Below are 72,089 nucleotides of genomic sequence, written 5' to 3'. Positions count from 1 at the left end.
GTTGTAGGCTCAGGGGTAATCAGTCTTTTAGTCGTGGACACATTGCATGTTGTTATTGTATATGGTATTTGTTTGTGTGTTTGTACTTTAGGGGAACTCACTAAGCATTGGATTATAGTTTTAGGTTCTGTTTCAGATACTTTGGATGACCGCGGGATGGCGAATGCATGACCGTACATATCCTCTTGTTATGCTTTATGATTTTGAAAAACTCTAATGTCGGAAATGTTTTGAAAACTATTTTGTAAACACTTTATGGATTTGGGTTGTATTTAAAAAGTTTAAAATTTTCATGATTATTATGGATGTTACAAGTGATGGGTTTTAGCCATAAGAACTTTCCTATGTGCGCATGCAAAACCCTAATGCTTGGATCTAGGCTTTCTAATTAAACATGCTTTGAATCCAAGACTTCTAATGGCTAATTAGGTTAAATAACAACATTGAAACAGATCTAGAATCATACCTTTGAGTTCCTTGTTGATCTTGTTATCTTGGAGCTTCTAAAGTCACAAATGTCACTCCTCTAATGGCTTACAAACACCAATAGCAAGCAAGATGATTTAGGAGAGAGGAGAGGGGAGGAATTCGGCCAGAGTATCTCTACTTTAGATGGTGTGTCGAATTCCCTCACCCCTAGGGTCTATTTATACTTGTAGACTCCTTAAGGGTTACAACCTAAACCCTAATTGGATAACTTAGACTTTAAGTTGATCCATATCCTTTCCTTGATAACCCTATGGACGATTTTTGGCTTATCCAAGCCCTAGAAATCGTCCATCCTATCTAGGATAAGGATTTATAGTCTAAAGTATAACTATCAAACAATTGACAGTTTATACCCTCTTATTTAATTAATCTCTTTAAGTCACCAAATTAATTCCAATTAATCTATGACTTATATTAATCAAATAACAATATATTATTCCTTATAATATTTACTCTCTCTTAACAAATCATCCATCAAGTTGCTATGGTGAAGGCAACCCAAAAGGACCATGCACAACCGGATCAAATACTTGCCTAATATAGTTGCAGCCTTAGACACTATTCCAACAGTCTACCACTTGGATAAGTCTAGTAACTATACAAGTACAATTCGGTTTGCAATCGTAGCTCTCAAAGACGCTGTCAACTCTGATCTAATCAATCTTGTCCTTTAGATAAGGGATCGTACAGTCCTCTGTTAGATATCATGCCGACAATCCTATGAAATGGTTAGTCAAGCACTTAATTTCCCGATCTCCGATTTATTTGACATAGAACTTAATCAAACACATCAATTCAGTTCTGACCGGGCCCGGCACATAAGTCAAATCAAATCATCGAGTGGCCAAGATATCTCTTCTACCCTCTTAGGATAAAATTTACAGATAAACTTCGACTTATATGCATTTACTTATTCATTAACCAACTATACACAACAATGCGTTTTATAACACCAAGTTACTGATGCGTTTTCGCATTATCAATGTACAATCAATTAACAAATAATAAACCATATATCTAGGTTTTAAGACTATATGATATTATCGTCTTGCGATCATCTTTTATATCGTATTCCATAAAGTGATTCCAGCAAGCGCGGGTTTATTCCAATGCTCAAAACCAGTTCATAAGCACTCATGAACGTCGCAGCAACCCTTGCTATGTCTAACACCATTTAGACATTCTACACACCAATTCATGACAATCTTCATTCATATCTACTCCCAACATATGAACGATTGTGGACCATTTGAATAATTTGATTATTCCTAATAAACTCAATTATTCTGGAAGTCAAAACATGCAAAGTGAAACAATAGTTAAACAATTAACATGTGACAGTAACTTTACTCATAAATAAAACTCATTTATTTAATCATCAAATGTTAATTACATTTATCTATTATACGTTTCTAACACTATCTAATCTATACTAATATCATCCTTCAGCCCAATACTCCTAGCATGCTGCAAGTGCTTAACCCTACTCAGTCCCTTCGTAAGCAGATCTGCTGGGTTATCTTCTGATGATATCCTCTTCACTATGAGTTGTCCTTCTTCTACACGATGTCTAATGAAGTGATATTTTCTGTTGATATGTCGAGATCTACCATGATCCCTCGGTTCCTTGGTCAAGGCAACCGCACCTTCGTTATCACAGAAAATCTCCATGGGCTCCTTTATGGCCGGCACAACTCCAAGATCACCAATGAAGTTCTTTAGCCATATTGCCTCCTTCGACGCTTCGCTCGCTGCAATGTACTCTGATTCGCACGTTGAATCAGCTACAGTTTCCTGCTTGGAACTTTTCCATGTCACTGCTCCTCCATTTAGGGTAAAGACCCAGCCCGACTGCGAACGATAGTTGTCCCTGTCGGTCTGAAAGCTGGCGTCACTATACCCTCGCACCTTCAAGTCATCACTCCCTCCAAGGACTAAGAACCATTCTTTCGTCCTCCGAAGGTACTTAAGGATGTTCTTCACCGCAATCCAATGTGCTTTGCCAGGGTTCCCTTGATATCTGCTAACCATGCTCAAAGCGAAGGCTACATCAAGGCGAGTACAAGTCATAGCGTACATGATTGAGCCAACTGCGGAAGCGTATGGTACTCGGCTCATTTATGCTATCTCAGCTTCGGTACTCGGACTTTGAGTCTTACTCAACTTGGCATTTCCTTGTATCGGTAATTCTCCCTTCTTTGAGTTTTCCATACTAAAACGTTTTAGTACCTTCTCTAAGTAAGTATTCTGACTAAGTCCAATTAGTCTCTTACTTCTTTCTCTTACTATCCTTATTCCCAAAATGTAAGAAGCCTCTCCGAGGTCCTTCATAGCGAAGCACTTCCCGAGCCAGGACTTAACCTCCTGCAGAGTCGGGACGTCGTTCCCTATGAGTAATATGTCATCGACATATAGAACGAGAAAGCTTACTATACTCCCACTGGCTTTGACATATACACAAGATTCGTCTTCGCTTCGTACAAATCCAAACTCTTTGACTTTCTCATCGAAGCAAAGATTCCATCTGCGAGACGCTTGCTTAAGTCCATAAATGGACTTCTCAAGCTTACACACTCTATTCGGATGCTTCGGATCCACAAACCCCGCTGGCTGAGCCATGTAAACATCCTCAGCCAACTTTCCGTTAAGGAAAGCAGTCTTGACATCCATTTTCCAAATCTCATAATCATGAAATGCGGCAATTGCTAGCATCACTCTAATAGATTTAATCTTCGCAACTGGTGAGAAGGTCTCATCATAGTCAACTCCGGGAGTTTGAGTAAAGCCCTTCGCGACCAATCGCGCTTGATATGTGTGTACGTTCCCATCCACGTCGGTCTTCTTCTTGAAGATCCATTTGCACCCAACGGTCTTACGTTCGGGCACATAATCAACCAAATTCCAAACTTGGTTATCATACATGGATTGGATCTCGCTATCCATTGCCTCTTTCCATTTCGCAAACTCCGGGCCTGCCATGGCTTCCTTATAGCTATTAGGTTCATCAAGATTTACTAGTGTACCATCACTAATATACGTGTCCCCTTCGGTAGTAATATGAAAACCATAAAACTGGGGTTGAACTCTAACTCTATCGGAACGTCTAAGAGGTAAGGATTCGTCAATCGGTTCAACCGGAGTTTCCTCCTCGGGTTGAACGCCAGCGGTAGAGGTTCCTTCATCTATCGATTCTTGAATCTCTTCAAGTTCGATTTGCCTCCCACTGTCTCCGTGGCTTATGAGTTCTCGCTCTCGGAAAACTCCTCTCCTCGCAACAAAGACAACATTGTCTTTCGGTCTATAGAAGAGATATCCAAAGGATGTTTGCGGGTAGCCGATGAAAATACATCGCTCACTTCGAGGTTCAAGCTTGTCGTGAGTATCTCGTCTTACGAAAGCCTCGCAACCCCAAACCTTGATATGTGCCACCGAGGGAGCTTTCCCCGTCCACATCTCGTGAGGTGTTTTGGCAACCTTCTTAGTAGGGACTCAGTTAAGGATATGGGCGGCAGTCTCTAAGGCATACCCCCAAAAGAAGATAGGTAGTGAAGCACGACTCATCATAGAGCGAACCATATCCAATAAGGTTCGATTACGCCTTTCTGCCACACCATTTAACTGCGGTGTCCTAGGAGGCGTCAATTGCGAAACTATTCCACACTCCTTGAGATAATCGTGGAATTCAAGACTTAGGTACTCTCCTCCTCGATCGGATCGAAGCATCTTGATTTTCCTGCCCAATTGACTCTCCACTTCATTCTTGAACTCTTTGAACTTTTCAAAGGTTTCTGACTTTTGCTTGATTAAATAGATATACCCATATCTACTATAATCATCGGTAAAGGTCACATAGAAGCGGTTCCCATCCTTCGTGGTTGATCTAAAAGGTCCACATACATCGGTATGTATTAGGTCTAATAGTCCCTCACCCCTTTCACAAGTGCTCGTGAAGGGTGACTTAGTCATCTTTCCAAGCAAACAAGACTCGCATGTGTCATCTTCCCTAAGGTCGAATGACTCCAACACTCCATCCTTTTGGAGTTGGGCTATGCGTTTCTTGTTGACATGTCCAAGACAACAATGCCACAAGGATGCTTTATCCATACTAGTGGAAGAATCAATATTCAAAACATCATTTCCTAAGTTATCAACAATCATAACAGTTTCATATATTCCATTACATGGTATAGCTTCAAAGTAAAAGACACCATTTAGATAAGTCAAAATAGAACCATTCTCATTATTAAAAGAAAATCTAAATCCTTGTCTATATAAACCATGAAATGAAATGATGTTTCTAGCCATTTCTGGCGAATAGCAACAATTGTTCAAATCTAAAACCAAACTATTCCTAAGCACTAAAGAATACACTCCAATCTTGGTCACAGGCGACGATCTTCTATTCCCCATGATTAGATTGATCCTTGCTTGCTCTACATCCCTACTTCTTCTTAGTCGCTGCACATTAGAACAAATGTGATAACCACAACCGGTATCAAGAACACAAGAAATAGCATGATTAGAATCGTTAGATTTGATTGTGTATATACCTGCGAAAGATGGCTTGATCTTTCCTTCCTTGATCACTTGCAGGTAATCCGGGCAGCTTCTCTTCCAATGTCCTATCTTGTGGCAGTGGTGGCACTCTGCCTCCTTTGGGTTGGAGCAGGGCTTAGCGGGATCAACTTTGGTCCCACTAGAAGAGGCACCATCTCGGGCTTTCACCTTGCGATAGTTATTCGATGAAGGTTTCCTCTTCTTTCCCTTCCCTCGACCAATAGCCAAGACAGGAGCAGCGGACGAATTGGGAGTTGGTGCAACAGACTTGTCCTTGAAGTTGCTCTCAGCGACCCTCAAGAGACCTTGGAGTTTGCTTATGGTGACCTCTTCTTTGTTCATGTGGTAGGTCATCCTAAATTGGTTGTACATTGGAGGCAAAGAGTGAAGCACCATGTCGATCACCAAGTCTTCACCGAAGTCAACATTTAACTTGCGAAGGCGGTCGACATACCTTTGCATCTTTTGCAGGTGCACGGTAAGAGATTCTCCATGACCCATCTTAGCGGAGATCATGTTAGTGAAAATCTCATAACGCTCTTGTCTCGCGTTTTGGTGGTATCTCTCCAACAAGTCTTGATGCATCTCGTATGGATACATGTCCTCGTAGGACTTTTGGAATTCGGAGTTCATGGTGGCGATCATGATGCAATGTACCTTCGTTGCATCTCGCTCATGAGTTTCAAAGGCGGTGATTTCTTCGGGAGTAGCAACTTCGGGGTTGATTTTCTCGAGCTTTTCATTGAGGACATACTCTTTATCCTCATAGCGAGCAATGGTGCGAATGTATCTTATCCATTCGCTAAAGTTCGTTCCATCGAAGGTGACCTTTTGGCAAAGGCTCATCAACGTGAAAGAACTAGCAGCAGCGTTGTTTGCGTTCGACATCTTCAATTAGAAAAGGACAAAGATAGATTAGAATAAGAATCCCTAATTATCACCCAATAAGAAAAATTAGGGCTAGGATCCAACAATAACATTTACATACTAGAAAAGGGATGCCGTAATCTAACATGCAAATAAATTGAAGGTAAGTGAATGACGATTCACTAATTCTCCATTACAAAACTTAAACTATTAGTCCTAAGTGTTTTTGAGAATTCCTAGGTTCGGATGAGATTCATTGAACTATTCAATGGCATGTTTAAATCTCGATATACCCCTCTCGTTTGTGACTGGGATGCCGAGGATCACAAAGCGGGTGTGAATTACCATGCAAATTCACATGGTGCCTTCATTGTAACGATCACCTATTCGATGTGCCGGTAAACCACACACGCTCCATCGAACTATGATAAACAATGAATCACCCGTTGCCACCTTCGCTTAGAACCAATGAGTGTGCCGGTAAACCACACACGCTCCACTAACTTCTTAGCAAGGTGCAAAGTGTAATTTCATGGGATTGCATCAATTCACTTTTCCTAAAGTAACTAAGATTGGGAAATTTTTAAAAAACGTGTAGTTACTTTGTATTTCTTATTATACTTTTAATGAGAAGATGAGGTTGCCCTATCGTACCCGTTCGGCTAACGACCCTCCACCAATCAAGCAAGCGGTGGGTGTGAGTGTACACCCATTAAGCGCCATTTTATAGGCCGCAACCTTATACCCACCTTATAGATCGGTTTCGTGAATGAGGCCTACTAACGGTAAGACTAGCATTTAGTTATACATATATATATTATTCTAGTAATATCATATTAGTATACGGTTGTATTTTAAAACCTTTTAAAATCTAGGGTTTGAAATTTAAGTTGTCTAAATTAAAACTTTTAATCACAAATATAAATTTCAAAACTTTAAGGTAGGTTTTAAACATTTAAAACATGAAGGATCAAATAACAAATAATTCCAATTAACAATTAATATTCTAATTATCTTTATTTGATTTATCCAAGATTTCTTTTAAGATAATTATCAAAATAATTGATCATTTATCACATAAGAAAATTAAATATTTTATTAGATGATAAATATCTTTAATTAGATCAAGATAATAGTCATATATATATCAAAAAATCGAATTAGGTTTGATCTAATATGATTAAGGTAAGTTTCCATAAGATAAACATGGAAAAATCCCAGTTTTGCCTAATCCAGACGCTCGGACTCGCCGAGTACAGGTCTACTCGCCGAGTCCACTTTGGAACTCGCCGAGTACATGACTCATAAACCCAAAATCGAATTTTGCAGGTTTGTTTCAGTTAATCAAGCAACAATTTAAAGAAAACCAAGCTAGGCTCTGATACCACTGATGGGCTTTAGCCATAAGAACTTTCCTATGTGCGCATGCAAAACCCTAATGCTTGGATCTAGGCTTTCTAATTAAACATGATTTGAATCCAAGACTTCTAATGGCTAATTAGGTTAAATAACAACATTGAAACAGATCTAGAATCATACCTTTGAGTTCCTTGTTGATCTTGTTATCTTGGAGCTTCTAGAGTCACAAATGTCACTCCTCTAATGGCTTACAAACACCAATAGCAAGCAAGATGATTTAGGAGAGAGGAGAGGGGAGGAATTCGGCCAGAGTATCTCTACTTTAGATGGTGTGTCGAATTCCCTCACCCCTAGGGTCTATTTATACTTGTAGACTCCTTAAGGGTTACAACCTAAACCCTAATTGGATAACTTAGACTTTAAGTTGATCCATATCCTTTCCTTGATAACCCTATGGACGATTTTTGGCTTATCCAAGCCCTAGAAATCGTCCATCCTATCTAGGATAAGGATTTATAGTCTAAAGTATAACTATCAAACAATTGACAGTTTATACCCTCTTATTTAATTAATCTCTTTAAGTCACCAAATTAATTCCAATTAATCTATGACTTATATTAATCAAATAACCATATATTATTCCTTATAATATTTACTCTCTCTTAACAAATCATCCATCAAGTTGCTATGGTGAAGGCAACCCAAAAGGACCATGCACAACCGGATCAAATACTTGCCTAATATAGTTGCAGCCTTAGACACTATTCCAACAACAAGTTGGTATCAGAGCCTTGGTTTGAGTGAACTGGAGGGACACTCATGTAAATCCAGTCTTAAGCTAAGGAAAAATATTTTTTTTAAAAGAAAATAAAAATTTTCAAATTGTTTTCAAAATAATCAAAGAGGATGCAATGTGTACGATCAGTCGGAGCCAGTAAGTAGACCCCAAATTACCATACTGTTATTTGATCGTGTGATATGTTATAACAACATGTTAATGATAGGCTAGGGATCTTCAGGAATTACATGATAGAATTGTCTGATTTTATGATGCCTGATAGCCTAGGATTCTTCTTTATATGGAATTGATCATTATTGTAGTTGCTTTGTGTATGCATTATAGTTGTACATACTAAGATTCTATAGCCTGAGAATGTTTAATGTGAACTTATTTCATGTTCTTGTTTGATGAAGGGCTTAGGGTAGGATCAAATATTTTACACGGGTGCTGCAGGGTTGATGGAAGTTTAATGGACGAGTTATGTGGGGTCAGCCAGCCAGTTTCATGATGTTTAGCATTCCTCTAGGGAGTGAGGATTGGGTGTATGCATATTCTAGTGTGTATTTTGGGGTTGTTGTGATGATCCTTGAGACAAATACATGGAGGTATGGAAGGTAGTATGGTCCCGTACTACTGAAAGCATAGGACCCGTACGTGTAGCAGTGAAATCATGACACCTAGGGCTTGTTGGGAGTTGGTACCCTAGTATGATATGTGTTTTATCTGATATATCCCTAGTTTATTTTTAGTATGGTAATGACGAGACAATTTTAGGCAGGATCTAGATTGGAACTGGAGCTAGTAGCTAGGATGGGCCAGAAGTGTCCCAGGATAGGATTAAGGAGATCCTTTAGGAGGAGGTTGTTGCTCACTTTCGAGCACAATTGATAGAGATGTTGATGGGTTTTAAGCATAAGAACAATCCTATGTGCTCATACAAACCCTAATGCTTGGATCTAGGTTTCTCTATTGTACATGCTTTGAATCCAAGACTAATAAACTTAGATCTAACATATTATGAACTGAATTAGGGTTTATAGAATTACCTTTAATTGTTATATAGTAATAACAATCAATCCCTTGCTTGAATTGGCTTCAAAAGCTTAGTGCCTCAAATGCTGCACCTCTAATGGAGCACAAACACCACTAAGCAACTTGGATGAAGAGGGAAGAGAGGGGAGGCACCAAAAACGGCTGGAAACCCTAGAGAATTAGTTGTTCACGTTTTTGGGGCCTAAGGGGTCCTTTATATACTTGTGTGGGCTGCTAGGGTTTCAGTCAAAACCCTAATGGACAACTTAAACTCTAAGCAGCCCATGGAACCTTCCGGATAAGGCCATGGACGAAAATATGATGGGCTTCCATCATAATTTCGTTCACCCCTTGTTCCTTTAGCATTCCTTAGCCCAATAACTCAATTATCCAATAATTGCAGTCCAGTCCCCTAAGTTTAATTAATCTCTTTTAGCCGCAAAATTAATTAACAATTAATTCTTGACTAATATTAATTAAACAATATGATTTCTCCTTTAATATATTATTCTCATAATATATTAATAAATCATATTTAAACCTTTCTCTCCTTAAATCATCCTACATATTGCTATGGTGAAGGCAACCCAAAAGGACCATGCTCATAATCGGGTCAAGTACATACCAAAATAGTTATGGACTTAGACACTAATCCAACAGTCTCCCACTTGGATAAGTCTAATAACTATTGTCCGTATAACTTCAGAACCTGATCAGCAATCATAGCTTTCAAAAGCCGTTGTCAACTCTGATCTTATCAAATAGCGTGTCCTCTAGATAAGGGATTATATATTCCTCCATTCTCAAGATATCGTATAGTCATAAGACATGAATTTCAATCATTCTCTCCATACTATTTCCCGACTTCCGATTTATGACGACTGACAACAGACTACGATTGAACACATCAACTTAGTCCCGGCTTGGCCAAGCGCTTAGGTGTCATCATTAAATCATCGAGAGGCCCACATATATCGCTTTTATCCTACTTTGGGTAAAAGGAATGGATAAACTTCGACTCATATGCTCGCTTGCATTTACTGATCGAATCACACACAACAATAAGTTTTATAACACCAAGTTACTGGTGCGTTTACTTATTATCAATGTGCAACCGACCAAAAAATAACAACTGACATGTCTCGGTTTCAAGAATATACAATATTATCGTCTCACTAATCACTCATGATAAAACCATGAAGTGATCCAAGTGAGCGTGGGTTTAATCCAATACTCTAATCTTATCAAAGCATTCATGAACTTTGCAACAAACTTGTGCCATGTCTAAACACTTCAAACAATCTACAGACAGATTCATGATAGTCTTTATTCATACCTACTCCCAACGTATGACCGACTGTGGATGTTTGAATAACCTAGTTATTCTGGAAGTCAAAACATGCAAACTGAAACATAACAATAATACTTAATCCTATATGGCCCCAAACTTGTGAGAGTAAATAAAACACTTCTATTGATCCACCATATTGATTACTTATTATTTATCATTTAATGTTTCAGATAATTAACTCATTACTTGAATTACAACGACAACTGTCTCATGCTCTAAGCATGCACACTTTGTTTCCTATGGTCCATGCTTTGTGAAATAGAACAACTGAAAACTTTTCCAATGATTCTCATTTCACAATTCCTCAATCCCCATTATTAGTGTAAGAACACAAGGTTCTTCCACTACTAGAATATGCTAGATTCTAACATTTTACGCAACGATCCTTTCGTAAAGTCATAGCACAAAAGTAACCAAGACTTGGCTAATGAAATTACAAAGTACTTTCTTAGAAATTGTTACAAGACAATTCTATAGACGTGAAGTCTCACATTCAAAGTACATTCCTTTGAACATCCTTCTTGCATAAAAGTTTCTAATCTAGACATAGATTCTTAATATCCAACTCCCAATATGGAAAAATTTCCACATTTGCCATATGACAACTCATTCTTAATAGAATCTTATCTATTCATAATAATGTCGATATGGTCAATCCAATACCATACTTCCAACTACTCACAAGCGACCAATCCTCAGCGAACTTTGGATCGTCCTTTGATAGTTGTTTAATAATTTTAGTCAAAACCAATTCTAGTCCTTTTTCCCTCTTAATGCGCTAGACATTTAGAAAATTTTAGAATGGTCAAATATTATAACATTTGCAATTGATCCTATACCCGAAGCGTATGGGACACGGTGCATAATGTCTTACATAAAGATATGATACTTTACCAATCTTTTGCCATAATATTTTATGTGTCATGTTCTCACAATTCGAACTATGAAGAGGGATGCCGTAATCATAATCGAATTTTAAGAACACACAATGTATCCTTTGACTGAAAAATATTAAAATTTCTCAATCTAAGCTTTAGATTTTGAAACGAAGTATAATATTCTCTCCCTTAATTATATTAAAACAACTTTTCAACGCATGCAACTCTGCAAATGGAACCTTTGTTTTTTTTTCTATAATTAATATTGCTAACTTGCAATACTCGCCATAATAATCATACAAGCATAACATTTATGCTCCCACTATCATGATGATTATTATCATATAAGCATAACACTTATGCTCCCACTAGCTTTGACATGTATTTAGAAAACAAATGAACTTCCAGAAAACAAAGCATATTGAATTTCTGAAATTCATATTTCTAATACCAGATGCTTCGATAAGCCTTTATCTAAGCTTCTTAAACTTATACACCTTCACCTTAGATAGCTCATATGTGTGCTTAAACAATTTAGAACTTATGTTACTAAGTTCCAAATGTTCAAACTAATTGCCAAATCTCATAATTCGAACTATGGAAAGGGATGCCGTAACCATAATCGAATTTGAGAATACAATTTTCACAATTGCTATCTTCTTAAAATCTCTCTTAGTGAAAGCATTTTCTCACAGTCATTTTCATGAAGGAGGGAATCTTATGACACTTAGATTTTATGGTGTATGAGTTCCTATCCATGTGAATTTGCCAAAACCAAGGTCTGTGACAAATCCAAAATCATATGGACTGAACTTTCTTAATCTTGATTTCTTGCCCTATGGTAACACGAGTGCCCACCATGTCTTCCAAGTAGTTTAGTAACTTGTCCTTACATATCAATGTACTTTCCATCGACTAAGGCTCTAGTATGCATTCAAATGAGAACTCATAGAACTCACATACACAATTAACTTAATTGGAACGGCACAGAAAACAAAATAAAGTCAGCACGATAGGTTGTAAACCTCAAGTCGTGTGCTAGTGATGATCGATAAGGTTTATTCTTGATTTGTTCTTGAAACCTTTCAAGACCATTAAGACTCCCACTGACTTTTTGACATATAAGATTCACTTGTCAAGAAACATTTCTTGACAAAGCAAATATTCAAGAGTTAGTGTAGTTCTTATCAAGACAAAACACTTCACATAATTGGTCCTAGTTGGTCTTTGTCTTATCCAAGACAGCACAACTTACCAATTTCAAATGTGAAAGAATAAGAATTTTTTTTCAAGTTCCACATTTGATGAGTGTTATAAACCTACTTTTGTCACAATCTTGACTCTAAGACTTGATATTGGAACGAAGTATGATCGACTTATTGATTTAACCATTTCTACAATACTTGATTCCTCTTCTTAGACATGCAATTGCACTAAGACTCACTTAGAGGATCTATTGAGACATGGTTCTCAATCATAAAGACTTATCATAAAACACAATAAAAGGTACTCTCCCTTCTTCTTAGAATAGAGAAACTTTTATCTTTCTGCCTACTTGATTCTGCTTTATTCGTTCTACTATTCATTGAAACTTTTTCAATCAACTCAGAATTACACTTAACCTTATAAGTATAACCATATTTACTAAACCTTAGTAAATCATGACGAATGTGTTTGTCACTCTTGTGGTGGACTTGATCAACCTTGTGTACTTGATCTCCTTGTCCTTCAATAGACACTTTGCCAAAGAATTAGTCTAAGTTCCCCAAATGTGAAAGTTTTTCATTCATCATACAATACACATTGCGTGATTCCAAGTTTCTGTCCAATTGAAACTTGGGCGATGAGAAACTCTCCCTATTTGGTAAATTTTTGACATTTCCACAAATAACATAATTAAGAATCAAATCCATTTTGCTAATAATAGAAGCACACAAGCATCAATTTTTCATATATTTCATTGCAAGGATAAACAAATAAGATAAAAACCAAAATTTATTTTATTCATAAAAACAGCGGAAAACATGTCCTTACAATGCAAATTAAAATGAAAAACTATGTAATCATATACTCCTAACAAATCTATCATAACTTCCTAAGCTCAAAATCTGATCTTCGAATTCATGCGATCGAATTCCATTTCTTCGTGATCAGACTCATCTTGCTCTTCCATCAAACTTCCTCTCTTTTCTCTAAACCTACAAAACATGAAAATGTAATCTTATCACATTATGAATAAAGAATAGGAATTTAAATGGAGTTAGATAGTGGATTTTATACCTGAAGTAGAGCCATACTTATTGACTCTCCTATCTCTTAGATTCTTCAGGTCCTTTGGGTAGCTTCGTATCCATTTTCCCTTTCCTTGGCAGCAGGAATAGGTGGTGTCCATGGAAGCATGGTTGGTTGAGTTATCAGACAAATATGCTCCATTACTTCGCCAAATCATTTCTGATTCGGCAGCAATAAGCATATAAGTCAAGTCAATTAGGGTTGCGTCAAGTTTCATCATATGATATACTCTCTAATGAACTTATCATATGATTCAGGGAGTGACTGAAGAACCCAGTCCACAGCCAACTTATTGAGATAGACGCACCCAACATAATCAACCTATCAATGTGTGATTTCATCCCTAGGATGTGAGCACACACGGGTTTGCCATCTTGATGTTCCATTTCCAACAGGGATTCGGTGATCTTGAACCTTTCAAGTCTTCGATCATTAGGGCTAGGGAGAACAACGGGAGGAAGAGGAGGAAGTGAAATCAAGCTGGTCCACAGTAATCCTTCACTTTGACTCAAGCTTTCACTTTCATTTGGAACACTTTTTCCTTGGGATTCGGGAATACCACGGTTAGAGTTAGACATCTACAAAACGGGAGAAAATTCAAGTTAAGTTGATTGAGTCCTTAATAAAACACCCAAATGAGTTATTAAGGCTAGGATCCAACACAATATTCTACAACCTAGAAAAGGGATTCGTAATCTAGTTGCAAAATATTTGAAGGTAGGTAAATGATGATTTACCAATTTCCACCATGAAAAACGAAAAGGAAGATTAGGTTTTAAATGAATTGAAACTCCTAGATCTTTTTTGAGATTCATTGAACTTTTCAATGGCATGTTTAATCTCGATTATGCCCTACTATTTGTGACTGGGATGCCGAGGATCACAAACAGGGTGTGAATAACCATACGAATCACGTGGTGCGCCTAATGCTACTATCACCTAATCAATGTGCCGGTTAGCCACACACACTCCATTGATCTATGATAAGCATCGAGCCACCCTTCGCCACCAATGTCATCCCCAAATTAGTGTGTCGGTTAACCACACACGCTCCACTAACGTTTGACAAGGGTACAAAGTGTAATTCCATGGGTTAGCATACAATTTCACATTTTTCCTAAAGTAACTATGATTTGGGAATTTGAAAAAGCATTTCGTTACTTTGTACTTTATTATACTTATAATGGAAGGTTTCTGTCCTATCCTACCCGTTCGGCTAACGACCCTCCACTAGTCAAGAGTGCGGTGGGTAAGAGTAGATACCCATTCAATCGCCATTTTATAGGCAATTTCCTTAAACACCCCTTATAGACCAGCTTCGTGAATGAGGCCTCCTAACGGTAAGACTAACTGTTTACTCATACATATATATAATATTGGACTTTTAATGTTATATATAGTATAGGGTGTATTTTACACTTTTAAAATACAAGGTGGTTTAATTTAGTAAAATTATACTTTTAAGTTAAATGTAAACCAAAACTTTATGGGTTTATTAAATCACTTTTAATTATACACTTTAATTAATTAATAAAACCATAAGGGTGTGATTTGAACTTTTCAAAATACTAGGGTTTTAGAATTTAACATTTCAAAATTAAACTTTTAATTAACTTTTAAATTCCAAAAACTTGAGGGCAAGTTTTTGAAACATTTCAAAACATAAGGGATCAAATAACAAATAACGTAAATTAAACAATTAATTTGGTGATTATCTATATTTGACCTAATCTCATTTTATTCATAAGATAATTACCAAAAATTTAAATAATCCATATTTATCATATAAACAACCAATATTTAAAAGACTTGAAATTATCCATTGTTTTGGCAAGGATAATCACTAATTTTAGGTAAAAATCGGATTTTAACTTCAAAAAACGAATTAGGCATCAAATCCAAGTCAAAACAGCAGCAAAAACCCGAAATTCCCTCTGTCTGACCCCTGGACTCGCCGAGTCAGGGACTGGACTCGCCGAGTCAGGGACAGACTCGCCGAGTCAGGTCAGGCAAAGGCCAAAAATCGATTTTTCAGTAAATAAAACAGTTAAGCATCACATACAACTGAAATCAATCAAGGCTCTGATACCACTGATGGGTTTTAAGCATAAGAACAATCCTATGTGCTCATACAAACCCTAATGCTTGGATCTAGGTTTCTCTATTGTACATGCTTTGAATCCAAGACTAATAAACTTAGATCTAACATATTATGAACTGAATTAGGGTTTATAGAATTACCTTTAATTGTTATATAGTAATAACAATCAATCCCTTGCTTGAATTGGCTTCAAAAGCTTAGTGCCTCAAATGCTGCACCTCTAATGGAGTCACAAACACCACTAAGCAACTTGGATGAAGAGGGAAGAGAGGGGAGGCACCAAAAGCGGCTGGAAACCCTAGAGAATTAGTTGTTCACGTTTTTGGGGCCTAAGGGGTCCTTTATATACTTGTGTGGGCTGCTAGGGTTTCAGTCAAAACCCTAATGGACAACTTAAACTCTAAGCAGCCCATGGAACCTTCCGGATAAGGCCATGGACGAAAATATGATGGGCTTCCATCATAATTTCGTTCACCCCTTGTTCCTTTAGCATTCCTTAGCCCAATAACTCAATTATCCAATAATTGCAGTCCAGTCCCCTAAGTTTAATTAATCTCTTTTAGCCGCAAAATTAATTAACAATTAATTCTTGACTAATATTAATTAAACAATATGATTTCTCCTTTAATATATTATTCTCATAATATATTAATAAATCATATTTAAACCTTTCTCTCCTTAAATCATCCTACATATTGCTATGGTGAAGGCAACCCAAAAGGACCATGCTCATAATCGGGTCAAGTACATACCAAAATAGTTATGGACTTAGACACTAATCCAACAGATGTTTGGGTCTATTAAGACTGCCATGGTGGGGTATTTTGATGAGCGATACGATGCCCTCTCTGAGGTTGTTGTTGCTGCAGTGACCGTAGTCGTTGTCACAAATAGGGTTGGTACTAGGAGGATCTTCAAGTATCAGGACTTCGACAAAACGAAGCTCCTGACTTTCGACGAAGTTCAGGATCCGAAAATATCCATGAGGTGGCTTTCTGACATTGATGGGGTGTTTCTTCACTTGCTCTAGCCCAGTTGACCAGAAGGTCAGGTGCGCTCTGAAACTCCTAAGGTCTGGAGCGAAGGATTGGTGGAGACTTGTTACTAAATTGTATTCTCCTGAGCAAAGGACTACATTGAATTGGGAGTAGTTCTCGGAGATGTTCTGTTCTAGATATGTTTCGTTGGTGGATCGTGAGAGGTTGTCTGAGGAGTACTTGGATTTGATTGGACTGAGTTGGTGACGAATATCACCAAGATGTCTATGGAGAGGGCCATGTTTTGTCATGATTTTGCTGCTTTTGAGCAAGCTCAGATGACCTGTTACTTAAGCATGCTCAATACGGACATTAGGCAGTTTGTATCCAATCAACATCATGGTTCATTGTTGATGTTACAGGAGGCCTCCAGGCAGCGTGAGATTAAGATGGACCTCCAGTTGAGGGAGCAGATACCAGCTCCGACGCAGTCGCAGCCTGCATCGAAGCGGTTCAGGGAAACTGATACTATATCTAGGAGTCGGAAGGGCCTTACTTGTGGGAAGTGCGACAAGGTTCATGAGGGTGCTTTTAGATCATCTTTCTGGGTGCCCCAATTATGGTTGGCAAAGCCATATGGCGAGGGATTTCCACCAGCAAGCCCCAACACTCAGTTCCACGATTTGTTCCCACTGCGACCAGGTTGGCCATGTGAAGGCCAACTGCCCCTCACTTGAGGTTAGGCCGACGTAGTGTAACGACCAAAATTTCAAAACAATTAAAACTTTTCAAAAACCACCCATTTTAATAACGTTGTTACAAAAAGGTTTTTAATACATTATTTAACAGAGTATTTTCCCAGGTTCATTTCGTAAAACACCAACGCGAGGAACGGTACGATCATGCCTTTGCCTTGCCACAGACTCCTGAGAACCTGAAAACATAAAACCACAACTGTAAGCCCGAAAGCTTAGTGAGATACCCCCAATATACCAACCACATATACGCCCTTCCAGGCCACGACCTTCCGGTCCAAAACATACCGCCTTCCGGCCCATAACGCAATGCCTTCCGGCCTATAACATATTGCCTTCTGGCCCATAACATATTGCCTTCCGGCCCACAACATAAAAAGCATACATATCATAACAGAACATAGAACGACCCCGCATACCGGGTCACACTCCAGACCTAGCAATCATGCACACAACACATAATCATATAACAGCTCACAGTCAGCAATCGATGAACAGATCACATAACATAGCATTACCCTAACCTAGATACCAACCTAGTCGGTCACTAGCATAACATCACCCTACAAATCAGTCAACATACCAAATGTACACATACGCCTTTCCAGGCCATGACCTTCCGGTCCACATCGCAATGCCTTCCGGCCCACAACATGTATTGCCTTCCGGCCCACAACATATAACGCCTTCCGGCCCATAACATAATGCCTTCCGGCCCATATCATAACTACTGACAACTACCCGGATTTCCATCCGATAAAAAGGTTGGCCTTGGTACCATAAACCCTATCGATATAGTGAGGATAACTCACCTCGAAACTGCCGGCTGAAAGGACAAGATCCCGCTGCTCCAATCACTGATACGATCTCCACCACTGAATAGCCACCAATGCACTGAACTCAAAACCATAAACAATAATTACCAAAATACCCCTGGAAACCACTGGTTAACCCTTGGTCAAAGACAAGATCAAAGTCAACCCCTAACTAACACTATTCGCCGAGTCAACCCGATGACTCGCCGAGTCCCCGCACTCAGAACTTCCTTCAACCCACGACCTAACTCGCCGAGTCACCCCAAGACTCGTCGAGTCCAACAACTCGAGGTCCACTCGTCCACAACTCACCGAGTCATCCCTTGACTCGCCGGTTCTCGACTCAACCAGGAAATATTGGGACTCTTCGACAAGACTCGCCGAGCCCAAGAACAGACTCGCCGAGTCTAAGGCTATCTTCAACCTGCTCGCCGAGTTGTTCATACAACTCATCGAGTCCAAGGCCATCTTCATCCGACTCGCCGAGTTGTTCTTCCAACTCGTCGAGTCCCAGCTCATCTTCAAGCAACTCGTCGAGTTCACCCATGTGACTCGCCGAGTACCACCGATCTGAATTCATACAGAAGCATTCCAGACCATGCAATTGATCCAAAACATAAATCTAGCCTCCTACAACTCATCCATCACGTAAAGTGGCAAACTTTACGTGAATCCAAAGAGATTTAGGCCTTATTCACTTTATAGCTAGGGTTTGGGACATGATGGCTTCACTAAGCACCCAAACACAGGAACTTTAATGCACTCTGGGCCTTCAATATTCCAGATCTGAGGTAGCAACCTCAGATCTAACCTCTAAACTCTAAAACATACCAAGATATACTCCCCACAACCCCAAAATAATGAATCCATATGATTGATAGCCCAAGAACGAGATATTACTGTTGGGTTTTAGCCATAAGAACTTTCCTATGTGCGCATGCAAAACCCTATTGCTTGGATCTAGGCTTTCTAATAAACATGCTTTTGAATCCAAGACTTCTAATGGCTAATTAGGTTAAACAACAACATTAAAACAGATCTAGAATCATACCTTTGAGTTCCTTGTTGATCTTCTTGTCTTGGAGCTTCTAGAGTCACAATTGTCACTCCTCTAATGGCTTACAAACACCAATAGCAAGCAAGATGATTTAGGAGAGAGGAGAGGGGAGGAATTCGGCCAGAGTATCCTTGCTTAAGGTTGTGTAAGGTTGTACACGAATTCCACATCCCAAGGGCCTATTTATACCTTTAGACTCCTTAAGGGTTTCACCCTAAACCCTAATTGGATAATCTTCTCTTAAGGCTATCCAAATCCATTCCATAGATATCCCTATGGACGATTTTGAGCTATCCTAAAGCTCTTAGAATCCGTCCAAGATCCATCCTAATGGATTTATAGTCTAAAGTCTAACTATCAAACAATTGACAGTTTATACCCTCTTATTTAATTAATCTCTTTAAGTCACCAAATTAATACCAATTAATTTATGACTTATATTAATCAAATAGCTAAATATTATTCCTTATAATATTTACTCTTCCTCTTAATAAATCATCCTTCAAGTTGCTATGGTGAAGGCAACCCAAAAGGACCATGCACCACCGAATATAGTTATAGCCTTAGACACTATTCCAACAGTCTCCCACTTGGATAAGTCTAGTAACTATACAAGTATAATACGGTTTGCAATCGTAGCTCTCAAAGACGCTGTCAACTCTGATCTAATCAATCTTGTCCTTTAGATAAGGGATCGTACAGTCCTCTGTTAGATATCATGCTGACAATCCTATGGAATGGTTAGTCTAGCATTTAGATTTCTCGATCTTCGATTTATTTGACATAGAACTTAATCGAACACATCAATTCAGTTCTGACCGGGCCCGACACATAAGTCAAATCAAATCATCGAGTGGCCAAGATATCTCTTCTATCCTCTTAGGATAAAATTTACAGATAAACTTCGACTTATATGCATTTACTTATTCATTAACCAACTATACACAACAATGCGTTTTATAACATCAAGTTACTGATGCGTTTTCGCATTATCAATGCACAATCAATTAACAAATAATAAACCATATATCTAGGTTTTAAGACCATATGATATTATCGTCTCGCGATCACCTTTTATATCGTATTCCATAAGGTGATTCCAGCAAGCGCGGGTTTATTCCAATGCTCAAAACCAGTTCATAAGCACTCATGAACGTTGCAGCAACCCTTGTTATGTCTAACACCATTTAGACATTCTACACACCAATTCATGACAATCTTCATTCATATCTACTCCCAACATATGAACGATTGTGGACCATTTGAATAATTCGATTATTCCTAATAAACTCAATTATTCTGGAAGTCAAAACATGCAAAGTGAAACAATAGTTAAACAATTAACATGTGATAGTAACTTTACTTATAAATAAAACTTCTTTATTTAATCATCAAATGTCAATTACATTTATCTATTATACGTTTCTAAAACTATCTAATCTATACTAATATCATCCTTCAGCCCAATACTCCTAGCATGCTGCAAGTGCTTAACCCTACTCAGTCCCTTCGTAAGCAGATCTGCTGGGTTATCTTCTGATGATATCCTCTTCACTACGAGTTGTCCTTCTTCTACACGATGTCTAATGAAGTGATATTTTCTGTCGATATGTCGAGATCTACCATGATCCCTCGGTTCCTTGGTCAAGGCAACCGCACCTTCGTTATCACAGAAAATCTCCATGGGCTCCTTTATGGCCGGCACAACTCCAAGATCACCGATGAAGTTCTTCAGCCATATTGCCTCCTTCGACGCTTCGCTCGCTGCGATGTACTCTGATTCGCACGTTGAATCAGCTACGGTTTCCTGCTTGGAACTTTTCTATGTCACTGCTCCTCCATTTAGGGTAAAGACCCAGCCCGACTGCGAACGGTAGTTGTCCCTGTCGGTTTGAAAGCTGGCGTCACTATACCCTCGCACCTTCAAGTCATCACTCCCTCCAAGGACTAAGAACCATTCTTTCGTCATCCGAAGGTACTTAAGGATGTTCTTCACCGCAATCCAATGTGCTTTGCCAGGGTTCCCTTGATATCTGCTAACCATGCTCAAAGCGAAGGCTACATCAGGGCGAGTACAAGTCATAGCGTACATGATTGAGCCAACTGCGGAAGCGTATGGTACTTGGCTCATTTCTGCTATCTCAGCTTCGGTACTCGGACTTTGAGTCTTACTCAACTTGGCATTTCCTTGTATCGGTAGTTCTCCCTTCTTTGAGTTTTCCATACTAAAACGTTTTAGTACTTTCTCTAAGTAAGTATTCTGACTAAGTCCAATTAGTCTCTTACTTCTTTCTCTTACTATCCTTATTCCCAAAATGTAAGAAGCCTCTCCGAGGTCCTTCATAGCGAAGCACTTCCCGAGCCAGGACTTAACCTCCTGCAGAGTCGGGATGTCGTTTCCTATGAGTAATATGTCATCGACATATAGAACGAGGAAGCTTACTACACTCCCACTGGCTTTGACATATACACAAGATTCGTCTTCGCTTCGTACAAATCCAAACTCTTTGACTTTCTCATCGAAGCAAAGATTCCATCTGCGAGACGCTTGCTTAAGTCCATAAATGGACTTCTCAAGCTTACACACTCTATTCGAATGCTTCGGATCCACAAACCCCTCTGGCTGAGCCATGTAAACATCCTCAGCCAACTTTCCGTTAAGGAAAGCGGTCTTGACATCCATTTGCCAAATCTCATAATCATGAAATGCGGCAATCGCTAGCATCACTCTAATAGATTTAATCTTCGCAACTGGTGAGAAGGTCTCATCATAGTCAACTCCGGGAGTTTGAGTAAAGCCCTTCGCAACCAATCGCGCTTTGTATGTGTGTACGTTCCCATCCACGTCGGTCTTCTTCTTGAAGATCCACTTGCACCCTACGGTCTTACGTTCGGGCACGTAATCAACCAAATTCCAAACTTGGTTATCGTACATGGATTGGATCTCGCTATCCATCGCCTCTTTCCATTTCGCAGACTCCGGGCCTGCCATGGCTTCCTTATAGCTATTAGGTTCATCAAGATTTACTAGTGTACCATCACTAATATACGTGTCCCCTTCGGTAGTAATATGAAAACCATAAAACTGGGGTTGAACTCTAACTCTATCGGAACGTCTAAGAGGTAAGGATTCGTCAATCGGTTCAACCGGAGTTTCCTCCTCGGGTTGAACGCCAGCGGTAGAGGTTCCTTCATCTATCGATTCTTGAATCTCTTCAAGTTCGATTTGCCTCCCACTGTCTCCGTGGCTTATGAGTTCTCGCTCTCGGAAAACTCCTCTCCTCGCAACAAAGATAACATTATCTTTCGGTCTATAGAAGAGATATCCAAAGGAAGTTTGCGGGTAGCCGATGAAAATACATCGCTCACTTCGAGGTTCAAGCTTGTCGTGAGTATCTCGTCTTACGAAAGCCTCGCAACCCCAAACCTTGATATGTGCCACCGAGGGAGCTTTCCCCGTCCACATCTCGTGAGGTGTTTTGGCAACCTTCTTAGTAGGGACTCAGTTAAGGATATGGGCGGCAGTCTCTAAGGCATACCCCCAAAAGAAGATAGGTAGTGAAGCACGACTCATCATAGAGCGAACCATATCCAATAAGGTTCGATTACGCCTTTCTGCCACACCATTTAACTGCGGTGTCCTAGGAGGCGTCAATTGCGAAACTATTCCACACTCCTTGAGATAATCGTGGAATTCAAGACTTAGGTACTCTCCTCCTCGATCGGATCGAAGCATCTTGATTTTCCTGCCCAATTGACTCTCCACTTCATTCTTGAACTCTTTGAACTTTTCAAAGGTTTCTGACTTTTGCTTGATTAAATAGATATACCCATATCTACTATAATCATCGGTAAAGGTCACATAGAAGCGGTTCCCATCCTTCGTGGTTGATCTAAAAGGTCCACATACATCGGTATGTATTAGGTCTAATAGTCCCTCACCCCTTTCACAAGTGCTCGTGAAGGGTGACTTAGTCATCTTTCCAAGCAAACAAGACTCGCATGTGTCATCTTCCCTAAGGTCGAATGACTCCAACACTCCATCCTTTTGGAGTTGGGCTATGCGTTTCTTGTTGACATGTCCAAGACGACAATGCCACAAGGATGCTTTATCCATACTAGTGGAAGAATCAATATTCAAAACATCATTTCCTAAGTTATCAACAATCATAACAGTTTCATATATTCCATTACATGGTATAGCTTCAAAGTAAAAGACACCATTTAGATAAGCCAAAATAGAACCATTCTCATTATTAAAAGAAAATCTAAAACCTTGTCTATATAAACCATGAAATGAAATGATGTTTCTAGCCATTTCTGGCGAATAGCAACAATTGTTCAAATCTAAAACTAATCTATTCTTAAGCACCAAAGAATACACTCCAATCTTGGTCATAGGCGACGATCTTCTGTTCCCCATGATTAGATTGATCCTTCCTTGCTCCACATCCCTACTTCTTCTTAGTCCCTGCACATTAGAACAAATGTGATAACCACAACCGGTGTCAAGAACCCAAGAAATAGCATGATTAGAATCGTTAGATTTTATTGCATATATACCTGCGAAAGATGGCTTGATCTTTCCTTCCTTGATGGCTTGCAGGTAATCTGGGCAGCTTCTCTTCCAATGTCCTATCTTGTGGTAGTGGTGGCACTCTGCCTCCTTCGGGTTAGAGCAGGGCTTAGAGGGATCAACTTTGGTCCCACTAGAAGAGGAACCATCTCGGGCTTTCACCTTTCGATAGTTATTTGAAGAAGCTTTCCTCTTCTTTCCCTTCCCTTGACCAATAGCCAAGACAGGAGCAGCAGACGGATTGGGAGTTGGTGCAACAGACTTGTCCTTGAAATTGCTCTCAGCAACCCTCAAGAGACCTTGGAGTTTACTTAGAGTGACCTCCTCTTTGTTCATGTGGTAGGTCATCCTAAATTGATTATACATTGGAGGCAAAGAGTGAAGCACCATGTCGATCGCCAACTCTTCGCCGAAGTCAACATTTAACTTGCGAAGGCGGTCGACATACCTTTGCATCTTTTGCAAGTGCACGGTAAGAGATTCTCCATGACCCATCTTAGCGGAAATCATGTTAGTTAAGATCTCGTAACGCTCTTGTCTCGCGTTTTGGTGGTACCTCTCCAACAAGTCTTGATGCATCTCGTATGGATACATGTCCTCGTAGGACTTTTGGAATTCGGAGTTCATGGTGGCGATCATGATGCAATGTACTTTCTTCGCATCTCGCTCATGAGTTTCAAAGGCGGTGATTTCGGCGGGAGTAGCAATTTCGGGGTTGATTTTCTCGAGCTTCTCGTCGAGGACATACTCTTTATCCTCATAGCGAGCGATGGTGCGAATGTATCTTATCCATTCACCAAAGTTCGTTCCATCGAAGGTGACCTTTTGGCAAAGGCTCATCAACGTGAAAGAACTAGCAGCAACGTTGTTTGCATTTGACATCTATAGAAAGGACAAAGATAGATTAGAACAAGAATCCCTAATTATCACCCAATAAGAAAAATTAGGGCTAGGATCCAACAATAACATTTACATACTAGAAAAGGGATGCCGTAATCCAACATGCAAATAAATTGAAGGTAAGTGAATGACGATTCACTAATTCTCCATCACAAAACTTAAACTTTTGGTCCTAAGTGTTTTGAGAATTCCTAGGTTCGGATGAGATTCATTGAACTATTCAATGGCATGTTTAAATCTCGATATGCCCCTCTTGTTTGTGACTGGGATGCCGAGGATCACAAAGCGGGTGTGAATTACCATGCAAATTTACATGGTGCCTTCATTGTTACGATCATCTATTCGATGTGCCGGTAAACCACACACGCTCCATCGAACTATGATAAACAATGAATCACCCTTTGCCACCTTCGCTTAGAACCAATTAGTGTGCCGGTAAACCACACACGCTCCACTAACATCTTAGCAAGGTGCAAAGTGTAATTTCATGGGATTGCATCAATTCACTTTTCCTAAAGTAACTAAGATTGGGAAATTTTAAAAGAAAGTCTAGTTACTTCGTATTTCTTTATTATACTTTTAATGAGAGGATGAGGTTGCCCTATCGTACCCGTTCGGCTAACGACCCTCCACCAATCAAGCAAGCGGTGGGTGTGAGTGTACACCCATTAAGCGCCATTTTATAGGCCGCAACCTTATACCCACCTTATAGACCGGCTTCGTGAATGAGGCCTACTAGCGGTAAGACTAGCATTTAGTTATACATATATATATTATTCTAGTAATATCATATAAGTATAGTGTTGTATTTTAAACTTTTAAAATCTAGGGATTGAAATTTAAGTTGTCTAAATTAGAACTTTTAATCACAAATATAAATTTCAAAACTATAGGGTAGGTTTTAAACATTTAAAACATGGAGGATCAAATAACAAATAATTTCAATTAACAATTAATATCTTAATTATCTTTATTTGATTTATCTTTGATTTCTTTGAAGATAATTACCAAAATAATCAAAATAATTAATTAATTATCATACAAGGAAACTAAATATTTAATTAGTTGATAATTACCTTTAACTAGATCAAGATAACACTTATATTTATCAAGAAAACGGATTCATATTGATCTAATTAGTTTATGGAAAGTTTGGATAAGATAAACACAAAGAAATCCCGAATTTGGCCATTCCTGACGCTTGGACTCGCCGAGTGCACAAAGGGACTCGCTGAGTCAGGCCTACTCGACGAGTCCACCTTGGAACTCGACGAGTCAGTGACTCAAAACCCAAAAAATCGAATTTTGCAGGTTTGTTTCAGTTATTCAAGCAACAATTTGTAGAAAACCAATCTAGGCTCTGATACCACTGTTGGGTTTTAGCCATAAGAACTTTCCTATGTGCGCATGCAAAACCCTATTGCTTGGATCTAGGCTTTCTAATAAACATGCTTTTGAATCCAAGACTTCTAATGGCTAATTAGGTTAAACAACAACATTAAAACAGATCTAGAATCATACCTTTGAGTTCCTTGTTGATCTTCTTGTCTTGGAGCTTCTAGAGTCACAATTGTCACTCCTCTAATGGCTTACAAACACCAATAGCAAGCAAGATGATTTAGGAGAGAGGAGAGGGGAGGAATTCGGCCAGAGTATCCTTGCTTAAGGTTGTGTAAGGTTGTACACGAATTCCACATCCCAAGGGCCTATTTATACCTTTAGACTCCTTAAGGGTTTCACCCTAAACCCTAATTGGATAATCTTCTCTTAAGGCTATCCAAATCCATTCCATAGATATCCCTATGGACGATTTTGAGCTATCCTAAAGCTCTTAGAATCCGTCCAAGATCCATCCTAATGGATTTATAGTCTAAAGTCTAACTATCAAACAATTGACAGTTTATACCCTCTTATTTAATTAATCTCTTTAAGTCACCAAATTAATACCAATTAATTTATGACTTATATTAATCAAATAGCTAAATATTATTCCTTATAATATTTACTCTTCCTCTTAATAAATCATCCTTCAAGTTGCTATGGTGAAGGCAACCCAAAAGGACCATGCACCACCGAATATAGTTATAGCCTTAGACACTATTCACCACCGAATATAATTAATCTCTTTAAGTCACCAAATTAATACCAATTAATTTATGACTTATATTAATCAAATAGCTAAATATTATTCCTTATAATATTTACTCTTCCTCTTAATAAATCATCCTTCAAGTTGCTATGGTGAAGGCAACCCAAAAGGACCATGCACCACCGAATATAGTTATAGCCTTAGACACTATTCCAACAATTACCTCCAAAAGAATGCCCCAACTTCAATGAAACTCGAATCCAAGCAAAGCCATTTGATCCAAGCCTCTTCTCCTTCAAGATTTCTTCAACAAACACCTCCCCAAGCTCCAAATACACTCCAATCTTCTTCAATCACACTTTCTAGGGTTTCTGGACTTCAAGGAGGATCAAAGAGGCCGGGGAGAGGATATAATGTTCTTTAAATAGGGCTCATTCCCCGGATTTAGGGTTTTCTCCACTCAGCACCTACTTACCGAGTCCATATTTGGACTCGCCGAGTAGGCCACTTGACTCATGGCCAAAGTCGCGACCTTACTCGCCGAGTCCATCCATGGACTCGCCGAGTTGCCCTTCAAAATTTACACTTTTAGTCCTTCAACTCTACTCTTGCTATTCCAGGATGTTACACGCAGGCTCCACGGCCAGCTACTCTGAGGATCACGAATAGGAGTCGAGGCAGGGTAGAGCCCCTGAGGGATCGAGGTCGCGCTTTCCAGCTCACGGTAGAGGAGACCAGGTCGGCACCAGATGTCGTGATTGGTATGTTTTTAGTGAACTCTTTTCCCGATCTTGTGTTATTTAACCTGGGCACATGTCATTCCTTTTTATCTTGATCATTTATTAGGGAGTTTGATATGTCTATTGGGGAGTTAGAGTGTCCGTTGCGAGTTTCCATCACCAACGAACATGGGATGTTTGTATCCACCGTGTAATTTTATTGTTTTAATAAGAAGTTTGGGCATATGTTTTACTTGGATGCCATGTTGTGGCGACCATTTTGGGCTAAAACCCTAATCTCTAGACATTTAGCTCTATTTAAAGGAAGTTAAGGCTAGGGATTCCTTCACCCTCAGCCTCCATCACCCTCAAATGATTCATTTGCAAACTCTAAACCTTTTGGAAGATTTGGTGCTCTTTTAGTGGTTTTAAAGGAAGAAGAAGAAGAAGAGAAGTTAGTGGCTTATCTCAACAAGCAAACCTCACCTCTATTTGTGTACATCTTCTAGATCTTTTGTAAGTCCTCAAGTCCCCATCTTTGCTTGCATTTCTCTATAGATCTAGGTTTTATGTCATATTATTGTCCCTTTAAGGTAGTTTGAGTGGGTTGAAGAAATAAAGTTTTCAACTTTATGGTTTCTCATTGTCCCAAAAGCATTATACCTTATAGATCTAGGAAATGGTGGTGATTGGGTATCTTTGCTTGAATTTTAGGTTTTGTGCACTTTTTGACCTAAATATGAGAAAGGACATGCATGAGGTGTGCATGTCCGTAAAGTGCATTTTTAGGGTTCAAGGTGATACATATGTACTTTTGGAAGTTGTAGATTGAAGATCTCATAGATTAAGTGCTTAATGGTCTAGTTGCTTACATAAAGTTACCTTTTTGGACTTTTTAGATCTAGACTTGAGGAGATGTATTAAAGGATAAAGTTGAAAACTTTATCCATTAAGACCATGGGAAGGACCAGATCTGAGCTTTGGAGCTCTTGAAATTGGAAGGAGTTGGATTAAGCTCGTTTTGAGCTATTTACGACGTAGCCTTAGGTTACCACAACGTGGTGACTGTAGATCTATCGACTGTCTTGATGTTTTGTACCCACGATGTGGCCAAGGAAGGCCACAACGTGGAGGCCATCTTTTGGCATTTTTGACATCAGCTTTGATTATTGACTTTAAGGGTTGACATTTGACTTGTTAACTTTTAGTCAGATGCTAGTTTTAGCAAGATGGTCTAATGATTCACTGTGTGTGATATTATAGGTGGTGTTTAGCAATTGTCTCTTATTTTGCGACTTGATGACTTTTATCTTCATTAACGTGGTGAGTCTTTTCACTGTACTATGTAGGATGCTAGTTGTCTATGTGATTCTTATATGTTCTGTTAGGTTGAAATATATCCCAGGGCTAGGCCCACTAGTATTATGTTGGGTTGAAATATACCCCAAGGTTGTGACCCCTAATGTTATGTTGGGTTGAAATCATGGTTGTAGAAATCGCTATTCGGCTACTAATCGGTGGACTAGCGATTAGGGATTAATCGACAAGGGGGGGATTAATCGGAGACCATTAATTATTAAGAAAATTATTCAAAAATTTATAAATATAACTTTAATACTACAAAAAAAGTGATTAATCGGCAATTAGGTCCGATTAGGGCCGATTAGGTCCGACTTTGACCTGCATTGACCAAACCTGATGAGGTCTGATTAAGTCCGACTAGGTCTGATTAATTTTGACCTTGACTTGCATTGACCAAACCCGATTATAGTGACCGATAGATCTCATCGGTGTAGGTCCGATTAGTGATTAATCGGCCGATTAGGCCGATTTTTGCAACACTGGTTGAAATAGACCCCATGGTTGGGCCCATTGATGTTATGTTTGGGTTGAAATATACCCCATGGTTGGGCCCATTTATATGTTTGGTATGTGGTATTTTTGGGAACTCACTAAGCTTTGTTCTTACAGTTTTGTGGTTTAACATTTCAGTTACTTCCAGTTCCAAAGGGAAGGGCCCGATATGACTACACAACATCCCACATGATTTCTGCACTTATTACTTTTGATTTACTCTGATGTGATTGATACAGCATATCATGTTTTTTTTTAATATTTGATATAAGAATTAGTTTTTTAAAAATGACAATTTTATTAGTATTTTTGGAGTGTTACATTTTCTCGTTTGTTGTTTCTATTTTGTTTGTGTATGATGTTTTGAAGAAAGCAGGGTCATATAGTAGAATATTGAATGTAGGGGGACCAAAAGTGCCAGCTCCATAAAGTAGTGTTGAAAAAACATAAGGTATCACATTTGGTAAATGTTAGGGACCAAAAGTGTCAAAGTATTGAAACCTTTGTGGCTAGCAGTAGTGAATATCGATGTTGGGGGACAAAAAGTGCCAACTTTACAAACTAATTGTAACATCTCATTTCGATTCGTTTCACAATTCGGGGCCGTGGCCCGAAGATAAAATATCATAAGGCTATGGGCCTTGGGGGATGAGAGATTTATACCCTTTAGATGTGGATAATGTATAGTAGGTGATCCAAGTTCGGTTTGTGTTTTGGAGCCTAAGGGTATAACCGTAAGTGATAGTTCAGGCCTTTTATGAATTTTAGATTTAAGCTAGGGAAGTTTCAAGGCAAAAGAGAGTTCATAGAATTGTAGAGCTTCTCATTACCTTTCTGTGGATACAAAGAACGTCGAAATCAGACTTAGAACGAAGAAGTTATGGCCTTCAGAAGATTGGTGGTTTTAGTCCATGGCCGAGTAATGTGAGCGTATGTTATGAGTACGCTAGGCGTACTGGGTCAAAGTTGGTCACGGATGAAACCCATGTATGTTGGATATACGTGGAGGTATGCGGGGCGTATAGTCACCAGAGGAGAACCCTAATTTATAGGATTTGTGCCTTATTTAAACACCCTAATTTATGGTCTTTTAAGTCATGCATGACAATATGAGCCACTCTAGAAGATAAGTATGGTGGATCTTAGCATTTTTGAGGTCCTTTGTTCATAACTATGCAATCTTGATAAGTTATATTGGACCATGTATGAGTTAGGGTGCTTATAATGGATTTTATTGAGTATTGGGTCCCATTAAGACATGCAAATGAGTAAATTCCAACTTAACATGTTAAGAAGTCATTTAGGATCAAATTTGAGAATTAAACATAATGGCTTATCTGATTAAGCACTTAATGGTGATACGAGTTGGTTGTGGAGTACGTTGGGCATACCCATCTTGTACTCCGTGCATACTAGCCAAAGATGGCATACGATGGGCGTAAGTACGAGTATGTCGGGCGTACTTAAGGTTCGTTGACTTTTGTTGACTTTTGAGTTTTGGGCATTTTAAGCTTTTGAGTGTCTTTGGATAGGGCCCAATTATGATTTATGTCCTGATTATTAATTAGGATATTATTTGATAATATATTTAGTGTGGACGATTCCCGGATCATCAATCCAAGCATTTATCTAGTTGTTTAAGAAGTTTGAGGTGAGTCTCTTCCCTATGCTTGTGAGTCGAAGGAACCAATGTTAGCTCACTAATTTACGTATGTAGGATGATAGTTTTCTTTATGACTCTTGCATGTTTGTATGAGTCTGTGTGGCGATATATATATATATATATATATATATATATATATATATATATATATATATACATATATATATATATATACATATATATATATATATATATATATATATATATATATATATATTATTCATAAGGGGCCTTGGAATTAATTAATATATACTAGAAAGATTTCCCATGCTTCACATGGGTCAAGGTCTTCAATTTTGATTCAATTCCATCTATTACTTCATTCTTCAAAGAAAATATTATGAGCATATGCAGGTCTTTGGAAGCAACTTCTTAACTTGGTCTTTGGAACCTATGACTAGGAAGCAAAATGGATAAAATATAGAAGGGAACTGTGCTAAATAGCAATGAACTTTATTATTTTTACAAAAAATGGCAATGTTATTTAAAATTAAAACTACATTTTCTACAAACTTATAAGTGCAATGCTATAATTAGAAATTAGAATGATGGTAAATAATGAGAATGAGAATGAATCAAAAATGTGTTTTCCTTGTTGAGAAAAGTCTTTAAATGTCGTTCCTAGGCCAGGGTATGGTCAAACAGTGATGGTTTGTATGGTCAAGGCTAACCACTTTATGGCATAGTTTTTACAATTATTACAGCAAAAAACTTGATAGATTTTTGTCAAGAGCAATTTTATAGGATTTTTACATTTTGATATCAATTTGTTTTATAAAACAGTACATTTTCATAGTTAGATTTTAGCAAAATTTCACATATTTTGACAACAAGAATTTAAAGAAACTTGTACAGCAACAATTTAATGTATTTTTAACCACAACTTAATACTTAATACTTTATATTAACTAACTAATTATGCATAGATAATGAACCCCATTTAGAAAGAAATGAACCTTACACTACCGTGCATTGGCGAATCTACAACTAAAAATCATGTGGTTCTCACGTTAAAAATTAGGTAGGTCCTTAATTTTTTCCAATACTAAAAGGTAGGTCATAAAAAATTTATGTATAATTTCTAGAATATATTAAAATTTAGGTAGGTCCTAGGACCCACCTTGGATGTATGTAGCTACGTCCCTGCTACCATGTAGCACATGAAATCCTATTCAAGTATATCAACTTATTAGTAGCCAAACTCCCTGCAACATAAAATAATTAAGTGATTGAACCGTAATTTTCAGTTTACAAAAATAATTTTAGGTTAAAAGGTTTCAGTTAAACCTGAATTTTCCTCTAAAACTTGTTGTTATGCTGCAACATTTGCCAATAAAAGAAAAAAATCAAATTTGGTTAAATGGAGATCGCAGTTAGTTTTTGTATCGTAAGGCATAAGTAATGTCACCAATATCAATGTATGAATGTATACATTATAAATTGTAGTAGTGGTTATAATTATTAAATAAGAAATCTACAACAGGTGCCCGACACGAAACAAAACATAAGTAATAAAAATTTGTGACTTATTTGGAACCCTTTAGAATTTTCAACCTACTGATTATTTTGGCTTTACTTAGCCATACCTGAGTCCTCCATGTGCCCCTACGAGGGAAAATTTGTTTCCAATCTCCCAACTTTATAACTCCTTATTACATTATTTTGGTCACTACGCTATTATAATCATTATTCTTAATGGTTGAACTAAAAAAAAAATCAAAATAGCATTGTTTTTTGTGGAATTTGGCTAATATTCAAACGTTTCTTAATTTTCACAAATATTTGAAGAGATACAGGACTACAATTAAACTACCAAGAAGAAAGCACATCAGAATAGACTCTCAGAAAACTGGAATAGTCTTCAAACAAAAGCCCTCTCATCAATTTGCTAGTGTTTGAGAGTCAATTAATCATGAAATTAAGCATAGTTTGTTTTTTCTGGAAATACGTGCAAATCAATAGAACTTAGGGCCTTATTTTAAATTTTAATTCAATTTTACATTGACTTGAAGTTAGTGTATTTACAGAAAGGAAATGCTCATTATAGTGATAACTAAGCCTTCTTTGTTCCATCAGATTTGTGTTTTAATAAACAAACAATAAAAAAGTGGAAAAAAGCATCAAATTTTGATCCATTTTATAGATAAAAAACATGACAAAATGATACATGAGCAACGTGTTGATTTTCTTGGTCTGGATGTCGTATGTCTTGTTGACTGGATCTTTGATTTTCTTCATGTCAGCACAGATGTCAACAATGAAGAGAAGGGTATTATTGTCTTCAATTTTCTTTATTGCAAATTTTGTGGTCAAAGGGTATTTCAAATCCAGAAGACATCATCCCAATGAAATCCTCTAACATTGTCCATATATTTGAAGTATTATCAGTAGATACATTTTAAAACCTACAAATAAAGGAGAAAAAAAAGCCTAAAATTGAACTCAAAGGATACATAAAAAACCAATTTTTGTGGAATTTATAAAAGAGGATACTAACTACCTATTTACATTCAGGATTCCAACTTACAACATATACTAACTTTGTAGGAGTTCTCTGTAGATAATTCCATCCTCACCTCTTCAGTTTTTACATCATATAACAACCTCTTTTTGTTAAAACATCAGTTAATTCAAGTAATATAATTATTTATTATCACATTTCTTAAATAATTTTTTTTAAAAAAAAAAGGAAAAACCATTTTATTTCTTATTTTCAAAATTTTAAAGTAGTTAATAGCAATGTTAAAATATCATTTGTTAAGTTTTAAAAGAAAGTTTTTACCTTTAGCATCAATGATTTGTTCCTGCTCGACATCTCTTTCTATCTACTATAATAAATGAAGGTTTTTTTGCCACATGTCCTATTCTTATTCATTTGGACACATGACATTTTCTAGAATTTTTAAATTTTTTATTTTCCACTTGTCATTTTATTATATTTTTCATTTTATTAAATTAAAATTTCACATTTAATGTGTAAGGTAATATATATGTGAAATATTTATTAAAGAGCTTATATATGTAATGTATTCAATACATTAAAGTCTCATTAATTTTAATAATTCAAAATTTTTCTTATTTTTCTTATAAATTCAAACTGTTAAAATTTCATATTTATTTTTTTTAATTAAACCCATGTAATACATGAGTATCACACCTAGTATAGTATACAACGATGTATGTTACCCAGTGATTAACAATAGTAAGCCAAATAGGCAAATACTCCTACACAAACAAAGTAAATCACAAATTATATTTGACGACTAATTTCATAGCATCTACTGACCATTACTAAGTAAATAATGACAGATATAAAAAAAAGAAAATCATAATGAAGACCATTTTGGTTAGCAAATTGATAAAAGTATACCAAGGAAAAATCATAATTCCATTGACAAATGATATAACAAAAGAAACATTTATAGGGAATGGACGAATTATATATTCATGCGGCTAGAATAAAACACAAAACGTGTTTTACTAAAGCGAATCACACACATTCTGATGTGTACCTGTAAGTTTAAAACCCCAAAAAAATAAAATGCAACTCACCTTGGCATTAAATCGAGCACCTGGTGGGCATAGCCACCAAAAAGAAAAAATCATTAAATCATCGTAACATATCATAACAACAATTACCATATGTTATGATGAAAAGCCCAACTGATAGAAGATTGGTCCAGTTCTCTTTTGCAATCTACAAAAATAAGAAACATAAACAGTCAAAAGTGTTAAAAAAAATGAGATAATGAAGGCCTCACACAATATGTAAGTAAATTATGAATTGTAGAGTATTTATATGTACCAAATACATGCAATCATCGTGCCCCCATGGTATGATAACATTCTCAACGCCACATCCTTGTGAGCAAATTCCATATTTCGAATTTTAAGTGCATCAGATTACGTGCATTAGAAAACAATTGCAGCTTACGTAATTCTATCTCTTTAGGTTCTGTTCCTCATGACCTCCTGTAATTGGAAGAAACGCCAACGGAGAAATAGAAATCTCCATCAACAGGATAAGCCCAATTGTTGTGAATTATCTACAAAACACACACAATAAGACATGAGTGTGTGCATAATGTAAGATAAAGAAGTCGGGCATGAAAAAAAAGCAACTTTGCTATGATATTTCTTATTAGCTCCATGTGATCTGAGACACGGGGTTTTTATTAGGAGGCAAGCATTGAAGATCAACTTTGTCAATTAAAATTTGATCTTTTCATTATCTGCATGTCAATAGGTCAAAATTTGTATGTGAAACTTACGATGACATCGAGAATAGCCAATGTTATTCGATGGCACTATGCATATCAAAATATCATAGTAAGGAATGTATCATGTCAGCATAAATCACACACAAAAGAATAGAAGCAATCACTTAAATAATCAATTTATTCATTTTTGTTTTGGGTTAAAAATATGTTCACATTGACAGGTGTAAACTACATGTATTCTTACATTCATATTAACAAAAAAAAAAGTGGATGGATGATGAACATTCAAGGTCTGGGTGTTATGTGTGTGTTTTGAATTGCAGGTATTCATCATTTTCCCTAGACCCTCTTTTTGCTCCATCAGGAAGTGCAACTTTGTAACACCTGGTTCTTGGCATGTACTTTAATCTAAGTATTATAGCATTTTTAGTTGGGACTCGGGGAGTTGGTGGCCCGACTCGCCGAGTAGAGTCGAGATATTGAGCACGTTTAAGTTGGCAACTCGGCGAGTCTGCCAGTCTGGATGAAACCCTAGATCCATGGGTTTTGCATCCTATTTAAACCATGATATGAGCCTCAAACTCGCCCCCTTCACTCTCAGAGCATCCTTTAGCAAACCCTAACCCTCCCCTTTGTGATTTGAGTGTTTGTGTGCTTTCCCTTGAAGTTTGAAGAAGAGAAGGAAGGAAGGACCTAGGAGAAGGAGAAGAGCAAGGATCTAGAACTCAATCCAGAGTCCATTGAGGTATATTTTGGATCTTTTATGTTGCCATGATGATTTCTCTTTTAGAAACCCCATTTAAGCCATCTTTATCCATTTCCTAGCTTGATTGTGATAAAGAGATCATATTGAGTGGAATGGCCTTTGAATCTAGCTAGGTTTGAGCTTCAAGAGCCCAGATCTACTGCCTTTATGGAGCCATTTTACATGAAAGCCCCAGATCTACTCTTTTAAGTGTCTTTTGAGCCTTTAAATCCCTTTTCATGCTTATGTACACGTAAAGTTGGAAACTTTATGTGGTAAACAAGCCTAAGGAACCCAGATCTATAAATTGTATGTAGTGGTTTTGAGCAGAATCGATTGAATAGAAGTTGCATGCAACCGACTCGGCGAGTCGTTCTTGAGACTCGGCGAGTCGGGTCGCGAGTCCTCGAGTTTTCCCCTACTATGTATTATGCCGAGTGGAACCAGTGAGTTTTAGGGGACTCAGTGAGTCGGAGATCGGACTCATCCATGGAGGGACTTGGCGAGTCAATGCCCTGACTCGACGAGTCCAAGACAATCTTCATATCTCAAGAACAGACTCGACGAGTTGTTCATACAACTCGGCGAGTCCCAGTTGGAGTGTTCACATGATGAAGGAGAACTCGACAAGGTGTTCATACAACTCGGCGAGTCGGATGCAGATTGGCTAGTGTTTGTATCAAAGAGGAACTCGTCGAGTCTATGCCAAACTCGACGAGTAGTAGTGAGCAGAATTGAAAAATGAGAGTAGAGACTCGACGAGTTGGTGTCCCAACTCGACGAGTCAGGTCAACTGTATGTTGACTTTGACCAAGAGGTTGACTTTGACCAGGGGTAAAATAGTCATTTTACCCTCAGTATAGTTATCAGTATTTGATTGAGTGTACTTATGTAAATTGTAAACGGGGTGAAACCGGAGCAGCAACAGACAGATTCCAGAGCAGTTCATTCAGCAGCTAGACTGCGAGGTGAGTCTTCCTTCCAATAGGAACGGGTCTACAACCACAATGTTGGCCCGTTTAGTTAGCAGTAGTTCCGGACCTCGGTCCGATGCAGTAATTAGATTGCTTGATGTCTTTGTGATTCAAGTATGTTTTGTATCATGTGTTTCGGACTTCAGTCCAATGCATTATGCAGTATATGTGCTTATGCTAGTTGATATGTTTATGCTATGCCATGTTATGCTCAGTCAGTTTCCGGACTTCGGTCCGATGCAAGGGACAAGGTCCCAGTCAGTTATCGATTTCGATCCAATACAGTTAGTTCCGGACTTCGGTCCAATGTAGGGGACAAGGTCCCAGTTAGTTCCGGGCTTCGGTCCGATGCAGCTTCCGGGCTTCGATCCGATGTAGTGGGCAAGGCCCTAGTTAGTTCCGGACTGCGGTTCGATGCAGTTTCCGGACTTCGGTCCAATGCAGTGGGAAGGCCCGGTATGTGTTTATATTTTATTGTATGATATGTGGTAGTTTGGGGGAGCTCACTAAGCTTCGTGCTTACAGTTTCAGTTTTGGTTTCAGGTATGTCACAACTGTAAATTTTGAGCCATGTAATCTATGCATTCAACCTAATGTGAATCAAAAACTTCAATCAAACACAAGATACAAGTACTATAAGTAGTCATCAAACAATTGGAGACCCTAGAAGTTCTTGTTAAGTCCATTTAGGACTAGGACTTCCTTATTGGATCCAAATGGACCAATAAGCTTCCACTTGGACTATCATGGGTTTAGGACCCTAATTGGGCTCTAATTAGACCCACATTCGTTTATTTCAATATTTTGGGCTAGGTAGAACCTAGAATGAAATAAATCACAAGTTTTGATCCATAATTTAACCTAACCTAGCTTAATAAAGCATAAAAATCACAATTTTATTTCATAAGGCCAATAAGCACCCAAACTACCTCTAATTTTGGGCTTGAAGGGAAAAAGCCCAAATTTTTCTTTTCCCTTTCAAAAATCTCGGCCCAAAGGCCCAAACCCAAAGAGAAATGGAAGTGTTGACTTAAGGCATGCCACCTCACTATTACCCAAAGGATATCCATGCAATATCACATACCTCCATGCATATATCACTTCAAGATCACATCTCTTCTTCTCTTCTCTCTCACTCTCGGCCGAACCCCCTCTCACACACACCAAAAATATCTCAAATTCTCTCTAGAACACTCAAGAACTCTCCTTCCTCCCCTCTCCAAAAATCTCGAAAATTAGGGACTTTCCAAGAGGATTTTGCAAGTAAATCATCATCTAAGGTAAGATTATGCATAGATCTATGGTTTAAATTCTTTTGTTATCAAAATCCTTTCCTAATCTATGCAAAAATCGTGATCTTGCACCCTAGAACCATCTCAAAACTCGAGATCTTCATCAAAGGAAGCCAAGGCCAAAAACACTTCATTTTTCCTTCCATTTTCCTTGCAAAACCGAATCAACACCCCAAGGTGAGTTCATACCCCCTTGATTTCTGTTTTCACTTGTTTTTGGGGGGAGAATACAAGTCATAAGTGTAGATCTATATGTGTTTGTATGCCTTGTATGATTTCCATGCTTATATGTATGCTTTTATGTGTTTTTATGTTGGATCTAGCCTCAAAACTCATCAAAACCGAGATATAACTTGTGCTACATGATTTTAACTTCAAATATATTTCTAAACACAAAGTGCTTCAAGAAAAATTGGCTAAGTAGTTTAGTAATAATTTCTTTGGGTTAAAAACACAAATTTTGGGCCTAAAATGTGAAAAATACAAAAATAAGGGCCCAAATCGACATTTCACAGATTCTGATGGATGAAGTGTGCCAAAACAGTTTTCATAAATAAATTTCTGGAAATACACTCATTTAGGGGACTAAAATCATAAATTTCAAACTTAATGGGCTAAAAATGTAATTTTCGGCCCAATAAGGCCCATTATGCGAATTTTTCTGTTTTGGAGGGCCAAAACTGTAACTTTCTGTAAAACAGTGGACTATAAGTGTTCCAACTCCTTTTCAAAGGTTTAAAATGCTTTTTAAATTTAAAAAGGACCAAAGTTGCAAAAATTTTCCAAATTGGGCCAAAATTGTAAAAGTTGCGAAAAGAAGGGGTTAAAACCGTGAAAACCGCATTTTCGAGGACTTAAACTGTTTTTATGAAAAATATGTTGAAAAATATTAATTTCAATAATTTTTGGTGTTAAAATGTCAAGAAAAATAGTTTAAGGACTAAACCGGGAAGTATTTTATATAAAGGGTTAAAAATGAAATTTTACAAATGATGAGGGGCTGAAAACAGGAATATTTCAAGGCTAGTTCAATATACACAATTTGATCGAATGATGGCACCACGACTATCAAAGAAATACAATACATTACAATACCAAAAGTCGTTGTTAAACGAATTGGCTCGGTCTCGAGCCAATAAAAATCTACAACTACTAACACTACGATTCATACAAGTAACGGTTGGATATACATACACATGCGAGTGTGCACAGACGTCTATGCACCATCTTTGGGCCCCACAAGTGTAAAATCTTGTTCGTTGAGCCTAGCTAGCCCAATGACCTGATCTTAAGGCCCGAAGACATTTTTTTTTACGGAGTGTTGGGTTTTACCGATCCGGCACAACGTAAATGGACTTTCAATGGCTTGTTTACCACCGGTCCCCAAGGGTCCTTTGGTCTTGCTAGTAAGGTCTACATTTTATGCGAGGCGGGTCTGGGACCCCTCGTACATTTTATCCCCAACCGGCTAATGGAGTTACCGGGGTCTTCGTGACCTCTTTCTCTTCGGATGTGGGACTACACATAGTCAGGGCGATTGGATAACGTGATTAGTACTGACGACACCTTCGGAGTCGTTAGTATAACTACAAACTGGGCGTTTGTGTAACGCGGGTTTGTAGTAAATAATCAATGCTCGAGAACCTTCCAACGTCGCCCGGGACTGACACTCTACGCTATGCAATGGTTTCAATGTAACTTCTTGTAACTCAAGGAACTAGGAGAACATCGGGTTTTCCTAGGGTTTTCAATACATACAAATTTGAAAGGCATACAACTTCAATGAACATTTCTTTAAGTATAGAAACAAACAAAGCATACCTATGGATCTTCACAAACCTTTTCGAAAGCTTTTCTTTTCAGGAAATATCGGATTTTCTGGTGGTTTTTCAAACAATACAAACATTCGATTTTAAACACTACTTATGAACTCACCAACATTTCATATGTTGACGTTTTTCAAAATACTTGTATTCTCAGGGAACCAGTGAATCAAGGGAAATCATATTCAGTGACGGTTGCAGTTTATTTATGTACGAATCAAACAATTTAATTTTTGGGAATGTAAGGTTTAAACAATGTATGATATGTAAACACTACTGGTTGTACTATGTTGATGAATGGTAACGAATGTTGTTATGTTTCATATATATTCAATGTTATGGTATACAATTGAGTCACGGCAAGCCCCCGGACGTTTCCGCCGTCTGGTTCGGGGGTGTGACAGGTTGGTATCAGAGCTTTGTTTATAGTGAACTAGCATGTCGAGCCATACATTGATATGCAACTATAAACCAAAAAGAGGGACTAACATAACTCTGAACAGAACAAGTAAATAAAACACACTTGCTTGCATTAGGAATAAGGATCCAACGCTGAATCAAACACAATAATACTGGTATCTTGGTTAATTCGGGACTGTTCTTAGGGATACCAAGGAGTGAATGTAGCCTGATCAACTACATTCTCTCCAAGGTAAAACTAACACACGTCTTGATGAGATCGGGATAGCCAGGGAACCTAAAACTATACCCCTTATCACCAAAAAGAGAACGTCTGTTTAGTTTGCAATAGTGGAAGAGGCATAGGATAATATTAGTGAACTTTTACGTGTTTTGCTATGTGTTGCGAATCTATGATTGTATGCTAAATGATAGAAGTACTTAAGTTCGTGCCATACACCTAGTCAGTAGGACCACGACCTCACAGAAACCACGTACACCCAACATCTTTCCGTTTCATGACAGAAAGATGCCTCGCCCAACTACTCGCGGAAACCCAGGACCAACCCCACCCGAAGCTGACTCCACTGCTTTCCAGGCAGCCGTGTCTGCTGCAGTCACAGCAGCGATGGCACAACTTCACCGAGGGAACAACGGAGGAGGTAACGGACAAGGATCTGGAAGTTCGAACAACGGGACGAACCAAGGACTCACTAAAACGTGCACCTACAAGGATTTTGCGAACGCTAAACCCCGAACTTTCAACGGTACCGGAGGAGTGATCGCCCTAAAGCGATGGATCGAGAAGGTAGAGTCGGTATTCGAGATATGCGAGTGCCCCGAGCAGATGAAAGTGAAGTTCGCGGCCAGCACTTTGGTGGACCAAGCACTCACTTGGTGGAATGGTCATGTGGAAGCTATGACACTTCCTGTCGCCAACTCTATTCCCTGGGCAGAGATGAAAGAGATGTTGACGGCTGAGTACTGCCCCCGAGGCGAAATACAGAAGATGGAGCAGGAACTATGGAATCTTACGGTGCAGAATGGGAACATCGATGCTTACATATCGAGATTCAGCGAACTATCTCTGTTGTGCCCGGGTATGATCACATCAGAGGGAAAGAAGATTGAACGATTCATCTGGGGACTGACATCCCCCATTCAAGGGAATGTGATAGCTGCGAACCCTGAAACTTTTGACAGTGCGAAGAGATTGGCAAAGAGGTTATATGATCATAACCACAAAAAGGGAGAGAAACCGGTAGAGGCTGAGAAGAAAAAAGAGGGTGATGGTAAGAAAGGATGGAACAACAAGAGAAAGGGGCGTCAGGGCCCCGAGGCCTCTAAAAAGCAGCAGACAGTGGCAGTTAACGCTGTCACTGCACCGGTTCCAGCCACACCACATGCTCCAGCCTCAGCTGCTTCAAACACTTCAAGACCCTATTCCGGTACTCATCCCAAATGCAACAAGTGCGGTTTCCATCACCAAGGAGAATGTAGGGAGTTCCATTGCACCAGTTGCAACCGAAGGGGACACACTGCAAAGTTCTGCAGGACTTATCCTTCTCAGAACCAGAATCAGGGAAACAACCAGAACAACAACAACCCCCGCAATAACAACAACACCAATGCCGGTGGCAAAAATTCAGGGCTTAGTCACACCTGTTTCGGGTGTGGAAGGACGGGACACTTCCGTCGAGATTGCCCTAACAACAACAACTCAGGAAACAGAGGAGCAGGAAGAATGCTGACTATGGGTCAGAGTGATGCAGTTCAGGACCCCGCAGTTGTGACCGGTACGTTCCTCCTAAACCACACTTATGCATGCATCTTATTTGATACCGGAGCGGAGCGAAGTTTCGTAAGCGAGAAGTTTAAACACTTATTAAAACAACAACCCCAAAAGCTGAATGAAACCTATACGGTGGAAATGGCCAATGGGAAGACCGAATCCACTAGGGAAATCTACACTGGATGTACCCTAACCCTTAACCAACACGTCTTACGAATAGATCTGATGCCAGTGTCAATTAGGAGTTTCGATGTGATTATCGGCATGGATTGGTTAAGCCCCCACCATGCTGAGGTTTTGTGCCACGAGAAGGCCGTTCGCCTTCGTCTCCCGAATCACGAAACCCTAGTAATTTACGGAGACAAACCCAGCACGAATCTTCGTCTTATCTCGTGCATCAAAGCACAAAAACATCTGCGAAAGAACAACTTAGCGTTCTTGGCCCACATAGTGGACAAGGCCAAAGAAGAAATTAACATCCAAGACATTCCGGTAGCGTGTGAATTCCCGGACGTGTTTCCTGAAGATCTTCCAGGAGTACCCCCAGAGAGACAGGTTGAGTTCCGAATCGACCTCGTCCCAGGAGCAACTCCTCTCGCTAAATCACCATATCGATTGGCACCTGCTGAAATGCAGGAATTGTCCAGCCAACTCAGTGAGCTTCTGGACAAGGGATTTATCCGACCTAGCTACTCGCCATGGGGAGCTCCGGTGCTCTTTGTCAAGAAAAAGGACGGATCTTTCAGAATGTGCATCGATTACAGAGAGTTGAATAAACTCACTGTTAAAAACCGCTACCCACTCCCACGAATCGATGATCTATTCGACCAGCTCCAAGGAGCTAGCTATTTTTCTAAAATAGATCTACGGTCCGGATACCATCAACTCAAGGTCCGAGAAGAAGATATTCCTAAAACCGCTTTCCGAACCCGCTATGGACATTATGAATTCGTCGTAATGCCCTTCGGTCTAACAAATGCACCCGCCGCATTTATGGACCTAATGAACCGAATCTGTAGACCGTTCTTGGACAACTTCGTCATTGTGTTTATCGATGACATCCTCGTCTATTCTCGAAGCAAAGAGGAGCATGGACAACATCTCCGACAAGTCCTAGAGACGCTGCGATCGGAAAGGCTTTACGCCAAACTCTCTAAGTGTGAGTTTTGGCTACGGAGCGTGAATTTTCTCGGTCACGTAGTTAGTCAAGACGGAATTCATGTGGATCCTTCTAAGGTCAAAGCGGTGGAAGGATGGGCAACTCCGACTACGCCCACAGAGATTCGTCAGTTCTTAGGCCTAGCAGGCTACTATAGGAGATTCATCCAAAACTTCTCTAAAATCGCCAAGCCACTTACCTTGCTTACGCAAAAGAGTGTGCCATTCAAGTGGACAGACCGACAAGAGTTTGCGTTTCGAGCCTTGAAGCAAGCTCTTTGTAGCGCTCCTGTACTATCTCTACCCGAAGGAACGGAAGATTTTGTAGTTTACTGTGACGCGTCAAATCAAGGCTTAGGTTGCGTTCTCATGCAACGTGGAAAAGTGATAGCATATGCGTCCCGCCAACTAAAGACGCACGAAGTAAATTACACGACCCACGACCTAGAACTGGGAGCTGTGGTCTTCGCTCTAAAAATTTGGAGGCACTACCTGTACGGTACGAAGTGCACCATCTTCACGGACCACAAAAGTCTCCAGCACATCTTGAATCAGAGGGAGCTGAACATGAGACAACGAAGATGGGTGGAGTTGTTAAACGACTACGAATGCGAGATCAAGTACCATCCAGGCAAGGCCAACGTGGTAGCTGACGCATTAAGTCGGAAGGAGTACACAAATCGCCGTACGAAAACGCACTCGATAACCATTCAGTCTCATCTGACCGCTCAAATTGCATCAGTCCAGGCAGAGGCTATGAAAGCGGAAAATAGAACTAGCGAGGCATTACGCGGTATGGAGAAGAACCTGGAAGTCAAAGAGAATGGGGTATACTATTTCATGAACCGTATTTGGGTTCCAAAAATCGGAGGATTCAGGGAGATCGTTATGAAGGAAGCCCACAAGACGCGATACTCCATTCATCCTGGTTCGGACAAGATGTATTTGGACATTAAGCAGTACTATTGGTGGCCTAACATGAAGGCGGAAATCGCAACTTATGTCAGTAAGTGCCTTACGTGTGCCAAAGTAAAAGTGGAATACCAGAACCCTTCCGGATTGTTACAGCAACCGGCAATCCCTGAGTGGAAATGGGAGGGGATTTCTATGGACTTCGTGACCAAGCTGCCCAGGACGTCGGACGGTTTGGATACCATATGGGTAATAATCGACCGACTGACGAAATCTGCCCATTTCCTGCCGATCAAAGAGTCCTACAAGATGGAGAGGCTGACGCGGTTGTACCTACGAGAGATTGTAAGACTTCATGGAGTGCCAAAATCTATCATCTCGGATAGGGACAGTAGGTTCACATCACGCTTTTGGCAGTCGCTCCACAAGGCAATGGGAACTCATCTTGATATGAGCACAGCGTATCACCCACAAACGGACGGTCAAAGCGAACGAACCATTCAGACGCTTGAAGACATGCTTCGTGCATGTGTGATAGACTTCGGAAAGTCTTGGGATACCCACCTACCGTTGATCGAGTTTTCATATAACAATAGTTATCATTCGAGCATCAAGGTGGCCCCTTTCGAAGCACTGTACGGGCGTAAATGTAGATCACCGTTATGTTGGGCTGAAGTAGGTGACACCCAGCTAGCAGGAACACATACGTCGAACAGAGCATTAACGGGACCGGAAATTATTCGCGAGACCACAGAAAAGATTATCCAGATCAAAGCTCGATTACAGGCATCGCGTGACCGGCAAAAGAGCTACGCTGATAAACGGCGAAAGCCCTTAGAGTTCCAGGTTGGTGATCGAGTAATGTTGAAGGTCTCACCCTGGAAAGGGGTTATACGTTTCGGAAAACGAGGAAAGCTGAACCCGCGATACATGGGACCTTTCGAAATCGTCGCCCGAATAGGTCCAGTAGCATACAGACTACAACTACCCGCAGAGCTAAACGGTGTACACCCCGTGTTTCATGTTTCTAATCTGAAAAAGTGCCTATCAGATGAAACCCTTGTCATTCCTCTTGACGAAATCGAAATCAATGAGAATCTTCTGTTCGTCGAAGAACCAATCGAAATTATGGACAGGGAGGTGAAGCGTACTAAGCAGAGTCGCATCCCGATCGTGAAGGTACGGTGGAACGCAAAGCGTGGGCCAGAATTCACGTGGGAACGCGAAGATCAAATGAAGCAAAAGTACCCTCACCTATTCTAGTTTTCTCAAATCTAGCTTTCAAACAGAATTTCGGGACGAAATTCCCTCTAACGGGGGGATGATGTCACAACTGTAAATTTTGAGCCATGTAATCTATGCATTCAACCTAATGTGAATCAAAAACTTCAATCAAACACAAGATACAAGTACTATAAGTAGTCATCAAACAATTGGAGACCCTAGAAGTTCTTGTTAAGTCCATTTAGGACTAGGACTTCCTTATTGGATCCAAATGGACCAATAAGCTTCCACTTGGACTATCATGGGTTTAGGACCCTAATTGGGCTCTAATTAGACCCACATTCGTTTATTTCAATATTTTGGGCTAGGTAGAACCTAGAATGAAATAAATCACAAGTTTTGATCCATAATTTAACCTAACCTAGCTTAATAAAGCATAAAAATCACAATTTTATTTCATAAGGCCAATAAGCACCCAAACTACCTCTAATTTTGGGCTTGAAGGGAAAAAGCCCAAATTTTTCTTTTCCCTTTCAAAAATCTCGGCCCAAAGGCCCAAACCCAAAGAGAAATGGAAGTGTTGACTTAAGGCATGCCACCTCACTATTACCCAAAGGATATCCATGCAATATCACATACCTCCATGCATATATCACTTCAAGATCACATCTCTTCTTCTCTTCTCTCTCACTCTCGGCCGAACCCCCTCTCACACACACCAAAAATATCTCAAATTCTCTCTAGAACACTCAAGAACTCTCCTTCCTCCCCTCTCCAAAAATCTCGAAAATTAGGGACTTTCCAAGAGGATTTTGCAAGTAAATCATCATCTAAGGTAAGATTATGCATAGATCTATGGTTTAAATTCTTTTGTTATCAAAATCCTTTCCTAATCTATGCAAAAATCGTGATCTTGCACCCTAGAACCATCTCAAAACTCGAGATCTTCATCAAAGGAAGCCAAGGCCAAAAACACTTCATTTTTCCTTCCATTTTCCTTGCAAAACCGAATCAACACCCCAAGGTGAGTTCATACCCCCTTGATTTCTGTTTTCACTTGTTTTTGGGGGGAGAATACAAGTCATAAGTGTAGATCTATATGTGTTTGTATGCCTTGTATGATTTCCATGCTTATATGTATGCTTTTATGTGTTTTTATGTTGGATCTAGCCTCAAAACTCATCAAAACCGAGATATAACTTGTGCTACATGATTTTAACTTCAAATATATTTCTAAACACAAAGTGCTTCAAGAAAAATTGGCTAAGTAGTTTAGTAATAATTTCTTTGGGTTAAAAACACAAATTTTGGGCCTAAAATGTGAAAAATACAAAAATAAGGGCCCAAATCGACATTTCACAGATTCTGATGGATGAAGTGTGCCAAAACAGTTTTCATAAATAAATTTCTGGAAATACACTCATTTAGGGGACTAAAATCATAAATTTCAAACTTAATGGGCTAAAAATGTAATTTTCGGCCCAATAAGGCCCATTATGCGAATTTTTCTGTTTTGGAGGGCCAAAACTGTAACTTTCTGTAAAACAGTGGACTATAAGTGTTCCAACTCCTTTTCAAAGGTTTAAAATGCTTTTTAAATTTAAAAAGGACCAAAGTTGCAAAAATTTTCCAAATTGGGCCAAAATTGTAAAAGTTGCGAAAAGAAGGGGTTAAAACCGTGAAAACCGCATTTTCGAGGACTTAAACTGTTTTTATGAAAAATATGTTGAAAAATATTAATTTCAATAATTTTTGGTGTTAAAATGTCAAGAAAAATAGTTTAAGGACTAAACCGGGAAGTATTTTATATAAAGGGTTAAAAATGAAATTTTACAAATGATGAGGGGCTGAAAACAGGAATATTTCAAGGCTAGTTCAATATACACAATTTGATCGAATGATGGCACCACGACTATCAAAGAAATACAATACATTACAATACCAAAAGTCGTTGTTAAACGAATTGGCTCGGTCTCGAGCCAATAAAAATCTACAACTACTAACACTACGATTCATACAAGTAACGGTTGGATATACATACACATGCGAGTGTGCACAGACGTCTATGCACCATCTTTGGGCCCCACAAGTGTAAAATCTTGTTCGTTGAGCCTAGCTAGCCCAATGACCTGATCTTAAGGCCCGAAGACATTTTTTTTTACGGAGTGTTGGGTTTTACCGATCCGGCACAACGTAAATGGACTTTCAATGGCTTGTTTACCACCGGTCCCCAAGGGTCCTTTGGTCTTGCTAGTAAGGTCTACATTTTATGCGAGGCGGGTCTGGGACCCCTCGTACATTTTATCCCCAACCGGCTAATGGAGTTACCGGGGTCTTCGTGACCTCTTTCTCTTCGGATGTGGGACTACACATAGTCAGGGCGATTGGATAACGTGATTAGTACTGACGACACCTTCGGAGTCGTTAGTATAACTACAAACTGGGCGTTTGTGTAACGCGGGTTTGTAGTAAATAATCAATGCTCGAGAACCTTCCAACGTCGCCCGGGACTGACACTCTACGCTATGCAATGGTTTCAATGTAACTTCTTGTAACTCAAGGAACTAGGAGAACATCGGGTTTTCCTAGGGTTTTCAATACATACAAATTTGAAAGGCATACAACTTCAATGAACATTTCTTTAAGTATAGAAACAAACAAAGCATACCTATGGATCTTCACAAACCTTTTCGAAAGCTTTTCTTTTCAGGAAATATCGGATTTTCTGGTGGTTTTTCAAACAATACAAACATTCGATTTTAAACACTACTTATGAACTCACCAACATTTCATATGTTGACGTTTTTCAAAATACTTGTATTCTCAGGGAACCAGTGAATCAAGGGAAATCATATTCAGTGACGGTTGCAGTTTATTTATGTACGAATCAAACAATTTAATTTTTGGGAATGTAAGGTTTAAACAATGTATGATATGTAAACACTACTGGTTGTACTATGTTGATGAATGGTAACGAATGTTGTTATGTTTCATATATATTCAATGTTATGGTATACAATTGAGTCACGGCAAGCCCCCGGACGTTTCCGCCGTCTGGTTCGGGGGTGTGACAAGGTACTTCCGCAAGTAAAAGGAAGAGCTCGGGATGATGGCATCGCACACACCACGGCTTCAGTTTTTGGCCTGGGAGTTGATTTAGCTTTTCATTGACATGATTAGATACAGTCTTGATATAGTTTTCATGTGATACTTTGTTATGGTTTCGATACATTGACGTATGAGTTTTATTTTATGGTATTGATCTAATGATTTTAGTAATGATTAAACAAAAATTTTTGGTTCGTATTTTGGGATGTTACAAACTTCCATATCCAACAAATTGATTTTCAACTGTCTTTTTTGTTTACTTTCATCTGCAAGCTTCAATTTTTTCTTGACAAAAAAATTCCAATAAACAAATAACAAAAACCAATTAAGGGAGTGCACAAAAGGTGAAAAATAAGAAAGGACGGTATGCCTCACCAAAAGGCTATCCGTTCGGAAAGTTCTGGTGACAGTTTTGAGATCGTTCAAGCTAAAGGCTTTGAGGTTAATTGGGACAGGGAGATTTTCATTTTTGGGTGCTTTTGAATCTTTGTTGAAGACTTTAAAGGTGACTGTTTTGTCTGAATCTTAGAATCTTTTGAGCTGGATTTTCCTATGTCATTGATCATATTGTCTACAATAAAGAATTTTTCAAGTTAGAAAAAATCAAAAATGATTAAGAACATACGTTACGTATATTCATTTCTACTATCTTCGCATGTTAAACGCACTTGAATCAGTTAATCACAGAAACTTAAAAGCAATGGAATTCATAAATGAAACAGAGAGATATTTGAATTAAGAAAGCTCAGAATCCAAGGGGATCAAACTAAGAAACCTCAAAACTGTGAAGTCGTCGCCGGTTGTTGAAGATGTCCGATGAAGGTTAGGGGTGCTTGTTAACCACGACAACACGTGCTACTAGAAAAGACAAGGAGACGGAAGATTAATGGAGGATGTTGCAAAGGAGCTATTAGGAGAGAGATGAAAGGGGTGTTTCAAATGTGTACCTATGTTAAAGTGGTGGAATATTTGTTGCGTTAAAATTAGAACAGTCGGGAAGGGGGAAGATATTGAATGAGAGAGTTGGTAGGGAAGGATCCGACTCCGATAGGGAAGTAAAAACCTGATTTGATGTTAGGGGAGGCAGGGCCAAACTGCAAATCCCACAAACATTTGTGGCAAAATTCAGAAAAGAAAAAGTTCACTGTGCATAAGAGTCCTCTCAAATCTCAATATATATATATATATATATATATATATATATATATATATATATATATTATATCCACACAATACGGCGGCGACAAATAATTTTTATTAAGGATGTCATATTCCAAAAGCATAAACATGGCAGATTACACATATTTAGGGAAGAGTTATTTGGAAAACAAAAAAATCCTAAAAAAACCCTAAAAATCATAAAAATACATAAAAAATACCAAGACATCACAAAAAAAAATTTTGAATTTGTTTTATCAAAAAATCGCAACATTTTTTACAATTACGCTGAAAAAAAAATAAAAAATCTTTTTTTTTTTTTTGTAAAAAAAAAAATTTCAGCGATTTTGATCTAAAAGTTGCAATTTTTTGATAAAAAAATTCAAAAAAAAGTTTTGTAATCTCGAAGTATTTTTTTATGTAGATTTTTAGGGTTTTTTTGTTTTCCATAGAACCTAAACCCACATATTTACTCTCAATTTAGATAAATTGCAAACTTATACCGATTAACCATTTACCTTTTGTATATTTTGGCTTGTCTGCAAATTTTATATGTTTGGTTTGTATATTAAAAATAAATTACAATAACAACCTCTAATTTTACAGAATAGGTCCCTATGCATAATTATATTTACAGGGATTGTGAATATGTTTAAAAAATTAAATAAATGCCCTTTCCTAATAACTAATTTATAAAAGTGAGGTTTGTTCCTTAAAATAAATTACGAAAACAATAATTGTAGAAAATGTGCATGTACATATTTTGTTCACAAAAACGGTCCATGTTTTAAAATAATTTGCAAAATGGTCCATGTTTAATAAAAAATTTAGTTGTTTTAGATTATAGACAAAATATTGTAATTTTAAGTTAAAAATACAATGTTTTATGTTACAAAACACATGTTCTCGTTTCGGGTTAAACATAAAAATATATTGTTGTTTTAGGTTAAAACAATATCTTTGTTTTATCTTATAAAATTAAGAGTCCACACTCTATAATATTAATATTATAACTGATACAAAATTCGATACTTATAAAAAAAAAATTAAATATATTTTTCATTTTCTTATAATTAATCAAAAGAAATCTTCAAAAATTAAGCCTACGTTTTAAAATCACCCATAGTGCCACTTATTTTGGTTACTCCTTGGAAAATATAGTTTCAACTTTATTACATTTTATTTGATACCGTTTTACTTTTATACTCATTTTTACTGTTTTTATTTTTAATAGATTCACTCTTTTATTTGATTACTTATTATTTTTAGATTTTGTTTGAAAATCATATAAAATATGTAACGAATACAAAATAATAAAAGAAAAAATTAAAAGATATCAATTCGAAAATCAAATCTTTCGACATACTAATCATTCACGATAACTATAGTCTTCTAACATTAAAACATTTAGTGGTTTAAACAAAATAAGACAAAAAAAATGTAAAGAAAGATCCATTAATGTACCTTGTATCATAATATCAAGGGTGAAACTTTTAACTAAAATATCATTTTAGTGTTTCTTAGATCACATTCATGTTTATAATCAAATGAAAAATTATTACCAGTATTGACCCATCCTTTTTACCTTGTGTATTTGGTGTTCATTCTATTGCATATAATTACCATTCAAGAAACTTTATCAAGTTTTTGATTAATTTCATGAGACATTCTCCTTTTGACAACCCAAGATGAATTATTGTCGGTGTACTTTTGTGACCACTTGGCTCTAACCGCAAGGTTTATTCGCTCGATTTTTAAGAAATTTGACTTTGTTGACTCCATCTTGTGTAAGAAAACCTAAGACAAATTACACACATTAATCCATAATTTAAATAAGAACATAGAAGACATAACCGAATATATACAACAAATTCATATATTAATCAAAATGACTATGTTCAGTAGTTTAGACAAGTGCATACATTAATCAGTGAATCAATTTTCAGAAAATATGGTTAAAATCATACTTATCTAACTCTAATTTTTTTCCTCTAAAAAAAACTAAAATAAGTCATCATTATGTTGAATCTCAAAATAGGTAATAGAATTAACCAAAAACCTTGAAATAAAAGACATAGGACTTAAAAATAATATACCTTGGAATACTTAGTACATCTCAATGATTTCTATTTCTCAATGCATCTTCATGTTGTCCGGATCTCGGATAAAACATTATATCGAACCTAATATCGATAGATTAAAACGAAGATTACACATGAAATTGAAAAAGTAAAGGAAACTTATTTATTTAGAATTTTGATTCAAATTGCTATTAATATCATTCATTTATAATACTTAATAGAAGAATAAATTTGTGTGATTCTTCATTCAATGATCGGTTTAAACCAAACGACCCTCCCAATATATAAAACAGTCAACATACCTCCTATAATTAAAGTACAAATTTTCATAAAACACCCTTGCACAAAATTAAGCTAATCATACCTCAGAACCTGATGGAATTTCTTTTTAACATTTAAAGTCACAAAAGACCGAAGTCGTTGAAAATGTGGAATTTCAAGATATAAAAAAGGTTGATTTTATGCATCTTTGTCTATTTCAATAAAAAAATCACAACAACCTAGAACGATAAATACATGATCCAGTTTGTCAATGACAAACCAAGATAGCATGAAAGAAGCTTTGAATAGACAACTCTAACCCACTACTCAATAATAATATAATGCCTCCATAGAATAATTACCTCAAAAAGAGAATGCATCCATAACCTCAACATTTTTCTTTTCCTATACATTGCTTAGGACAGTTAGGTGTTGCTTATATGGAGTTGATCAAGAGCACAAGGGCTGCAATCATATAGATGTTGACCTGTTTCAAAAATAATATATTGAGCATGGATATTTTTAAAGGATCCAATTTAAGACAAAGCAACTTCACCTTCACTAATAGGGTTAAATATATGTTCCGTAGACAGAGAAAACTAACATTGTAATTGATTTTCAGGTGATTCTAATAAGATAAACTCATAAGCAAACACATTTGTTGCTATCTACAAAATAACATATCAAATTGACAACAAAAGCAACAACACATTGTACAAAAAGACATATATAACTCACACAAACCTAGAAAACTCCTCATCAAGATTACAGTTCTAAAGATACCAAAATATCAAGACTCAAAAGACACAATTTTAGATGGGATATTTAAAAAAAGTACTGATGACATATTATAAAAAAAAATAAAAAAATAAACAAACAAACCTCTAGACCAACATCGAACAAAGCCACTGGTTCCTTTTTCTGCAATGAAAAATCATCAATGCCCACACATCCGACAGGAAAACATATAAAAGACACAAATGTCTAATTTCTCCAACAAAAATCATAAATATGAACCTGGGAAACAAAAAAAAGATTCAAAAGAGAGAGAGAGGGAGAGAGAGAGAGAGAGAGGACTCGGTCACACAGATATCATAGCAAAAAAATAACGAGCTAAATCACATTTGAAAGATAGGCGATGGTGAGGTGAAGATCTGTGGTTGAATCCAAAACCTAGGTAAACACATCTCATTCCCTTGTTGTAACATCCCAAAAATTCAAGCCAATTTAAATTTTTTCAAAACACTTAAAACCATTAAGTTATTACAGTTTGTTTTCAACATAGTTTAATCATCAGAGTATCCCCAGAATCAAATCATAAAATCATGAGATATGAGGAGTTGTACGATCACATCTTCGCCTTCCTGCGATCATCAGAAGTACCTGAAACATAATCAACAACTGTAAGCTCGAAGCTTAGTGAGTTTCCCCAAAATACCAACGTCATACAAATATAACCATATCATCAATGTTTTAAAACCCGGGTTTTTAGTTGACCCGGTGTGATGACCGGTTCACGGGTCAACCGGTTCAACCGGTTGAACCGCCGGGTCAACCCGGTTTATAGTCTTTTTCTATTTCTATATATTTTTACTTTCATGCATAATGTATAAACATATAAAACCAATAATTTGATGTCCACAAAGTTTAAACATTGAAAAACATTGAAGAAACGGCAAACGGCTCGTTGTTTTGGCGTTCGCTACTTGTATCCAACTATCCAAACTCTATTGAAACGGGTCAAACCGGTTTAACCGGTTCAACATAAGCGGTCGAACCGCAGTTTAAGGGAAACCCGGCCGGTTCGATCCGGTTCGTATTTTTACAAAAAACCGGTCTCAATCGACCCGCCTTCTGCCCCGGGTCACGGTCCAACCGGTTGAACCGGCCGGGTCGACCCGGGTTTTAAAACATTGCATATCATATAACATATACAGAACGACATACATAATGAGCCTTCAGCTTAACTGGACCACCTCGCAGGGCCTACAGCCTATCTGGACCGCTCATTGGGTATGTTGGCCTACAACACAAAGCAGGATAGCCTCAACTCAACCCCCAATCAAACAAACATGTGCACATAAATATCATACAATAGCTCATATCATATAACAGTCAAACCGATCTAACAGATCATCAATCATAACACCATCCTAATTACCAGGATGCAGATCTAACAGATCAATAAGCATAGTACCCTCCTATCTATCAGGATACAAAACTAACAGATCACTAGTCCTATCAAACAGTATACATAAGGAGCCTTCAGCCTGACTGGACCGCCTCGCAGGCCTTCAGCCTATCTGAACCACTCTCCGAGCCTTCAGCATGTCTGGACCGCCTCGCAGGGCCTACAGCCTATCCGGACCGCCCTGGGTATGTTCGCCTTCAGCACAAGCAGGACCGCCTCAATCCAAACATACATACACATATCTGACATACGCATAACACATAATTAATCAAAAAAACAGGTACAAATCATAACAACATACTATAACCGGGATAACAATCCAAAAGGGCCGGCCTTGGTGCCTTAGACCCTGCTGATATAGTGAGGATAACTCACCTGGCACTACTGAAATCCCGCAGATAAAACTCCAACTACTGGTTGGCAGACTCCTGAACTGCCAACATCAAACAACACCCAATTAATAATTGGGTTCCAACATCAAACAACACCCAAACAACACTCCAAAGGCCCACACGTCAAAGTAATGGGCCAAAGCCTAACATATGGCCCAATTTTCCATATTGGGCCCATACCTCTACATGGTCATAATTAAAGGCCCAACTACTTAGCCCAGCCCAAACATTTGGCATTTCCAATGGCCCAATATCATATAATCACCAAGGCCAAAATTATGGCCCATCCACGGCCTAATTTTCCAAATTGGGACCACAGCCTCATATGGCCTTACCCTAAGCCCATCAACATATTCTAGTTCTTATGATTATTCTTGGATGGCCCATTAATAATCCAATTACCAAAGCCCAATAGAAATTAGGGTTTCATATAAAGTGACAATTAGGGTTAAGTGTTTCTCACTTAACCCATTAAGGACTTAATCCATTAAGTCCCTTACTTTACTAAATAAGTCATATGTTATGATTAGGCTTAATACACGATTCCATTCCAATGGCCCAAATGTGGGTCTCGATAAGTCCAAGCCCATAATCCCAAAATTAGGGTTTTCACATGAAATGATGATTAGGGTTAAGTGTTTCTTACTTAACCCATTAAGGACTTAATCCATTAAGTCCATTATTGCCTTAAGTTAGTTGCCAATAATTATTATTTAATATTTCAAGTTTATTAAATAATTCTCGTGTGTGTGTCCTGATCAATTTCCCCAAGTTAGGGTTTTATGCCTTTAAGGTTTTTCCAACCCAATACTAGTTCATTAATCCATTGATTGAGCTTTTAGGTCATATTGGGCCTTATTGGCCCATTAGGGTTCCATTGGGCCTATTAGGGTTTCTTTGGGCCCATTATGGTTTCATTGGTCACACATTGTCCAAACATCCCCCAAATAAGGTGCAAACACAATCAAAGCACACCGCCACCCGACACGGCGGCCGGTGGCGACAACCACCACTTCACGGTGGTGGTTAGGAGTTTCTGTTTCATTAATCTAACATGGTTACAGTTTTTACATTGAAATACCCAATTAGCACATACACACACACTAAATAATCACACACACACAACCACCCTTATGGTGGTCGGTGGTGGTATACAGTGGCAGCCACCACCTCACGGTGGTGGTGGTGACTTTTCCCGCCAAACAACACCCAAAGATTACATTAAACTGAAATACATGCACTTAAACCCCATTTCACACCCACACAACCACCACACACGGTGGTTGGTAGCGGCAGAAAGCACAACACGGGCGGCAACCACCATGGTTGGCTGCCATGGTGGTTCTTCATGTTTTTCGGCCAGCAAAACACGCCCATACACACTATGCTACTAGAACACGAACCCATTCGTCGATCTAAACTGAACCACGCAGCACCTATCTCAGTCACTCCGTGGTGACAGACGGCGGCTAGAAGCGGGCTCGAGCGAACACAAAGGGAGAAGAACAACGTCTATAGAGAGAGGCGATGAAGAGATTAGTAGCATCAAGGGGAGCGTATGTCACGATGGCGAAGCAGCAGCGCGTTCGACGGTCTTGGTCTTCAACTATGGTGGTCGTACCCCCACCGGAAACGACAACAACGACTATCTTTACTGGTTCCCCCGTCAATCTTCGTTATCTCCGGCCATGGCAACATCGATGGCGGTCTTGGTTAGTCGGAACAACAAGGGAGTCGGGTGGGAAGGATGGTGGCGACTGGTAAGATGAAGAGGGAGTGGGGTGTCGGTTGTACATCCCTGAGGGTTAGGGTTTAGAAGTTACGTTAAAAAACCCGATACACATGAAACTTCTTCCCATGTTGACACAACTCGCCCATCCTTCTCCATTTCCTTTCAAAACAAAACCTTAATTTCCCTTTTTAACCCTTACCTTCAAGACTCTTTACAATTTGAGTCCGAATTTTACCATTTAGCCCTTAGCTTCCAACATGTCTTCATATTAAGTCCCAAACAACTACCCAATAGTCCCTACCTTCATAATTATTTACGAAACCAATCCAAAATTCACACTTTTGGCCCTCGGAAATCAAAAGTATATCATTTGGAAACCCGAAATCAACACTCCATTAATTATTATCTAATTTTGAACTATAATAATAATAATAATAATAATAATAATAATAATAATAATAATAATAATAATAATAATAATAATTGCTTCTCGAGGTTCCGGGTTTATTATTCAATTATTATATTTTAAATAAGATGTTACACTTGTCTTCGGCATATCAAACTTCTCTCCATTAATATGAAGATGAAGACCGCAAGAAAGACAGAGAAAGAAAGATCTGAAAAAAGATAGAAAAAGAAGAAAACACTAAACCTGTAAAGCTAGAAACCTAGAAAAATAAAGCCCCATTTTGGAGAGAGCGATAGTGATGGAGAGGTGAGAGAGGACTCGTTTAGATTATGCCTTAAAATCGGAAATCAATTCAATTTTTCCTAAAAATTTGGGGAATGGATTATATGAGTCAAAATGGTTAAAAGGACCCGATCAAAACATATGCAACTTACAATTGTATCTTGTGCTATATCTACAAATTGGGTTGTATAATTGGGTTGAATTTAAAATTTTAATATTATTTTATTAATAATTACTTATACTATTAGCTTAATGGTTTGGACGTCTTAAAAAATAATATTATTATATTCAATCTATTTATAGAAATAGTGACATTTCTTTTATAATATATTATATATATAATACATTGTTATTTAATGCATTTAGCCTAGGGTTAGTAGGGTATGCATTTTCAATGAATTTGTGAGTAAAAGCAAAAACAATCAAATATAACTTTTACAAGAAAGTCATGTCAAATTATAGAAATAGTCCTTACAAAACTATAAAATGGTAAATTATAAAATTGTTCCTTGTGTAAAATTATATTTTAACGGTGGTTTTTATTTTTGAGAAAATTACAGAAATGGTACTTGTAAAATTATTTAACAAGTCCCTATATTTGAGCAAATTATAGAAATTGTCCTTGTGAAAATACATAATAGTCCCTTGTTTGATAAACTTAGAGAAATTGTATGTAAAAATTGTGTTTTAATCCCTATGTTTTGAGAAAATTATAAAAATCGTCAATGAAAAATTATCTAATTGTCCATGCATATAAGATAATTATAAAAATGGTCTCTATGTAAAAATTATGTAATGGTGTATGTATAAGACCAAGTTCGAGAAACGGCACGGTGCAATAGCTAAATTACATAAAATGGTATCACGGAGACAAAATCCCAAGTATTAGTCCTTTGTGTTAGACAAACATACAAAAATCATCCATAGGTAATAGTGATTACTAAAACGGTGCCTATAATAGCATATCTACAAAAATGATACAATGTAATACCGAAAGTTACAAAACTGGTTCCTATGTAAGATTAATATACAGTAATTGTCCGGTGTAATGACGAAACTACATAAATGGTTCATGTTTAAGAAAACATTAAGGACATAATGTCAAAAATATAAGACTAACGAAAGCCGCAACGCACGAGCATACCACTAGTTATAGAAAACAAATTACAAATATCGGAAGCAAGGGTAAAGTATTTTGCTAATGCTATATCTTTCTAGTATTAGGATAAAACATAAACAAGTTACCAAACAACTTGACTATCATATATTCACCTTTTTTTTTTTTTCTATTTCACAAACTATATACAAGAGTCAGTTTTCTGACAAAACCATCATTATCATTTAACGAAACACTTTATGTCTATAATAGTTAATAAAAAGATCTTCGAATCCACAATACTCTTTAAAAAACTTATATGCTTCTATAAGAAGCTTCGGAAACTTTCTTCTAAAATACGCATCAAATCCCTTGGGGAGCGACCCTAACGCAGTTTTAAAATCTGGCGAGTCTAGATAGTGATTATGTTTGTTCCTTATGAGTCGTATTAAATGGCATACGCTTTTGTAGTTGTAATAGTACTTTTTGATATGTAGATGTACGTCGTTGCGGAGTGTGACGTCTAACTTTGTGTTCCATTCGCCACTGAAGACATGGGGGGCCCTTCTATCGAGTGATGCAATGAGATTGGAATTGGTTTCACCCTCATTTGGTTTTCTTCGTTTTACTTTTTGACTTGCTGTTAGTAGGAAGGAAATACGGGTCTGGGGATCCCAGAATAGAGGGTGGTTGTATACTTCTCCAGCTTTTGGCCTGAATATGAACAAATTCAGAGGTATAATCTCTTGAAGTATACATGGAATTTTAAAAAGTCTGTTTTTCTTTGTTTACCTGGTTTTATAAAAGGGGAAAATACAGAAAAGCTTAACGTACATTCGCCTATTATTGATTTCGATTTGGTAAATTAAATATGATAAAAGTACGTTGTGGCTTCTTTTTTATTATTATTTGTTTGTATTTTACCCTTTGCCATATCAAAATATAGTAACTGCGAATACTAGTTTTTTAGACGAAAAAAATGTATAATGGTTTATTAGTTAAGTAGCTATATCGATATTACGGTAAAAATACAAATGCTTTTCTGTATTTTTCCATAACATAAAAATGCAAGTTGAAAGCACTAAAACATGAAATCAGCCTAGCTATATACTTATAAACTTTAGCAAATCTAATCAATACACTGCCCATGGTACGTACTTTTGATATTTGACTAGTAGACCAAAGTCTATTTACACTAATTTCCCCACACTTCATCATGTTGTAAAGAATGTTAGATAATTTTACATGAATCATACCTGGATTCTGGATCGGGATGTAGGAGACGAGAGATAAGATCAAAGGCTTCTGGAATATTTTCTACCGGTGACAGATTTTTCATGTCATGCAAAATATTATTATCACGATCATCTATAATGTCACCAAACGGGTGTTGACCACCAGTGATACAAAAGAAAAGCAGACACCCAAAATTGAATAAATCCGCAGCAGGCGTTGGTTCTTCATTCCTAAGTTGCTCGGGTGCTTGCCACCTCCCACTCCCACAGCCTAAATGAATGGGGAATAGAGTATAAACAATTATCTAAAACATACAAGATATAAGTAATTTCTATTTTTTTTCTTTCCTTGTTAGTTATTAGAGCATTATAGTTTCAAATTATTCCTGATGACATTGCCCTTTAAATACCCATTATAGCAATGTGATTATAATTATGATGACATGGGACATGTTAATATGTTTTTTATGCAATGTCATTGTCCAACTAGGACGTACACATGTACTATATTCCCGCAGTTTTTTTTTTTTTTTTTTTTTTTTTTTTTTTTTTTTATAAAAATAGTCCATATATGATAAGATTTAGATCATCATTGATGAAATGGACATATCAAATGAACCTCATAATTATAATTATTTAAAAAAAGTTGTCCTTTCTCTCATCTTCACCATAATATATTAAATAGAAAATATAGACAGTTTTTTATAATACTACCTCCGTCCCAAATTAATAGTCCATGTGTACTTTTTGGTTTGTCCCAAAATAATTCTCCACTTCTAAAAATAAATAAAATTTGTATCAAAATATCCTTCATTATTAGTTAAACTACGATAGAATTAAATGCAACAAAAGGGTATAATTGTAATTTCATTTAATAAAGTTAATGGTAATTAATGTTTCCTTAATCTGTGTGTTTTTTGTCTGCGGACAATAATTTTGGGACGGAGGGAGTAAAAACATTAAAATATTTTTTCCATGTCAACATAATATCGCCCGTTTATGTCCTATGTGGACAATGACATAGCATGAAAAACATGTTAACTTGTGCCATGCCATCATAATTCCAATCTCATTGCTAACATGGGTAAACTTTCTAAAGTGCAATGCTATAACTAGAAGTAATAATTTTGAAAGTACAATGTTGTAATAAGAAAAAGGAAGTATAATGCCATAACACGGAATAATTGTAAACTATATTTCTTTTTCTTGCACTTTTCACATTCAAATATTATTAAAGTAATCTCTCATGATGAAAATATAAAACAACTTGCCTGTTGTGTTTTTGGTTAAAGCTCTGTATTTTCTCGTGCCCATATTTGAGACCTTCACTACACTAGAAGTATCATTGTGTATTAAGACATTCTGAGGCTTTAGGTCACCGTGATTGATTCGAAGCCCATGTAAATAGCCAAGTCCTTCAACTATATCCCTGTATTTTATATTTGCCAAAATATATTATGAGTTTAAATAAATTCTACAAGAGTTAAATTTATGATTTATCACCCCAAAAAAGGTAATAAGTTGTTTCTTTTTAACTTAATGATGGCAAGGGTTAATCTGGTAATCTATATATGAGTTTCTATTTTACTTAATACACAAAGTGCAACTTATTGAGAAAGTTAGGGAAATGAGATCTTCCCATTGCTATATATATATATATAATGCTTTAATTGTGTTAATTTTTCAAAGTATAATGTGTTAATATAACATTTGAAACTACAAAAAAATGAAAGTAAGATGCTACCAAAAAAAAAAAAAAAAAATGGAAGTAAATTTAGCCCTTCCTTTTTTGCTTCCATTTTCCCATGGTTTTCTCAAGAAAAAATTTAAGTATCTTTAATCACCATTTATCTAGAGAGTACTTTTCAGATAACACTTAATGGAGGAAAAAAGAACTACTTAATATAATAAGTTAGGGAAACGGTTCTTTCCTCATTAAGTCCCAACTTTTTTGCAAACTTACTATCATTCATTTTTGTGTTAAATGCAAGAATAGCAAAGTACTTTCATTTATTTGTATAATATAGCATCCTACTTTCATTTCTTGCCATTACAACAATACATTTTGAAAAATCTATCAAATTGTAGTAATGTCAAATATAATGCTATAACTTTTCAAAGTAAGTACAATATCCTAATAAGTAAAAAAAAGAGTAAATTACACGAATGGTCCCTATGGTTTAGGGTAATTTGCGCGTTTGGTCCCTAACTTATTTTTTTAACTCGGAAGGTCCCTACTGTTTGTTTTTGTTACGCGGTTGGTCCCTATCTTACCTAAAAAGACTATTATACCCTTGATTTTTTTAATTTATCTAAATAAACACACCCCTAATCCTACCCCCTCACCTTACCTCACCTACCCCATCATTTTTTTCTCTTTAAATAATAGTCTTTTTAGATAAGACAGGGACCAAACGCGTAACAAAAATAAACATTAGGGACCAAACGTGTAACAAAAACAAACCATAGGGACCTTCCGAGTTAAAAAAATAAGTTAGGGACCAAGCATGCAAATTACCTCAAACCATAGGGACCATTCGTGTAATTTACTCTAAAAAAAATTAAGTACAATGCTATAATTGGGTAAATTTTTTAAAGAACAATGTATTAGTAAGGAAAAAAAGGAAGGACAATGTTGGAATGGGAAAAATAGAACTAAGATGTTATAATCAAAAAATAAATGAAATTGCATTGCTATTTCATGTATTACCCTCTTATATTTTCCTTCCAATCTTCTTATGTTCGCCATGTTTTAATCGTCGTTTATCCACATAACACTTAACAGAAAAAGAAAGAGAAAAAAAAGAACATGGTCTCACCTCATAAATGTCAACAAGATCGGTGGAGGATACCTACTAGGCTTCGACAATTCCAAATCCTTAAAAACTTTCACTGTTGGTTGAGATTCGGCACTCAAATTTCCATGTGACAATATCAAATCATGTAAGCTACATATACACCTGTCAAGAGCAAGATAAACAAAATCTTGATCGTACTCCACACCATACAACCTAACAATATTAGCATGTTGATCGGATACACGCGGATTTTGTATCACTTTTAATGCCACATCATGATGCACCTTTACAATCTTTTTCACAGCAACTGACTTATCACCATAAATTCCCTCGTATACAATTGTCTCATTACTCCCCTTCCCAATTTTTTTTATCATAAACCAATAACTTTCCAATTTTTCGTCCTTCTCTATGAAGGGTAGAAGTGTCTTGAAATTTTGATAAACAGATGAGACATTTTTTACCAAGATCATTCCAATTAAGATCAGCACCATCAGAATTACCAAATCCTTCCTTATCATGCAACACATACTTCGCTCCATTCACCCATAAGGTCTGATCTGTAACCCTAACCTTGTATCTATCCTGCTCCTTGTCAAACACTGCTATAGTTAACTGGGACATAGTAGTACCATGATTTGTACTTCCATCTTCTGATATACATGGACTTGTGCGTGCCTGAATTGCTAACAGATATACCTCTGTTTTACTTACTGTATATGAGGAAAAATCGATTCCAGTTCCAGGTTCCTGTTTGAATTTCTGGCCCAAATCTTGCTTGATATTCACTGTGATTGGCTGAATCAGGTCTTCTTTTGTTAGATCATCGTTATAGCCACGTCCCAGTTTTTCACCAAAACGAAGGGTAATACTGCTAGGAGAAAAGCATAGATGTTTGACGAAAAGTTCAAAGAGAAAATGTTTCCTATGGTTATGATTATATATGTAAGAATAAATACTTTACCTGCCAGCGCCATAGGCATCATAAGTGAATTCAACCAGGTATTTTCCAGGGTTTTCTTGATCAGGCTCGATCTTCAAGGATTCTTTATAGATATGAATCCCCTTGTTTAGACCCACAACCTCTTCATGCCCACAAGGATACCTACCATCGACCAACGTCTGCGCTGCAGGGTCCATATTGCATGCTCCAGATGGGTCCTCGTAGTGCAGGGAAGTTTTGATTGTTTCCCCGGCTATTCCACCACCGCCGGCAGTTTGACCTGTTACTTCCAAACTCAACCATTATCAGAAGACCGAAGAAATTTAGGGTCGCAAACAAAAATAAAAGACTGACACCGTGGACTGAACCTCGGGAAGGAAAGAAACAACTAGTGAGAAAACATTGCTCTGTTTCAGGACCGAATCAGTGTTTTGAAAACATAAAACAGAGTTATCAAGATAAAATCATCGTAAAGAAGAAAACACGATTTTATCCTAATCCTAAAAGGAGATATAAAGCTGATTTTGCTGCTACAATACCATTTTAGTAATCTCAAAATAACAACATCGTTCACAAAAACAAAGCTAAACATGTTTAAGAGCACAAATTAGTTTACAAAAATTGTGAATGAATGAAAACACTTAATTAATTATAAACAAAGAAATCAATACTTGAATAGTTAAACTTAACTGATCAAAAGAATCTACAACACTATCCTGAACTATGTCAAGTGCATCTCCTACCCAAGCACCTTAATTTATAGAATTAGAAAATACATTGAATATTCTATCTAATTCAATTTTAAATGTCAAGTTGCTTAGATAGAATTATATACATGCCATATGTATTTTGGTTCAACCTCTTGTCTCAGTTCGATCTAACCCATAGCAATTTGACAATGATTTTTAAGAAACGATTTTGTAAATAATGGCTTGAATTCACACTGTTTTGGAATATAAATTGATAGTTGTTTATGGATAATTGTTAGTAAATGATGGCCACAGATGGTGGTAATTTTTATAAAATTAATTTATATTGTCTTAAGTGAAGTCGAAACTTCAACAATTTAAAAATGGCAGAGAATATGTTTTCTCGGGTAAAGAAGAAGATGAATTCGGGTATTGTGAAATTGATTTTGGATAAATGGGTTAAGGGTCAAACCAATTAAGGGGTCTTTTGATAGTTGCTGATTGAGTTAGAGTTACTGGGTTAGAAGCTGACCGGGTTAGAAATGCTGACTAAGTCCACATCTGACTGAGTTTATGTTGTTTGATTATTTATCTGATTGATTGTGCTGAATGATAAAAGTTACCATATTACCCTTGTGCTGGATAAAATAATTATAAAAATACAAATTATCACATAAAATCCAAATTAAACATACATCATTTAAAATCCAAATACAAAGCGTAATACAAAATCCAAATACAAATTGTCATACATAATAAAAAAAAGTACATCATTTAACGTGAACCATTTGAAAGTAACTTATTAGCAATCTAATCATGCAAAGTAGTCATATAGTCAACGGATTCTGAACCCCATTTTATGCCTTGTATGTTTTGGCCCTTACTTCCTCCACCTTCCACATCTGGATGTAACCATAGTGTTTTGTTCAAAGCTCGTAAATAAGTCATCTTGAATATTGTATTTCCTTATAAAATTATGGACCAAAACACAAGCAATGACTTTGTCTCCTTGCACTAGAAAAGGATAAGGAGCCATTTGTTTTAAAATTGGAAATCTCACCTTCAATACACCATAAGCACGTTCAATGATATTTCTAAGGTGTGCATGAGCATGATTAAACCTTTCTTCCTTAGTTAAAGCTCTGTTTCTTCGAAAATCGGTTAACCAATACCTAGTATTACAGTAGGGAACCATAAATCCACGGGTGTTGGTGTATGCGACAACGCGAAGGTAACATTTATCTGTTGAAAGATCTCTGTACATCTTCTTCGCCCCCGGATGGATGGAGAACCGAGACTTGTGGGTCTCATCCATCAACACCTACCATACTCCGCCCTAGTACGGCACCCAAATCCTCCCATGAAGGGTCAACAATCCTCGACTATCGTAATGGAACAAAGCTACTCGGCCCACTATCATCTCGCACTTTTGGCACTCCTCCTTCAGGCCCTTCACTTGTGCCTCCCTAATCTGCTCCAGCAATGGAGTAATCATTGTCATCCTCATAAAGATATCTCCAATCGGAGCCTCTACTGCCTTGCAGCTCAGAGCGTCGGCCACCACGTTGGCCTTGCCCAGGTGGTAAAGGGTCTCACAGTTGTAATCCTTTATCACATCTAACCATCAACGCTGCCTCATGTTCAGATTCGGCTGATCCATGAGTGATGGGTTTTAGCCATAAGAACTTTCTTATGTGCGCATGCAAAACCCTAATGCTTGGATCTAGGTTTCTTTAATTAAACATGCTTTCAATCCAAGACTTCTAATGACTAATTAGGTATAAGAACAATACAAAATCAGATCTAGAAGTTTACCTTTGAATCTCTTGTTTGATCTTGTTGTCTTGGAGCTCTAGAGTCACAATTATCACTCCTCTAATGGCTTATAAACACCAACTAGCAAAGAGGATGATTTGAGAGAGAGGAGAAGGGATGAAATTAGGCCAGGGTTTCTTCTCCTTAGAAGAGATGCCAATTTGCCTTGCCTATAGGGTCTATTTATACTTGTAGACTCCTTAAGGGTTTCACCTTAAACCCTAGTTGGATAATCTTTCCTTAAAGCAATCCATATCCTTACCATAGATAAGCCTTGGACGATTTTGAGATATCCTTAGCTTCTAGAATTCGTCCATCCTCTATCCAATAAGGATTTACAGTCTAAAGTGTAACTATCAAACAATTGACAGTTTATACCCTCTTATTTAATTAATCTCTTTAAGTCACCAAATTAATACTAATTAATTTATGACTTATATTAATCAAATAACAATATTATTATTTCATATATTATTCTCATAATATATTAATAATATTTATTCTCTCATAATAAATCATCCTATCAAGTTGCTATGGTGAAGGCAACCCAAAAGGACCATGCACAACCGGGTCAAATACTTGCCTAATATAGTTGCAGCCTTAGACACTATTCCAACAATGAGGTAGCTCAAACTCTTGTGGTCCATGTAGATAGTACATTGGACCCCATAGAGGTAATGTCGCCAAATCTTGAGGGCGAACACCACTGCCCCCAACTCTAAATCATGTGTCGGGTAGTTAGCCTCGTGAGTCTTCAACTGTCTAGAGGCATAATCTATCACATGCCCCCGCTGCATCAGCACTGCTCCCATACCTGTAATCGAAGTGTCATAGTAGACTACAAAGTCATCTACTCCCTCTGGCAAGGTAAGAATCGGTGCCTCACACAGTCACTGCCTGAGCGTCTCAAAGGCCGTCTGCTACTCAGGACCCCAGCAAAACACCACCGACATCTTGGTCAGTCGGGTGAGCGGAACTGCTATCTTCAAAAAATCCTAGATAAATCTCCTGTAATACCCTGCCAAACCCAGGAAGCTCCGAATCTCGGATGGATACCTCGGGGCCTCCCACTGCATCACGGCCTCTATCTTGGCCGAATCAACTAATATACCCTTGTGGTTGACGAGGTGTCCCAAAAACTGCACCTCGCGCAACCAGAACTCACACTTGGAGAACTTTGCGAAAAGTCTCTCCCTCCTCAAAGTCTCTAGCACCACTCGCAGATACTCCCCATGCTGCTCCTGAGTCTTGGAATACACCAAGATGTCATCAATAAATACTATCACAGACCGGTCCATCATCGTCATGCACATGCGGTTCATGAGATCCATGAACGCGGCTGGAGCGTTGGTGAGCCCAAACGGCATCACCACAAACTCATAATGACCATAGCGGGTCCTAAAAGTGGTCTTCTGCACATCATCATTTCTGACCCGCACCTGGTGATAACCGGACCGTAGATCAATCTTGGAGAACCAAGATGCTCCCTGAAGCTGATCAAACAAATCATCTATCCTTGGGAGTGGGTAACGGTTCATTACCGTTACCTTATTCAGCTCCCGGTAATCTATATACACGCGATGCGACCCATCCTTCTTCTTCTTCACAAATAGGATCGGGTCTCCCCATGGCGAACTGCTCGGCCTAATAAAACCCTTGTCTAGCAGCTCCTGTAGTTGCGTAGACAACTCCTGCATCTCCAGAGGAGCCAGTCGATATGGTGCCTTGGCTATCGGAGCCGTACCAGGGACCAGGTCGATCCGGAACTCAAACTATCTTTTCGGAGGTATCCCAGGAAATCCTCTGGGAACACATACGAATACTCTCATACCACAGGCATGTCATCAACTGTCGTCTTACCCTTATCTCGGGTATCCGTGACATACGCAACATATCCCGCACAGCCCTGCTCAATGTGACATCTCGCTCTTGGTGCAGAACAGAAAACTGGTCTGCGTTGTGGCCTCTCGCCCTGAATCACTAACTCTCCCCTACGTGGAGTGCGAACTCTAACCAATTGTTGCTCACAACCTATCACTACCCCATTGGGGCTCAACCAATCCATGCCTACTATAACTTTATTCCCTCGTAGGGGAATAGGAACCAAATCCACTGAGAACTGCTCGTCAAATAACCACAGTGTACATCCTCTATGAACTCTCGTGACCCTGACGGTCCTGTCATCAGTTATTTCAACGTCGAGTGGGCAATCCAACTCCCCTGTAGCTCTACTAAATTGCTTGCTAAGTGCGAGCGACACAAATGAACGGGTAGCCCCCGAATCAAACAATACCATAGCTGACATGTCGTTCACTAAAAACGAACCTATACACAAATACATAACCATGAGAAACAAACAATATCAAATACAGAGATAAGAGGAAAATACATACCCGTCACCACGTCAGGAGCTGCTCGTGCCTCCTCTACAATAAGCTGAAAAGCCTTGCTCCATGTCGTAGGCGCCTCAGCCCGGCCATGACGGCCATCCGTAATCCTCAAGGTAGCAAGATGAGGTGCTACAACCCTCCCTACTGCTGTTAAGCTCGGGCACTGGGACCGCTTGTGTCCCCTCTGATTGCACTAAAAGCAAATCATGTATGATACTAGTGTGGTGGTAGTGGCTGTGCAGTGTTAGCTCATATGACCAGTTCGACCGCACTTATAGCAGCCCGAACTCCCTGCCATGCACGCTCCCTCGTGTATCCTACCGCATTTGCCACAGCGACCGTGGCTCTGCTGGCTCCGAGATCTGAGATCTGATACCTTGGGCTTTTTTCCCGAACCTCCTGACTGAACTCCCTCTGGCTTCCTCTTCCTCTCCATCTCTAAATCTAGCTCTCTCTCTCTCTCTCTCTCGGGCCCTCGCTATCATATCCTACAACGTCTTGCAGCTGGATCGGCTCACAAACTGCTCCGTAACATCTCATGATATTGGGCCTTTTTCATCACCTCATCTGCCGTATACTGCAGAACGAGAAGATCCCTCTCCCTAAACTTGGCAGTAATCTCCGCCATAGTCTCCGTCGTCTGCTGGAGGTCCTGAAACTCCCTAGCAAGTTGTTGCACCTCAATAATAGGTGCGAACTTGGCCCTGAATCTGCTCGTGAAATAACTCCAAGTCATAGCATCCAACATAGTGTCATCTCCAATGGATCTCCCAACCTCCTGCCACCAGTCACGTGCCATGCCCTTCAAAAGAAAGGATGCGAGCCTAACCTTGTCCCCCTCGAGACACCTACTGGTGTGGAAAGCATTGGCAACATCCGCCAACCATCTGGTACTAGCAATGGGGTCTCGATCCCCCTGGTAATCAGAAGCTCCATATGCCCTGAACTCTTTGAACGTGAGTGTGCGCGACCCTATCATGGCCGCCACCTCAGTGTGAAACGTACTCAATCTCTCATCCATAAACTCCAGAATACCCTCCTTCATCGAACCGAATATCACAGGAGTCTACTCAAGTATGCTACGCGTGATCTCTGAGGAGATGAACTCTCTAGTCTGCTCATCCAAATTCTCGACTCCAGAGCCTGAACTTGATCCCTCTCCGGCACCTAAACTACCGACTGCTGGTCTAGGGCGTAAAACTATCATTCTGAAAACACATAACGAAAAATGTCAGAATACAATTATAACGTGAGGGACCATATCTACTACGAGTCCCTTGGTCTTGTTTCAACATTCCTTGATTCGAGTACGGATCCTCTGCTTTCAATATTATGGGCCCATACTGCCTTCCACATCTATCCGTACTTTCCTCAAGAAGTGCCTTGACTCCCCCAAGTCCCTCCTATTGCTACTGCTCTATGTCACTCTTATCCTAGGCTTGCCCTAGGGTAATCACCATCCCACTCTCTTCCATCATCTGCATAAGAAGTCCCTGCCTTCTCCCCTTAACTAGCTCACAAATACTATTACATATTACTCAGACTAGATAATTCTTCGAATGAGAGATCCTACCCCACAGCAGTTGGACTCAAAAGAGAGCTGCGAAATAGGGCTAGACCTAACCTTATGAAATTATTTAGTCCTTGCAATATGTGACTTAACATATTTGTTTACTAGTTAGTGGAAGACAAATAGAACTCCTAAAAGCACAAAGCAAGCAGCATTCAGACATCGAGTACATATAATCAAGCATATACTACAAAGGCTATCATCCTGACTAATCTGTACTAGCATACAGTTCTCATAAGCTGAAACACATATAGCAGGCACATAAGGCATCCTTCCTAGACGCTTAGTCCTAATCTAGCATGTTGTTCCACAAAAACTAATAATTTTACATAAACTTGTAGGGGTAATCTGGGAGTACTTACTTGAGCTCGGCTGATTGCATGCACCACACCCTTTTTCTTTTTTCAAAGCTCTTTTCTTTCTAAAAATTATTTTCTCTTTTCTAAAACTCTTTTCTTTTGAAAACTTTATACCACTTCCTTAGTTTGAGTTCAGACACACCCAAAAGTGAGCCCGAATCCCTCAAACCAAGGCTCTAATACCAACTTGTAATGTCCCAAAAATACCGGCCAAAAATTTTATTTTCAAAATCATTTAATAAACATAAATATAAGCACCATAGTATAATATCATAGAACATGTATCTCAAAATCTCATAAATTTGTCAACATATCATAGTCTCATATAAAATATCATAGTAAACTCCCAGGCTAATAGAATGTGGTGTGTGTCATGCCATCAACTCGAGCCCTTCTCTTTGCTAGCTGAATTACCTAAAACCAAAACTGAAACTGTAAGCCCGAAGCTTAGTGAGCTCCCCCAAACTACCACATATCATACAAAGCACATATAACAAATAACATAACTCTGGGACTGCTCCCCCAACTTCATTGGGACGAATCCCGGCATCGGCTTACCTGACATCGGACACTTGTCCGACATCGGGCTCACCCCGACATCCAGCCGCATCGGGCTTACCCCGACACATACATAACATAATCACATAATCTGCATCGGGCTTGCCCCGTCATCGGACCGAAGCCCGGAACAAATAACATATAACACATAAACTAGCATACATCGAGCTTGTCCCGAAATACATAACACATGGCATATAACTTATCACATATACTGCGTCGGGCTTGCCCGACATCGGACCTAAGCCCATAACATATAACACATAACACATAACACATAACCATACATGAATCATAAAGACATCAAGCATACATAACTACTTCTTGGGACCGCCCCGGCATCAGACCGAAGTCCGGTAACATATAAATTGCATCAGGCTATCCCCGGCATCGGGCTTACTCCGACATATTCTACTACTTAAACGGGCCGACATTGGTGCCTTAGACCCATTCCTACTGGAGGAAAACTCATCTCGTGTGACTGACTGCTGCAACTTTCAATAAGAAATCTCTGTCTACTGCTTCAGTGACTCTCCGACTATAATTTCCATAAAGACACATAGTCAAAAACTAGTAGTTGATCTTAGGGTAAAATGACTATTTTACCCCTGGCCAAAGTCAATATCTTGGTCAAAGTCAACTTCCAGTTGACTCGACTCGCCGAGTTGGCCCGCCAACTCGCCGACTCGCTATCCCTTCATCTGTCCCCCAACCCGAATCAACTCGTTGAGTTTAGCAAGAACTCGACGAGTTCTCCTTCGATCATATCATCGTGGCAATCTTCAACTCACTCGTCGAGTTCCTTCTTGAACTCGTCGAGTTTATCTTCGTCTTGTGAACATGTCTAGTCTGTGACTCATCGAGTTGTATGAACAACTCGTCGAGTCCATCTTCATGGGTTAGGAGATAGCCTTGGACTCGCCGAGTGCGTTCATACACTTGTTGAGTCCCATGGATTCCAGGTCCATTTTTATGTCTATTTCGTTGGTTCCTTCCTCTGGACTTAACTACATCCCTTCTAAACTCAACTGGGTTCCTGCGAATCACAATAGGTTGGGGGAACCAAACCCCCGGACTCATCGAGTCCCAAGAACGACTCATCGAGTTGACTGTTGTCCAAGTCCATAACTCATTTTCTGATGTACAACTCTTATCCAAAAGGTAGATTTGGGATCCTTAAGTCAATATAACACGTAAAGTCATGAACTTTACGTACATGCATGGGACTTTTATTCTTAAAGGACCAAAAATAGGGTTTATTTCATACATGGGGTTCTCATGGCCATAAAGATGGCACCTTTATGCCATGAGGACCCTCCAAGGTTCCAGATCTGAAGATATATTAACTTGGGACGTCCAAGTCCCAATGAT

General features: G+C 38.2%; 1 protein-coding gene and 1 long non-coding RNA gene across 6 annotated transcripts; both read right to left on the bottom strand.

Moving 5' to 3' along the window:
* Positions 1-34,273: 34,273 nt before the first annotated feature.
* Positions 34,274-49,736, bottom strand: LOC145090222 (uncharacterized). Of its 4 annotated transcripts, none has more exons than XR_013701440.1 (3): positions 34,918-35,376; positions 34,752-34,809; positions 34,274-34,337 (listed from the first exon to the last, which is right to left on the bottom strand). It is a non-coding gene; the product is annotated as an uncharacterized LOC145090222 (long non-coding RNA). The 4 variants fall into 4 exon arrangements; XR_013701438.1 differs by lacking the exon at positions 34,274-34,337 and adding an exon at positions 49,535-49,736 and having other exon boundaries at positions 34,439-34,809; positions 34,918-35,158; XR_013701439.1 differs by lacking the exon at positions 34,274-34,337 and adding an exon at positions 35,384-35,567 and having other exon boundaries at positions 34,439-34,809; positions 34,918-35,158.
* An 8,770-nt stretch (positions 49,737-58,506) lies between these two features.
* LOC145085910 (serine/threonine-protein kinase/endoribonuclease IRE1b-like) lies at positions 58,507-64,111 on the bottom strand. Of its 2 annotated transcripts, XM_079023598.1 has the most exons (6): positions 64,028-64,111; positions 63,359-63,617; positions 62,416-63,265; positions 60,868-61,025; positions 59,618-59,867; positions 58,507-59,075 (listed from the first exon to the last, which is right to left on the bottom strand). In XM_079023598.1, the coding sequence occupies exons 3-6, from the start codon at positions 62,934-62,936 to the stop codon at positions 58,607-58,609; spliced, it is 1,398 nt and encodes a 465-aa protein (XP_078879724.1). In that variant the 5' UTR covers positions 62,937-63,265; positions 63,359-63,617; positions 64,028-64,111; the 3' UTR covers positions 58,507-58,606. The 2 variants fall into 2 exon arrangements, with proteins under 2 accessions (XP_078879724.1, XP_078879725.1); XM_079023599.1 differs by lacking the exon at positions 64,028-64,111 and having other exon boundaries at positions 63,359-63,973.
* Positions 64,112-72,089: the final 7,978 nt, after the last annotated feature.

The sequence above is a fragment of the Lactuca serriola genome, chromosome 2 (genome assembly GCF_051521515.1).
Source record: "Lactuca serriola cultivar US96UC23 chromosome 2, Lser_US96UC23_V15, whole genome shotgun sequence".
Lineage (NCBI taxonomy): Eukaryota > Viridiplantae > Streptophyta > Magnoliopsida > Asterales > Asteraceae > Lactuca > Lactuca serriola.
Note: the sequence above shows the minus strand (reverse complement) of the source record. Positions and strands in the feature narration are given on the sequence as shown.

Excerpts from the sequence above, each read along its gene's own strand:
- LOC145085910 (XM_079023598.1), bottom strand. The coding sequence starts at position 62,936 with ATGGAGCGAAGTATGTGTTGCATGATAAGGAAGGATTTGGTAATTCTG. Across the intron at positions 61,026-62,415 it reads ATCTTGTTGACATTTATGAG|GGATATAGTTGAAGGACTTG; the intron begins GTGAGACCATGT and ends TATAAAATACAG. Across the intron at positions 59,076-59,617 it reads CATCCCGATCCAGAATCCAG|GCCAAAAGCTGGAGAAGTAT; the intron begins GTATGATTCATG and ends GTTCATATTCAG.